This window comes from Chiloscyllium punctatum, unplaced genomic scaffold (assembly GCF_047496795.1).
Source record: "Chiloscyllium punctatum isolate Juve2018m unplaced genomic scaffold, sChiPun1.3 scaffold_98, whole genome shotgun sequence".
Classification (NCBI taxonomy): Eukaryota; Metazoa; Chordata; class Chondrichthyes; order Orectolobiformes; family Hemiscylliidae; genus Chiloscyllium; species Chiloscyllium punctatum.
The window spans coordinates 339,455-411,543 of record NW_027309832.1 but is presented as its reverse complement, the minus strand read 5'-3'; the positions used below and the strand labels follow the sequence as shown (position 1 = coordinate 411,543).

The 72,089-nt window shown below is 46.5% G+C and overlaps 2 non-coding genes across 2 annotated transcripts; one reads left to right on the top strand and one right to left on the bottom strand.

The window, feature by feature from the left end:
• The first annotated feature begins 23,895 nt into the window (after positions 1-23,895).
• On the top strand, positions 23,896-23,977 carry trnal-uaa (transfer RNA leucine (anticodon UAA)). Its single transcript has one exon. It is a non-coding gene; the product is annotated as a tRNA-Leu (tRNA).
• Positions 23,978-25,730: 1,753 nt separating this feature from the next.
• trnal-uaa (transfer RNA leucine (anticodon UAA)) lies at positions 25,731-25,812 on the bottom strand. The gene has a single exon. It is a non-coding gene; the product is annotated as a tRNA-Leu (tRNA).
• Positions 25,813-72,089: the final 46,277 nt, after the last annotated feature.

The window sequence follows — 72,089 nt, the reverse complement described above, 5'->3', positions numbered from 1 at the left end:
CCCTCCTGTACTTTAAACTTTTGCACTCTGTCATGTGTCAGATGCGAATACAAGTCAGTATCAGATTATTTCCCATTGTACATGTTCGCAAATATTTGATTATTTGGTTCACCATAAGCATTCAAAATGCAAATATTGCAAGGTCAGCTTCATTATAAAATCAATTATGACTCAGAACATGAATACTTTAAATGCTAAACCAAATATGCCATCACTTTTGCACAAATCTCTTTGAAAATGTCTGACTTTTCACTCACATGATAATAAGTTCATCGTTTTTTACACTGTCCACATATATTATCAAATTTCATTCTTACTAAAAATTGGAAGTTTTCAACTCATTGTTCGCTAAAATTTGATAACACGGATCATTTATTTAGTTTAATTTTCAAGGTGCATGCCGAATTAATACCATTTCTAAACTGCTGGCAAATAGCTGAAGCTTGTATATTTCCGTGAGAAATTAAACTGATTGATTATATGCAAATATAATCATATAATTGATTATATGTATAAGAAAGCTAATTGTATTATTTTGTTCAATCGTTTGCTCATGCTGAACATGTAATCATTCAGAAGCCAACCACTTTCTAACAATTGGAGTGAAATTGCATTGTTTTGAATCCTGACATTGAATATGTAATTCTGGTCACCAATATAGTTAGATACCACGTTGTTTTTTACGATATAAAATAAAATGTACGCTCTTTATTTCTGTGTTAGAAAATCATGACAGGAGTACATATTTTAGTTCCATAAACATAGAATAAACTTAATTGCTTTCAGGGATTATAGTTCAGTTGAATAATCATGGCTCACATCTTATTTTTGACCAATTTACGAAACATAATAAATATCTGATTAATACATGCGTCACCCAACAGATTGTTTCTGAAGAAAACACTAGCAAATAACAAGTCAAGAATCACATTCATAACTGAACTTGGCGGATTCTGTCTGGTGTACGTCATCACACACAGATATTGTACTGGCACTCAGGTGACTGTATGCTCCATAACTGGATGTTTTGAGCTAATGCCCCACCCAGCTTCCTGATTTCATATACATCACTCCCTCACACGTAAAACAATTGATGAGAATCCACAAGATGGGTGAAACAGGAAACATGGAACAGTGCAGCACCGTACAGGCCCTTCGGCCCTTGATGTCCTGCCAACCTTTAACCCTTTTCGAAGATCAGACTAACTTGCATACCCCTCATTGTACTATCATTCATGTGCCGGTCCAATCGTCGCTTAAATATCCCTAATGCAGCTGGCTCTACTACTGCTGCTGACAGTGTATTCCACGCACCAACCATTCTCTGTGTAAATAACCTACTTCTGACATCTCACCTAAACCTTCCTCCATTCATCTTAAGATTATGCCCCCTCGAGATAATTCTCTGGATATCCACTCTATCTATGGCTCGCATCATCTTGCACACATCTATCATGTCACCTCCCATTCTTCTTTGCTCCAATGAGAAAAGCTGTGGCTCACTCAAAAATCTTTGTAAGACATGACCTCCTGTTAAGGCACCATCTTGGTCAATTTCCTCAGCACCCTCTCCAAAGCATTGTCTTTCCAGTAATGAAGCAACTAGAAGTGAACACAATATTCTACAACTAGTCTCAGTAGAGTTTTTTGAGTTGCAGTACAACCTCGTATTTGTTAAACTAAATCCCCCAGCTAATCAGAACACCATACGTCTTAACAATCTTATCAACTTGGGTGGCAACTTTAGGATGCTATGACATGGACCACAAGATCCCTATGGTCCTCCACACTGCCAAGAATCCTCCCTTTATTCCTGTGTTCTGCATTCAAATTCCACCTTCCAAAATGAATCACTCCACACTTATTCTGGTTGAGCTCCACCTGCCATTTATCAGCCCAGCTCTGCATTCCATCAATGTCCCATTACAACCTACAATAGCCCTCCACACTATCCACAACTCCAACAATCTTTGTTACGTCATAAAACTTACTAAAGCATCCTTAAACTTTACCATCCAAGTCATTTATAAAAATCACAACAGCAGATGTCCCAGAACCGATCCCTGCAAAACACCACTGGTCACCAAGCTCCAGGTTGAAAACTTTCCATGTACTACCATCCTCGCTCTTCTATTGGCCAGATAATTCAATATCCGCACAGACTGATTTCCCTGTATCATATGCCTCCTTACTTTCTGAATGAGCCAAGGGGAACCTTGTCAAACACGTTGCTAAAATCCATGAACATCACATCCACTGCTCTAAATTCACCAATGTATTTTGTTCCATCCTGAAAGAATTCAATAAGATGTGTGAGGCAAGATAGAACATAGAACATAGAACAGTACAGCACAGAACAGGCCCTTCGTCCCACGATGTTGTGCCGAATATTTGTCCTAGCTTAAGCACCCATCTATGTACCTATCCAATTGCCGCTTAAAGGTCACCAATGTTTCTGACGCTGCCACTCCAACAGGTAGCGCATTCCATGCCCCCACCATTCTCTGGATAAAGAACCTACCCCTGACATCCCCCCATACCTTCCACCCTTCATCTTAAATTTATATCCCCTTGTAACACTCTGTTGTACCCGGAAAAAGCTTCTGACTGTCTACTCAATTCCTCTGATCATCTTATAAACCTCTATCAAGTCACCCCTCATCCTTCGCCGTTCAATGAGAAATGTCCTGGCACTCTCAACCTATCCTCGTATGACCTATGCTCCATTCCAGACAACATCCTGGTAAATCTTCTCTGCACCCTCTCCAAAACTTGCACATCTTTCCAAAAGTGAGGCGACTCGAACTGCACACAGTACTCCAAATGTGGCCTAACCAAGGTCCTGTACAGCTGCAACATCACTTCACGACTCTTGAATTCAATCCCTCTGCTAATGAACGCTAATGCACTATATCGTCCCTCATAAAACCATGCTATCTCTAATCAAACTATCATTTGCCAAATAATCATAAATTCTGTCTCTCAGATCCTCTCCAATACTTTGTCCAAAGCTGTAATTCCCAGGATTATTGCTATTCCCTTTCCTGAACAAGGGATTAACATTTGTCGCCCCCCCCCCCTCCCCCGCCAATCATCTGGCAATACTTCAGTGGAGAGTGAGTATGCAAAGATCATCGCCGAAGGCGCCAATTCCAGTGATAACCTCGGATGTTTCCTGTCTGGCCCAGGGGTTTTATCTATCCTTATATTTGCACTTCAACCAATCTGCACTTCACCTCACATTGTCTAATCCCTTCCCAACCAATTGACTGTTTGACTGATTTCCATTTCAGGGCTGCCCTCCCGAGCAAATACAGTTCACAATATCCTGTGAATCACGGAATGGAAAAAATGTGAAGGCATCAATGACTTCCTGATGAAGGACTTCGGCCCATAGTTTTCACTCTCCAGCTCCTCGTGATGTTTCCTGACTTGCTGTGCTTTACCAGCGCCACACTTTTCGACTCTGATCTCCAGCAATTGCAGTCCTCATTTCTCCATTATTGAGGGTTGACTCCTCGCACACAGAACAGGGAATTAATCACCAGGTTTTCATTGTATGTGCAGCTGCTGTTCAGTTCTAGAATGTTGCATTTGATGAATACATTAATTAAAAAATAAATTACAAATCAACAGTTCTAGAGTTACAGTTTTGTTTCATGGATTATGCAGCTTGATAACAAACAGTAAACGACTGATGAACTCCGAGTTACAGAGTATTCCACGTGTGATATTCCAGGCTGGATGTTCTTTGCATTAATGCTGGGAATATTATCAGATAGACAGATGTGATAATGAAACAAGGTGACATGTGGAAGTGTTACATTTTTGCCATTACAGAGACGTATCTGAAGGAGGCCAGGGCTGACAACTCAATATTCAGTGTTACAAGAACGAGAGGCAGGGCAGGAGAGGGGAAAAAGAGGAGGTGGGATTGCATTGTTAATTATGGAGTCAATGACTGCAGGAAGAAGGGACGATACACTGGAAGGATCTTCTAATGACGCTTTGCATGTAGAGCTCATAATCAAAACCATTACAGATACACTGCTGGGGATATATTATAGAACCCCACATAAAAGAGAGTACAGAAGCAATATAAAACCAATTTTCTGAGGTGTGTAACTACAATAGTAGGATCATTATATTCAGGTATTTCAATTCCAAATATTCATTAGGGCAGTGATAACTTTTTAAGGTGGGGAAGATGTCTTGAAATTTAATCCAGACAGCTTCTTATATCAACATGGAGCAGGTACAACAATGGGCGGTATAGTGCTGGGCATAACTGTGGAGAACGAAGCCAGTTAGTTATTGCAGGCAGGATTGGGAAAGCATTGTAGCATCAGTGACTGTTACTCATGCATTTTTAGCTTGTTAAGGAAAAGACCAAAAGAAATAGCTCCGAAAAATAAAAGATTTTTGGACTGCTGAGGCAGATTGTATTAAAAATAAGTCATGATCTGGCCATAGTACAGTTATTTCTGGGTGAAACTGTAGCAGAAGAGCGTGGGGGTCACATTCTCAAAATGGAATCGATGCCAGTGTCACCGCAACATGTTACACTGAAGATGAAATTTATGAAAACAAGACAGGAGAACCTTGAATGTCTACAAATATTCAGAATGGAATTCAAAATTATAGATATGCTTAAAACAGTTCTAAAGTGGGCAGGTCAATGGAGATCCCAGAAGAGTAGCGAACATATCGGGATAAACTCAAGAAAGTAAGTAGAAGAGCAAAAATGGGAATGATAAAAACATTAGCTGGCAATATTTTCAAGAATTCAACGACATTTAATCGATGTATTAAGGGTAAGAGGGTAACAAGACAAAGAATGGGGTGTATTAGGGACCAAGGAAGCAGCCTGTGCACAGAACCAGAGAATATGTTAAACACGTACGACATATCAGTCTTTGCTTTGGAGAAGCAGTTCCTGGATTCACTGTCAGTTTCTGACAGTGTGTCTTTGAGCAGATTGACACTGATGCTGAGGAAGAATTGGAAGTTGATGCAGGACTAAAAGTGGGCTAATCCCAAGATCCAGATGAACTGCAAATTAGACTAATGTGGAAGATGAGGGAGGAGATTACAGGCTCTTAAATTTTGTGGGTTTTTTTTGTTTTGCATCTGGCCACAGAGGAGGTGTGATTGAACAGGACAAAATCTCATGAAAGTTCAACTTCCATGCAGAGTGCTAGAAAAAATCAATGGGGTCTAAAGATCACCAAGTCTCACATCAATGGGAGGGAAACCATTGTGCAAAATTGTGAAGGCTGTTTTGGCTGGATCACTAAATATCTTCAAGGCTGAGATGGACAGATTTTTAAACAAGGGTGACATCTGTTCTTATTAGAACGACAGCAAAGACCGGAGGAATGCGACAATGCCGATTGGCTGTCAGGGTGAAGATTTGCATCAGCGCAGTCAACACTACCAGAGGGAAGACCTCAGCAACACATCTTCCATGGGCACGCATGAACCTGGTGTCAAGGAATGCTAAAGGCTAAATATTCCATCACTGGTTTCCCACCTTCCCTAGCAGGGGAGATGACATGATCAATAAGGTGGATCTTCCCAAGATGAGACTAGGATCAAGTGTCTGTTCTTATTAGAATGGGTGTCGAGTTGCGAATCATCAGAGCTAGTTGAGATCATCGCTGGATTGTGATTGGAGGACAGTTTGTTTGTGCTGATCTGCTCTTGGTGGATCCTCATGCTGGTTTCAGCCTAACACCATATCAGGGACCTGACAACCTAGGAGCTATGGCCTCAGCAACCACTCAAAGCCCAGGCCAGGGCATTCACAGCACAGTCAGGGCTACTGTAAAGAAGATGGAGGAATGTATACCGGTCGATCGGACTGTGTCCCTCAAGAAAATTATGCTCGAGTGCTGCGGGTTTGACGCAGCAAACGTGGACTGCCTGCAGGATTTCCCTTAGGCAGGCTATTTCGATATGACCGTCGGGAGCATGAAGCATTGCGAGCAGCTCCAGAAGGTGTTTAAAGAGAAGCAAGGGGGGTGGAATCTGTTCTCCATCTGGTGGGTGGTCGCGTTGTATGTGCTTCCTGCACAGAGGAGTAAGGTTGTTATAATTCATATGTACAACACCCACGTCCCAGCAGCTGATGTCCTGACCTTCCTGAGAAGATGTATCCAGGTCGAGGGAGAAAGCACTAATGTGGTTGACCATTTCGGGATCTTGACCAGCAAGCGGCAGGTCAGGGTAACTCTGAGGGCCGATGCCAGTGGGAACATCCTCCACCAACACTCCAGCTTTGCAATCAGAGGGAGCCGAGTTACATGATGGTCAGAGGGCAACCGAAAGTGTGCCAAAACTGCAGAAGGTCAGGAAACTTGGCGGCAGACTGGAAGGTGACTCTGTTGAAACTGCAAGCAGGAGGGTCACCCAACCAAGGATGGCAAAGAGGATAAGAACTGTAATTGTGCTGAGAGGCAGAACATATGTACAAGGCCTGCCCAAGATGAGCGGCCGCCACGTACTCTCAGATGGCCAGAGGTGGACGGCAAAAGATCAGCAAGGCACCACAATTCAGCAAGGGAACGGTGTGTGGTGGAACCCAGAAGGAAAGACAGGCTGGAGCATAGTAGGCCGCAGTCAGCTGAGATGTGCAGCATCCAATCCAAACTCCTACAGGTCAGGCAGAGGTAATGGAAGAGGAGGGAACCAAGGGGGGGCGAGGAGTGGATTCCTGTAAAAAAAAGGAAGTGGAAAACTCTACAGGTCCCCAAAAACACCCAGCAAAGGGGAAACGACACCTGCAAGAGGAGGAAATGGGCAGCTCTTCGGATGTTGAGGACGGGTGTAAGGAGAGTCGTCACCACCAGAAGAAACAAAGCGCCGTGGGTAGAAAGGAGGGCAGCACCCCCCCACCCCCCCCAAACAGGAAAAGACGAACCCTCTTTGGGGACTGGTAAAGACCAACCCCCACCCAGTGAGAACCAGGAGGTATACACACCGCCCCACAGCCCCAGATAATTGGTTTCAGCGATCCTCTGACAGCCCCGTGGTCAGACGGAGACCTGGGTTGTGCGGACCCTCGGCCCAGCCTGATGACACCAGAGCGGGGAAATGTCCTCAGCGTGGAGTCGGAGAGCTACCTCAGCCCTGCAAGGGTCCAGCAGTTCGCTTACACCACAGGGATGCAGACAGCTACCCCAGAGAGGCACAACCAAGAGCAAATGGACACTGGTAACCTCATAAACTGTTAAAATGCGTATAAAATTGCCAGCATTAATGTGCATAGCATTAAATCTGCTATGCAATGTGTTTCTACGTTGGCCTTCTTAGCCAATGTGAAAGCCAATGTCCTGTTTCTGCAGGAGCGTGGGATACCACACCTCACTAGCTAGAGGAAATGGTAGAGCTTGTGGGCCCATGGGCCGTCGGTTTGGTTGGGGAGCAATGATAACAGCGCCTCCGGCCTGGGTATCCTGCTACGAGGAGGCAACTTCACCATCTCCGTGGTTAATCCTCGTCACCGACGTCATGGACAGGAATGCTACCCAGAGACTGATCAATGTGACGCCCCAGTGGGTAAGAGTGATCGATTGGCCGTCCTGCAACAGCTTCAACTTTGCTGTCTACGTCCAGGTCGGTCATTCTGACAGGAGATTTGAACGGTATCATTGATGCAGATGTACAATCCGGCGGCGGGGGGAGGTGGGGTAAGGGGGAGGGTCTGGCAGTAAATTGGACGCCACTTCCAGACCCCTGATGGTAATGGTAAAAGATGCCAAGCTGCATGACGTCTTCAGCACCCCTGCAGACTGAGCACAGTATAGTTATACTTTTTCACGGGCAGACGGGTCTATGTGCTCAAGGATAGATTACTTGTTTGAGTCCCGAACATTCTTCATCAGATACAGCGACGTCAAGTAGGTGTTCTTCTCTGACCACTGCCTCCTGCTGGCTGACTGTCACCTACAGGACGAGAAGCAGTCTGGTAAGGGAACGTGGAAGCTGAACACAAATCTGTTGGCCCCAGGAAACATTGAGGAGCTCAAGAGGGACTACACAGGTTGGAGAAACATGAAGCTCCTCTTTGAGTCTCCAGCAGACTGGTGGGAAACAGTAAAAGGGAACACTAAGAGGTTCTTGATTCTCAAAGGTGTTCAGGATGCGATAGAGAGGCGGGCAAGACTGTCCCAACTCCAGGAAAGCATGCAAAACTTGCTCCTGCTGCAGACGATGAGGGTCAATGTCATGAACGATCTGGAGATGAAGGGCCAGCAAGACTCGCTCTTTACAACGGAGGCCTCTAAGAAAATCTTCCAGTCCAGGGTTCGCTCCATGGAATCGTGCTCAATTTTCTTCTTCCAGAAGGTGCACAAAGTAGGAAGAAGATTACTAACTCCATAAGGATCAGCAAATCCTTCTATGCCAGTCCATATGACTCGAGGCCAACCGACAGCGCTGCCTCCCAGTCTTTCCTGTCCTCTATCACCGAGGTCTTTGACGACAGAACACGGGAGAGGCTGAATCAGCCGTTATCTCTGGATGAGCTAACCAAGGAACACGAGTCCTTTGAAAAGAATAAAACTCCCGGAAGTGACGGCTTACTGGTTGTGCTCTATTCTGCTCATTGGGACTTGATTGGCAAGGAACTGCTGAAGGTGTATGTCAGTATGTTTCTGGCAGGTATTATAAGTGAATCCATGAGGAAAGGCATCATCACCCTCATCTACAAGCGGAAGGGGGATGGAGGAAATCAGAAATTGGAGACCGATCTCACTATTGAATGCGGATTACAAAATCTTGTCAAAGTTCGTCGCCAACCGGGTCAGGTCTGCTCTGGGGTCGGTGATTCATCCTGACCAAACCTGTGCTGTACTGGACAGGATAATCGCTGAGAGTCTCGCAATCCTCAGGGATACGATCGGCTAAATGCAGGACAGGACGTTTAACACCTGCCTCTTCAGACTGGACCAGGAGAAAGCCTTTGATAGGATATTTCATACGTGTATGAGAGATATTCTATCCAAAATGGGCTTTGGTGAGGGAATCTACAATTGGATCAGACTGCTCTACACCAACATTGTCAGTGCAGTCTTAATCAATGGGTGGGAATCAGTTAGCTTCCCAGTAAGATCTGGAGTCAGGCAGGGCTGCCGTCTCTCTCCTGCCTTGTTTGTGTGCTGCATAGATCCGTTTGCGGAGTCCATCAGGAAGGATGCGAGCCTGAGAGCGGTGAATATTCGTGTCAGCAGGGGCCTCCAGGTTAAGGCCTCCCTCTATATGAATGATGTCGCCGTTTTCTGATGGGATCCTCTGTCCGTGCACAAACTCATGTGCATATGTGACCAGTTCAAACAGACCTTGGGGACCAAGGTAAACCGAGGCAAGAGTGAGGCCATGCTCTTCAGGAACTGGACTGACCAATCCTCCATCCCCATCACCGTCAGGACTGACCACCTGAAGGTGCTGGGTATTTGTTTCGGCTTGGCTGGGGCGTGTGCCAATCTCGGGAGGAGCGCATCAGGAAACTGAGTAAGAAACTGGGCAGATGGAAGCAGCGGTCGCTCTCCATCACGGGAAAAACTTGGTCGTCTGGTGTGAGACACTATCATTACTGTTATATGTGGCACAGGTCTGGCCAATTCACAGAACCTGTGCCTTCGCAGTCTCCCGGGACATCTTCCAATTTATATGGAGATCAAAGATGGACTCGACGTACAAAGATCCGGGCAACTGGGGAGAAAAACGCTCCCAATGCCACACTCACACTGATGGCAACCTTTGTGTGCGGCTGTGCGTTGCTCCCCGATACACAAAAAAGAAATGTCACTACGTACTGAGATTCGACCTGCCCCCGGTGTTGCAAAGAAGGGGCCTGGTCTCGCAGCAAGTTGTTGGACCGTTCTGTAAAACCTGTCCTTGGTGGAGAAATTTCTGAAGAATAACACCTTTGACCACAAGTCCATCAGGAAATGGTCAGCACATAGTGTCCTTGAGACCTGTCGGGAAAAGGAGAGGGTGGACCCTGTTGAGCGGTTCCCTGAGCAGACTGTCAAAGCCATTTGGCAGAATGCCTCATCGCCAGAACTTTCCAACAAATACCAAGACATGGCTTGTCTGGTGTTGAGAAGGTCTCTGCCTGTGAGATCCTTTATGCACGCCCAGTCTCTCAGCCGCACCACACGCTGCCCTCGAAGCGGGTGTGGAGGGGACAAGACTGTCAGACACCTCCTTCTGGAATGTGCATATGCAAAGGAAATCTGGAGAGGAATGCAATGGTGTTTGTTGAGGTTTGTTCTGAGCAGCACCGTGATGCAGGACTCCATCCTCTATGGTCTGTTTCCTGGGATGCACACTAAGACGATCATCAACTGTGCATGGAGGATCATCAACTTGGTCAAAGACGCTCTTTTGTCTGTCTGAAACCTTTTGATATTCCAGCTGAAGGAGTTGCCCCCGAATGAGTGTTGCAGAATGGCACATTCTGAGGTACAGGACTACGTATTGAGGGGTGCGCTGAATCTTTGGGCAGCTGCTGCCAAGACGCGGTGTGGAAAGACCACCATGCCATGTCTGTCCACCAAAGAAAAACAGGGGACCCACTCATTAAGTGGGCTCCGCTGGCAACTCAGTTAAATATATGGATGGTAAACGTACAGACTTCTATATGCGAAGGATTAATTCTGATCTCTGTGTGTAAAGAAATGCAATGTGCACATATGAATTGCATCATCAATTGTATAGATCAACAAAATATTTTATGAATAAAATATATTTTTGAAATAAAAATAAGTGTTTCCCTCCTTCCCTAACCATAACTAAATGTGGAGTGGTCGATTGACATGCTGTAATTAGCAGAGTAGGTAGTAATGCTTTGGTTTGAGAAGCTTCAGTAAGCAGCAGCTCAGCAAAATGTGCAGATAAGCTCAGATAAAGTCTCTTTAATGCTTGTCTGACAGCAGTCGAGATGGCAGTTAGGGAAGTCACATGTTCTACCTGCGGGATGTGGGTCCTCAGGGAGACTTCCACTGTTCCTGATGAATACACGTGTGTGGGAAGTGTTTGGGCGCTGCATCTGGCTGCTCTCGGGGTCATCCGAGATACGGAGAACTTCGTTTATAAGACCTTTAGTGAGGCGGTCACACCCAAATCCCTCCCTTAGCCTGTTTCTGCAATGACTGTCATATCACAGTACCATGTAAAGATCCATGTCCTGAGTTCATCTGCCTTCCTTGTCAGCCCTGTTGCCTTTAAATAAACGCTATTTATTCCAACACGCGTTCCTTGCTTCCTGTCGTGTTCCAGGCAGAGAGTAGCTGGGCGACCACTAGGAATGGCTAACGGAGTAGGCAGAGAGTGTAGGAATCGCCTGTGACTATTCCACTTGAAAACAAATATACCATTCTAGATACTGATTTTGGGTTTGGGGAGTGGGTGGGTGTCGGGAAATGAACGTTCAAGGGAAAGCAGCAGCAGCCAGGTTGGTTGCAGTACAACTGGCTCTGGGGCACAGCGGGAAAGGGTAAAGTTAAACAGGGTCTTAGAGGTAGGCGAGTCGATTATTAGGGGGACAGATTGTAGATTCTGTGACCTCAAACGGGAATCCAGGATGGTGTGTTACATCTCAGGTGTCAGAGGACAGGATGTCTCCGAGTGGCTGCAGAACGTTCTCAAGGGGAGGCTGACCAGCCAGAAGTCATTGTGCACGTTGGCACAAATGACAGAGGTAGATATAGGAATGAGGTCCTACAGAGTGATTACAGAGAGCGAGAAGGAAAGTTAAAAACCAGGACCTTGACGGTGGTAATCTTCTGATTACTTCCAGTGGCATGAGCTAGTGTAGGTAAAAATAGGCGGATATGGCAAATAAATATGTGGCTAAAGAATTGGTGCGGGACAGAGATTCAGATTTTTCGATCAAAGGGAATTTTTTGACAAAGGTGACCCGTTCAAGAGGGACAGTTTGCAAATGCACTAGACGGGGGACGAATATCTTCGCAGCTAGTTTTGTTAGTGCTACAAGGGAGAGTTGAAACGAGATTGGCATAGGGGGTGGGATCCTCAAGAGCAGGAAGGCAACTGCGATGCTGGAAAAAGATACAGTAATCAGGATTTGAAATGTGAAAAGTTAGGTCAAGCTGGAACAAGACGGGGAACAAGGAATGCCTGTTGGCTTAATTTCCATTTATTTAAATGCAAAAGGGCTGATCGGTAAGACTGATGATCTCCGGGTGTGCATATGTACATGGGACTGAGATAGTATAGCTATTACAGAAATATGGCTGAGGGACAGATAGGATTGACAGCTTAATGTACCTGGGTAAAATGCATTAGGAGGGACAGAAATGGTGGAAAGAGTGGTGGGGGACTTGTATTTCTGATGAAGGAGAGCATCACAAAGCATCAGAGATGAAATAACTAAAGGAACAATCAGGGTGTCTTTGTGGGTGGAATTCAGAAATAAGAAGGGGATGGTGACATTATTGTGCCCCCAAATAGTCAATAGTAATTACAGGAACAAAAATATGTACAGAGATTAGGGAGACTTGAAAGAACAATAGGGTTGTCATAATGGTAGTTTTAATTTTTATAACACAGATTGGGACTGCCAGAGCATTAAGGCATTTGATGATATTAAATTCATTAAGTGCGTCAGGAAAGTTTCCTCAAGCAGTATGTAGAGGATCCTAATCGGGAAGAGGCAAAATTTTACCTATTCTTAGGAAATAGTGCAGGACAGGTGAGTGAGGTGACGGTGGATTCGCAGTTTGAGACCTGTGACCATAGTTCTATTAATTTTAAAATAGTTACGTAGAAGAAAGAAAACTGGTCCTCAGATTCAAGTTCTACATTGGGGCAAGGTGAATTTTGCCGGAATTGTCCAGGAGCTTGCGGGGTTGACTGGATTCGTTTGTTTGCAGGCAAAGGCACCTCTGGCAAGTGGAAGCCTTTCAAAGTGAGACAGCTAGAATTCAAGATCTATATGTTCCTGTGAGGGTGAAAGGAAAGTTGACAGGAATGGGGAAACTTGAATGACAGGAGATATTGAGGCTTTGACCAGAAAAAAATGTGGACGTGTGGCTCAAGTCCAGGCAGGCGGGATCAGGGGAATCATTGGAGGTACACAGGGGATACTGGAGTTTAGTGAAGAAGGAAATCAGTAGGGCGATAAAGGGCCTTGACTGAGAAGATCAGGGTGAATCCAAAGAGGTTCATTTTGAATATTAAAGGAAAAAAAACATTAACTGCAGAAAGAATAGAACCATCAAAGACCAAAGTGGACATGTATGTGTGGAACCATAAGAGATGGGCGATGTCTGTGTTTACCGTGGAGAAAAACATGAATACTTGGGAACTTGGGGAAGTTAGTGGTCGTATCTTAGGGAAAGTCCATAGCACAGTAGGTGAGGTTTTGAATGTACTGGAATGTTTGAAGCTGGATAAATCTCATTGTCCTTAACAGATTGATACAAGAAAACTGCAAGGGGCTAGAGAAAAAATTGATAGGCCCTGGCTGATAAATCTGATCATCATTAACCACAGCTGAGATCCCTGAAGACTTGAGGATAACAAATTTTGTATCTTATTCAAGAAGGACTGGAAAAGCAAATATCTAGAAACAATAGACCAGGAAGTTTAACATCTCTACGTTACTTGAGAAGATTATCAGGGATACGTTGGACATGCATTTGGAAAATTGAATTTGATTCGGAATAGTCAGCATGACTTTATGAGTGGAAGTTTGTACCTGACGAATTTGTTAAAGTTCTATGATGACGTGCCCAGGAAAGTTGACGAGGTCTGGCCGGTACATGTCGAAACATGTTATGCTGTCAAAGCACAACAGGTCAGGCAGCATCGGAGAGGCAGGAAAATCGACGTTTTGGGCATCAGCCCATCATCAGAAATGTCCAAATCAGCGATTTTCCTGCCTCTCGGATGCTGCATGACCTGCTGAGTGTTTCCAGCACCACAATTTTCAACATCTACCGGCCAGGCCGAATCAACTTTCCTGCTTACGTCATCATAGAATATTAACTGATCTCCAGCATCTGCAGTGCTTACTTTCTCCAAGGGCAATAGATTTAATCTATATGGATTTAAGTTACACCAGAACAGGATGGTCCTTTTCAGGCCTTGGACACACATACACGGTAACAGGAGGAGGCCAGTCAGCCACTCGAGCCTGTAAAACTGTACCCAGAGTAGATCATGCAGTCTATTCAGCTACTTCAAGTTAGTAACACAGGAAATGTAAGAGGCCACCAAGTGACTGGACAATAGGAAGACTGGAAGAAGACGATCTCTGTATAGCCCCGCAAACCTGCCCTTCCTTTCAGTAAGGGCACAGCTGATCCGCTCTCAGCCACAATTTCTCTTTTATGCCCAATTCTTTGTAGCATTCAACTCCCTGATGTGTCAATTTTCGTTAACACCACGCCGTGCTCCAAGCATTTCAATGATGTAGCTCCCCCTAACTGTCTGGGATAGAGAGCCCCAAACATTCACTACCCTCTGAGAGAAGGAAACACTCTCCACACATATACCATGACTTATTGAAATGAACAATAGATATGAACACAGCGTCAGATTGACTGGCCCTGACATCACGGCGGTATTTGACTGAGCAAGGTGTCAAGGAGACTGAACAAAATTGAACTTAATGGGAATCAGTTGTAAACTCCCCATTGGCTGGATCATCCAGAACACAGTGTGACTGGTGGAGACCAATCCTCTCAATCCCTGGATATCTCTGTGGGTGAGCCTCAGGGAAACTTTCTCGGCACAAACAACTGCAGCTCGTTCATCAATGTCTTTCCCTACGTCATACCTTCAGAGCTGGGGATGTTCAGTGAAGATCACACAATGTTCAGAACAGTGTGTCACCTCCTCAGGAGCTAAAGTTTCAAAACCTGGACAACATTCAAGCTCATGCAGTAAAACTGTCAGGAACATTCATGCAACAGTGAGACCAGACCCTGCACATTTCTTCGTTAAAAAAACGAAGCTCATGCAGCATCTTAAGCTGCTTTCACGGAAATTTGACAGAGCCATTCAGCCCATCAAAACTATTGGATAAGAACAGACACGGTCCCTTTCGCTTTCTCCAGCCGATTACACTGGAAGCGATTAAAAAAAATCGACAAATGTTGAAATGCGAAGTAGCCAGGCAGAAGGCTGGAAGAACGCAACAAGCAAGGCAACATCAGGAGGTGGAGAAGTTAACTGCTTGGGGATAAATATTCAGGACTGGAGTGGGGTAAGGGAGCTACAGATAAAGAGGCAGGATGAGGGAGGAGGAGACAGGGTGGTGAGGTGGGGATAGATGAACACAGGTTAAAGGGGTACCACTGGGTTGGACGATGGGAGAACTGAATCCAGCTGAATCTGAAAGAAGGGTAGCTAGAATGGAAGGAAGGAGAAGGAGGTGGGAATGGAGTTGGGGGATTGGAAGGCAGGTTATTTGAAATTGGAGAACTCAATGTTGTCTGACTTTCTGTGTTTTTCCATGCCCCTGCTTTCCTGCTATTACACAGGAAGATAATGAGCTCAGTCAGTACATCACGCTGGTACGCAGGAACCAAGGGTCGCCCAGTAATGTCCGTGAACCTTTTTTCCCTGAGACCAGAAGGAGGACTTTCTGTCCCTCGAAACACTAATGCATAAAGAGAAGAAACTATTCAGCCCGTCCAGACTGTATAGGATATCACTGATGCTCCAACATTGCAAAAAAAATGAAGCAGAGACTGCACAGACAGACTGGCCGATGTTGTTCCTCCTGGCTCCATTGTTAATGGTGCACACGCGTTATATTAACGACACTATGATTTGCTAACAGTGAGGAGGGACTGCGGACAGTTTGTGCCAGGTCTCAAGGAGGCATCTCCCAGAAGGTAGGCTAGTGTCCTCCATGGAGGTCAGAAGTTGCTGGGAATGGCGAACTCTATCAGAGTGTGGCTGCTGACAGGTTTGTGAAAACATAACGTTTAGTGCAGGATCACACACCAACTGCTCATTGAGACAGTGACAGTTTATTAAGAGCCTGGAGCTCTCGCTTAGCCAACATAAGGTCCCACGCAGGTACGTATAATATCATAGAATCGTAGAGTCTAACATAACGGAGACAGGCCGTTCAGCCCAAACTGGTCCATGCTGACCTAAATCTTCATCCATGCTAACCCCATTTCCCTACACTTTACCCACATTCTTCTAATCGTTTTCTCCCTATATAGGCGGCACCTCTGGGCGGCTCTGTGGCACACTGGTTAGCACTGCTTCCTCACAGCACACGAGGCGGGTTCCGTTCCCGCCTCCAGCATATCTGTGTTTGGAGTTTGCACATCCTCTCCGTGACAGCGTGGGTTTCCTCCAGGTGCTCCGGTTTCCTCCCACAATCCAAAAACGTGCAGGTTATTTGAATTGGTCCGACTAAGTTGCCCAAGGTGCTAGGTACAGGGGAAAATGTAGGAGGATGGGTCTGGGTGGGTTGTGAGTCGGTGTGGACTTGTTGGGCCGAAGGGCCTGTTTCCACACTGTAAGTAATCAAATCTAAGTAAAATATTTGCCTATGGGAAAATACATACTTTATTTAACACTATCAATGTTTTGTTTTGAAAATAATGAGTTTTGGTCCATTACCCTCAAGGTTTAATGCAAACACTTTTTTTTTTCTTTTGTCGTGATACAGATTATTTCCTTCGCTGTTTTCTCATGATCCCATCATCACACGAATTATTCTGGTGAAACGCCTTTACACTGGCTCTCTGTGAAAAGGCGATCGTTCCTTATAAAGGAGAGATAATCTGTACACAGTGCCCCAAGTACCTTCTGAACAACACTCGAGCATGACAGGAAAGTATTTCACTCCAAATCTTGAATCGTTTTGCAATGAAGGACAGTATACAATTTACTGTGTTGATTATTTGCTGCCTAGTATGAACTCTGTTTGTGACTCCTGACCAAGGAACACAGCTCATTTTCGCCAACGGCCGTTCTGATTCTTTAACGTTACAATTAGTTCAAAATGAAGAAGGATGGTATGTTTTACCAAATCATTCTTTTGCCTTGCGAACAGCTGTGTTTCAAGTACAGCCACACAAACATTAACACCACGATTGCCATTTGAGATGGTCAGAGATGCCAGGAAGTCGATGTCCTAACAGTAGTATCTCTAGTTTATTAATCCGGGGACCCGGGTGCTGACCCCACCCTGGATTCGAATCCCACCATGATAAAAGGTGGCATTTGAATTCAATAAAATCAAATGAAGCTATGAAACCATTGCCGATTATCAGAAAATCCTACCTGACACGTTAATGTTCTTCAGGGAATGAAATTTACCACATTCAGCTGGTCGGACTGACATGTGAATTCCACAATGTATTTGGCTCTGAATTGCCCATTGAAATAGCCAAACCAGCCGCTCAGTTACATTACTCACTACAAACATCAAAGAAATGAAACCGAACGAAACTAAGCACTGACTACTTACAGCCCACATACAGCAGTGGGTCAGGAAGGCAGCTCACCAACACTTCTCAAGGACAATGATGAAAGGGAATTAAATACTGGCCCAGCATCCCATTAATGAATAAAGGAGGATGATCACATTCAGGGAAGACAGACAAATTGACATAACTCACTTTAAACAGGAACCTTGATTTATACCCTACATGGGCATGATTTTCAGTAATATGGGAACAGGAGAAAAAATAAATAAGATTAACCTCGTTTTTTAATTTCCATTCCAGCTGATCATCTTCAATCCCGTTTTTTGCTTATTTTCTTTTATCTCTCGTTTCTCTGTCTATTCAACTCACTCCTTATCCCCTTCATCATAGACATCCCTGTCACCAGCATCAATCCCCATATTTTCAAGCTGTGTTCAGTTATGATGGTAGGTCAGCGGACTCGAAATGTCAATTCTATTTTGCCCTCGACCCACGGGTGCCAAATCTGAACAGTTACTGCGGCAGCTTCTCGTTCGTGTTTTCTTGTTTCTGATCTCTTGCATCATTCTTTGTTTTATATAAACTTCAATATTGTTATGACATGGGATGTCTGCATCGTTGGTAAAGGCAGAATTTATTGACTTCACTAAGTGTCCTTTACTGTGAGGTCATTCCTTCTGACAGTATAGAGCCAAGCACATTGTTGTGGGTCTGACGTCAGTCTTAAGACAGTCCAATAATAATGCTAGATTTCTTTACCAAAGGATATCAGTGCTATAGATAAAAGTATTGACGAAATGCTGGTGCTGTTATTGTAATATTAGTGAAATTATCGTTTATTTCCAATTCCTGTCATATGAATTTAAGTTTTGACATATCTAAGGTAAGATTTAAAACAGTGTATTTTGTGCAGTAACCTGGGCCTCTGAATTACATATCCACGGACATCACTTCTCTGTCACACCATCCCTGTCATGAATTTACTTTACAGAAAAGAATAAGATTGTGATGGACATATTTGTAATGGAAAGAGAGCGGCGGGAGCTGGGCGGAAGTTCAGACGGAGCGCAAAGCCGGTCGGGAAGGTAAGTGATTGTTATGAGAGTGGGTGTGTTCTAAACCCCAGGTCCTACAAAGTAGGGACTCCCTCCCTCCCCCCTCCTCTAACCTTAATTAAGAGTCCACAGACCTGCCATAGGAAGAGGGTCTAGGGAAGTTTAGATCGAAGAGTTAGGCTTCAGCTCAGGAATCTTGATAAGGAGGTTGAGTAAAGAGATTGCGCCACAGTTGAAGAGGGTGAAGACATGATTGCTCAGCTGGTTCAGTGCGCTACGTGTTTGATGTGGCAGGTCAACGACTCTGGTGTGTCTGGCTCGTATATGTGTGGAAAGTGTGTGCACATTCAGCAATTGACCGAGCATATTGCAGCACTGACGAAAGAACTCGAAGACCTTAGGCTCATCCGAGAGAACGAGATCTTTCTGGACAAGACCTTCAGTGATGTTATTACACCAATCATGCCAGAAGAGAGCAGAAGAGTGCAGACGATGAGGAAGGCAGAGAGGAGACAGGTGCAAGAGACGCCGGGAGAAGTTCCTGTCAGGAACAAGTTGAAGCTTTTGGAAACAGTAGAGTCTGATGACACTGCCAGTTCGCAAGGCGGCTATGTTTGTCAATCAAAAGTTGCCGCAGAAGCAGAGCGGAAGAGTCGGACATCGCATAGAGCCATGGTAATAGGGGACTCCATCGTGAGAGGAACTGACCGGGGTTTTTGTGGCAGCAGACGGGATTTAAGGATGGTGTGTTGCCTTCCTGGTGCTAGAGTGAAAGACATCGCGGACAGAGTGCAGGACATCCTCAAGGACGAGGTTGAAGTGCCCGAGGTGGTGGTACACGTCGGCACAAATGATGTCGGGAAGAAGAGGAGGAACATACTACAGCGAGACTTCGCAGAACTAGGAAGAAGGCTAAAAGGCAGGACGTCCAAGGTGGTTATCTCCAGTTTGCTTCCAGTTCCTCGGGCTAGTGTGGCCAGAAACCGGGAGATAATGGACGTGAACGTGTGGTTGGGGAACTGGTGCAGGAAGCAAGGTTTCAAGTTCTTGGATCACTGGGGTATATTTTATGGTAACCATAAATTCTACAAGAGAGACGGCTTGCACCTTAATAGAACAGGGATCGGCATTCTGGCAGGCAGGTTTTCTGCTGCAACACCGCTACATTTAAACTAAGTAGCGGGGGGGAGGGGACAAGCTGGATGCTTAAAAAGGAAATTGAAGGGGTAGTTAGAACAAGAGAAGTCAAGAAAGACAACTGTATCAAGTAGGCAGAAAACTGGAAAAGGTATCATGCTGTAAAGTTGAGTGAAATAAGGGTTGAGGGGAAGGGTGAGAGCAGTAACAAATTAAAAATTCTATATATGAATGCACGAAGCATTAGACACAAGGTGGATGAGCTTGAGGCTCTTTTGGAAATTGGCAGATACGATATTGTGGGGATAACTGAGACGTGGCTTCATGGGGACAGTGCCTGGGAAATGAATATTCAAGGCTACACGTGTTATCGTAAGGATAGACTGACGGGCAGAGGGGGTGGGGTGGCCTTGTTGGTAAGGGAAGATATTCAGTCCCTTGCGCGGGCGGACCTAGAGTCAGGGGATGTAGAGTCAGTGTGGATAGGGCTTCGAAACACTAAGGGTAAAAAGACCCTCATGGGAGTCATCTACAGGCCCCCAAACAGTAGTCTGGATGTTGGAGGTAAGTTGAATCAGGAGCTGAAATTGGCTTGTCGCAAAGATGTTACTACAGTTGTTATGGGGGATTTTAACATGCAGGTAGACTGGGAGAATCAGGATGGTATCGGGCTTCAAGAAAGAGACTTTGTGGAGTGCCTCAGAGATGGATTTTTAGAGCAGCTGGTGCTGGAGCCGACCAGGGATAAGGCGATTCTGGATCTGGTATTGTGTAACGAACCAGAATTGGTCAGTGACCTCGAAGTGAAGGAGCCATTGGGAAGTAGTGACCATAATACAATAAGCTTCAATCTGCAATTTGAGAGGGAGTGGGTACAATCTGAAGTGACAATATTTCAGTTGAATAAAGGGAAATATGGAGCTATGAGGGAGCAACTGGCCAAAGTTCAATACCTTAACAGGGAAGACCGTGGAGGAACAATAGCGGATATTTCTGTGTATAATGCAGAAGATGCAGGATCAGTTCATTCCTAAAAGGAAGAAAGATCCCAGGAGGAGACATGGGCGGCCGTGGCTGACAAGGGAAGTAAAGAAACATATAAGGTTAAAAGAGAAAAAGTAGAACTTAGCGAGGATAAGCGGGAAAACGGAGGACTGGGAAGCTTTTAAAGAACAACAGAGGATTAGTAAGAAGGAAATACGCAGAGAAAAAAATGAGGTACGAAGGTAAACTGGCCAAGAATATAAAGGAGGATAGTAAAAGCTTTTTTAGGTATGTCCAAGGCAAAAAAATAGTTAGGACAAAAATTGGGCCCTTGAAGACAGAAGCAGGGGAATATATAACTGGGAACGAAGAAATGGCAGAGGAATTAAATGGGTACTTCAGATCTGTGTTCACTGGAGAAGACACAAGCAATCTCCCTGAGGTAACAGTGGCTGAAGGACCTGAACTTAAGGGAATTTCTATTTGCCAGGATTTGGTGTTGGAGAGACTGTTAGGTCTGAAGGTTGATAAGTCTCCGGGACCTGATGGCCTGCATCCCAGGGTACTGAAGGAGGTGGCTCGGGAAATCGTGGATGCGCTGGTGATTATTTTCCAGAGTTCAATAGAATCGGGGTTGGTTCCTGAGGATTGGAGGGCGGCTAATGTTGTGCCACTTTTTAAGAAGGGTGGGCGGGAGAAAGCAGGAAATTATAGACCAGTTAGTCTGACCTCAGTGGTGGGAAAGATGCTGGAGTCTATTATAAAGGATGAAATTACGGCACATCTGGATAATAGTAACAGGATAGGACAGAGTCAGCATGGATTTATGAAGGGGAAATCATGCTTGACTAATCTTCTTGAATTTTTTGAGGATGTAACTCGGAAGATGGACGAGGGAGATCCAGTGGATGTAGTGTACCTGGACTTTCAGAAAGCTTTTGATAAAGTCCCACACAAGAGGTTAGTGAGTAAAATTAGGGCGCACGGGATTGGGGGCAAAGTACTAGATTGGATAGAGAATTGGTTGGCTAATAGGAAACAAAGGGTAGTGATTAACGGCTCCATTTCGGAATGGCAGGCAGTGACCAGTGGGGTACCGCAGGGATCCGTGCTGGGACCGCAGCTTTTTACAATATATGTAAATGATATAGAAGATGGTATCAGCAATAACATTAGCAAATTTGCTGATGACACAAAGCTAGGTGGTAGGGTGAAATGTGATGAGGATGTTAGGGGATTACAGGGTGACCTGGACAAGTTAGGTGTGTGGGCAGATGCATGGCAGATGCAGTTTAATGTGGATAAATGTCTGTTTATCCACTTTGGTGGCAAGAACAGGAAGGCAGATTACTACCTCAATGGTATCAAATTAGGTAAAGGGGCTGTTCAGAGAGATCTGGGTGTTCTTGTCCACCAGTCAATGAAGACAAGCATGCAGGTACAGCAGGTCGTGAAGAAGGCTAATAGCATGCTGGCCTTCATAACAAGAGGGATTGAGTATAGAAGCAAAGAGGTGCTTCTGCAGCTGTACAGGGCCCTGGTGAGACCACACCTGGAGTACTGTGTACAGTTCTGGTCTCCAAATTTGAGGAAAGACATTCTGGCTATTGAGGGAGTGCAGCGTAGGTTCACGAGGTCAATTCCTGGAATGGCAGGATTGCCTTACACGGAAAGACTGAAGCAACTGGGCTTGTGTCCCCTTGAGTTTAGAAGACTGAGAGGGGATCTGATTGAAACGTATAGGATTATGAAAGGACTGGACACTCTGGCAGGAGGGAACATATTTCCGTTGATGGGGGAGTGCCGAACCAGAGGACACAACTTAAAAATACGGGGTAGACCATTTAGGACAGAGATGAGGAGAGAGTGGTGGCTGTGTGGAATGCTCTGCCCCAGAGGGCAGTGGAGGCCCAGTCTCTGGATTCTTTTAAGAAAGAATTGGATAGAGCTCTTAAAGATAGTGGAGTCAAGGGGTATGGAGATAAGGCTGGAACAGGATACTGATTAGGAATGATCAGCCATGATCATATTGAATGGCGGTGCAGGCTCGAAGGGCAGAATGGCCTACTCCTGCATCTATTGTCTATTGTCTATTCCAGACAATTTACGGTGGGCACCGTTTTCCCTGAAAGTGAGTGGGGATTGATATTTCATTGCTCATGTGAAACCAGATCCTACACTGAATCTGTTCGCTGGTTTTTGTTGCTGTGGTGAAACGGTGGGCAATCACGGTGTGAAACGTTGTTCTAGCTCTCTGGTTTCCTTCATTCCTGTCCTGGTCAGGGAGGCTGGGGATTGGTCCTCTCCATCAGATCCATCTTCACTTCTCATGGTTCATTGTTGTTCTATTTTGTTGTAAGTTACTTGAGCACTTTCTGGGACTTGACAATGCATTAAAGCTGCAGTAAGTTTGGAAGCACGGTTTGGAATTGTCTCGCTGCAGTACATGACATAGATGACGCGCACTCCCTCAAAGTCAGCATGCCAGTGTGTCTGGCAATGGGTCCGCCTTTTCTGTTATGCTTCTGTTCCACGCTAAGAGCTGTCAGTTTTTGGATTCGCTGGAGTGCTGAGGGGTTAACACAATTTGTGTGGTATTTTTCTTCAGGCCAAAATCCACCCTCCAGGAAAAATAGCCAAACGCTCTAATTGAGTAACAAACAGCACGCGTTTTTTAGCAAATGGTCTATTCAAGCTGGTGTCAGCTTCTGGAGCGTCTCAGAGTTGCCAAGCACGGAAACAGACCCTGCTATCTAACTTGCCACTGCTAAACAGATAACCGAAATTAATCTAACCAATATTTGCCAAATTTTGTCCCTTATCTCTCCGAATCCTTTCAGTTGTCTTTGAAATGTTGTGAGCGCACCAGTCTCTGACATTAAATATGACAATTCATTCTGTACACACGGAAATGGCTGTGTGTAAAACAACTGTCCCTCACATCCCCTTTAAATATTACTGTTCTCACATTTAACCAATGTTATCTCGCTTTGAACTCATGTGCCTTGTGAAAAATTACTCCCTGACTCTTTTCTCTGTCCGTCTGCCTCATGACTTTATAAAATTCTGTAAGGCCATTCCTCAGCCCTGAAGCTCCAGGGAAAACTGTCGAAGTCTATTCAGCTTCGTGCTATTGTCCAAACAGTGCAAACCTTGGAAACCCTTTCAAATACTTTCGAAATTGCACCACGTTCATTATTCAATGCGCGATCTGTTAGTGCCTGAAGTGAAGCGATGCTGAAACACTAGTAATGACAATTTTGACATTCTGTTTCTGTAATCTGTAAGGTTGCGTGGCCGAGTGGTGCCAGGCGCTGGATTTAAGCTCCAGTCTCTATCGAGTCGTGGGTTCGAATCCCACCGCTACCAAGATAACTGATGTTCTACTGCCCAGTTGAACATAAGCAGAAGCTGAGCACGCCCTATGTGTTTGCAGCTGCTCCGGACTGACTCTGAAAACAGTGTGAGTCCTTGCTGTCGGACTCTCCTCAACCCCTCTGCTTTCGGAGATCTGCATGGCCAGTTTCTGTGTCTCAAATAGTCAGCTCATTTGTCTGAAAGTTTGGTGGTTCGAGCCCGACCTTTGCACCGAGCCTCAATTATTTCAGTTCAAGCATTGAGACCAACCATGTCCCGACACTGCAACCACGAGAACCCACCCGAGTCTGCAGCTGGATGTGGCCCCAATCTCTCCAAGGCCCCGCTGCCAACAGAAAGCGGCTACTGCAGCTTCAATCAGCGGCTTCCTGCTCAGCCCTGGGACACAGCACATGGAAAATCCTTCCCCAGGAACGGCTCTTCCCGTGTGAAAGGGACAACCATTCCACTTTAAATTGGACACGGCTTCAGAGGATTGTTCCTGTGCTTGGAACGTTTCATAAACAAAACTCCTGTCTCGCAAATAAGAAGTGGGAAAAGTTGTTGGCAGGAAGAATAGAGAAAGTGTTGACTGTGAGGACTCTGTCTCGTCAGCAGATAGGATTCCTTACACTCGAAACTGGAATGATTGGGTTTCCTTCGGGAATTTCCCAATTGATTTACCGTCTGCCAGAGAGACTGGGAATCACTCCAGAGACATAAAGATGAGGATAAAAATATGAAAATATTTATATTGAGTCTTAAATCCAGAGACAAGTGTTAAATAGATAATAATGTTCTGAAGGAATAATAGCTGAGAAATGGAAAGTGTGAATGATGACATTTGTGATTGGGAGGAATGAACTGGATCCTTGCAAATTGCAATGCCGGGTGAAATATGCTCAGTATGAAATCACACACTCATCAATCGTGAGCCAGGCCCAGCTACTTTAGTCGGTAGAGCATAAGATGCTTCATCTCAGGGCCGTAGGTTCCAGCCTCACGATGGGCCCTTTCCCTCCTTTAAAGAAATCCAGCTCTCTGCTCCACTTGCAGTATTGCAACCCAGTGTAGGGGTTGGTTTGGACACGTCGATCCGACTGTGTTTGATCACACCTCGGTTTCTGAGTGAAAGCTGTCTCCACTTGCCCATAAGATGGAATCCTATCTGCTGACGAGACAGAGTCCTCACAGTCAACACTTTCTCTATTCTTCCTGCCAACAACTTTTCCCCCTCCTTATTTGCGAGACAGGAGTTTTGTTTATGAAACGTTCCAAGAACAGGAACAATCCTCTGAAGCCGTGTCCAATTTAAAGTGGAATGGTTGTCCCTTTCACACGGGAAGAGCCGTTCCTGGGGAAGGATTATTCCAGGTGCTGTGTCCCAGGGCTGAGCAGGAAGCCGCTGATTGAAGCTGCAGTAGCCGCTTTCTGTTGGCAGCGGGGCCTTGGAGAGATTGGGGCCACATCCAGCTGCAGACTCGGGTGAGTTCTTGTGGTCTCAATGCTTGGACTGAAATAATTGTGGTTCGGTGCTAAGGGCGGGCTCGAACCACCAAGCTTCCAGCCAAATGCAGTGACAATTTGATACACAGAAACTGGCCATGCAGATGTCCGAAAGCAGAGGGGTTGAGGAGAGTCCGACAGCAAGGACTCACACTGTTTTCAGACTCAGTTGACCTGAGCAGCGGCAAACACAACAACGAAAACGCAGACAGCCTACAGAGGTTCTGCTTTGTTCAGCTGTTTGCAGTGGAGCAACCGCTGGTAGCGGTGGGATCCGAACCCACGACTCGTTAGAGACTGGAGCTTAAATCCAGCGCCTTAGACCACTCGGCCACAGTACCACAGAGGCGCAAACCGCCAAAATCTCATTACTAGCGTTTCAGCATCGCTTCACTTCAGGCACTGACAGATCGCGCATTCAGTAACGAACGTGGAACAATTTCGAAAGTATTTGAAAAGGTTTGCAAGGTTTGCACTGTTTGGACAATAGCACGAAGCTGAATTGGCTTCGGCAGTTTTCCCAGGAGCTTCAGGGCTGAGGAATGGCCTTACAGAATTTTATAAGGACATGAGGGAGACGGACAGAGAAAAGAGTCAGGGAGTAATTTTTCACAAGGTACTTGAGTTCAATGCGAGATAACATTGGTTTAATGTGAGAACAGTAATATTTAAAGGGGATGTGAGGGACACTTGTTTTGAACACAGACATTTCCGTGTGTACAGAATGAATTGTCATATTTAGGGGCAGAGACTGGTGCGCTCACAACATTTCAAAGGCAGCTGAAAGGGTTCGGAGAGATAAGGGACAAATTTTGGCAAATATTGGTTAGATTAATTTCGGTTATCTGTTTAGCAGTGGCAAGTTAGATAGCAGGGTCTGTTTCCGTGCTTGGCAACTCTGAGACGCTCCAAAAGCTGACACCAGCTTGAATAGACCATTTGATAAAAAAAAACGCTTGCTATTTGTTACTCAGCGCGTTTGGCTATTTTTCCGGGAGAGTGGAGTTTGGCTGAAGAAAAATACCACACAAATTGTGTTACCCCCTCAGCACTCCAGCGAATCCAAAAACTGACAGCTCTTAGCGTGGAACAGAAGCAAAACAGAAAAGGCGGAACCATTGGCAGACACACTGGCATGCTGACCTTGAGGGAGTGCGATTCGTCTATGTCATGTACTGCTCACACAAACGGCAGCGAGACAATTCCAAACCGTGCTTCCAAACATACTGCAGCGTGTTTGGCGGAGCTGGGAAGATGGTTTGCAGCATTTTCCTCACATTTCTGGGTGACATCCTCAGGGCTGCAGAGTCTGTTGTGAAGCGCTGCTGTCCTGGGGCAGTTGGAATTGATTTGGTTTCATTCCCGCTCCTTCCGGTTTTTGGGGTTACAGACTGGGTCCAGATGAATCTGTTTATTGATGGAATCCGCGGATGAGTGCCCTGCTTCTAGAAATTCTCTCTCTGCCTTCTGTTAGCCCTGTCATATTACAATTGTGTAGTTCTCACCAAACCTTGCCGTCTGGACGGATTACTACTCGGGACAGCTGGTCCGTGACAATTCGGGACTGTCACACAATATCTTTGCCAAGAATGGATATCCCCCCGATTTCATTCCCAGATGTCTGGCACACACGAAGTTCACAACGAGGCAATTTGAAAAGCATACTCCCCTTTATTAAAATAAATTGCTGGGAACTGACAGTCAGACTCCTCTGAACACACTGGGTTACAACAGACACATAAACCGACAGCCTCACTCAGACAAAACTCCCCAGAACACAACACCCAATACCCATCATGTACCAACGTGGCAGCATCTGTGGAGAGAAACAGGTTTAATGTTTCAGATTGACAGAACCAGACTAGTTATGCATTTTATTGTTTTAATGCTAGAAGTAATTGTCTGTTTTACTTAGCAAATCAGCATATTTATCAGAATATTACATTAGTCGCGAAATGTCAACTTTCTGAATGTCAACCGACTTTTCTGGTTGTAATGCTGATTCCGTTGCCTTGAGCTGCTGAAACGCTGGCCTTCAATTGTTCTTTTTTATTCCCCTTTCTGTCAGTGAGCACCCATTTTAAATGGAAAGTTTCTATTTTCAGGCTCGCCCTCAATACGCGTCTCTACTCGTCTATCATTTCCTCTGCGTATCAACCTCACTCTCTTCCACATGCCCCCACTCTCTGTCTATCAATATCCCTTATTTTCCATTTCTGCTGTGTGAAAAGTCTGACATTCGGAGATAGTTTGAGAGTAGACCTCCTAAGCATAATTGCCAAAATTGTTTGGTGCATTAGCCAAAAGGAATTGGGTCTGTGTGGGTTACTCTCTGGAGGGATAGTGTGGGGCCGATGGGCCTGTTTCCAAGCGATAGGGAATCTAACCACCCTGTTCGAAACTCATTCGTGGCGTAGGACGCCATTCAATTCCATTCCAGGATCTAGAACCAAAAGCACTGTTGGAGCAGCGAGATATTTCCAACTCAGAAAGGTGAGATCCGAGATGGGTGATTTGTGGTTACAGTTCTCTCGTGTGTCTGTTGCTATTGTCCTTCTAGATAGATGCAAACAATCACTGGGTTGGTCTGGGTCTGTGTTCTGTGAGGAAGCAGGAGTTAGTTTTCAATAAGATAATTCACAAGAAGAGAAATATATCTTCATTTCCTGACTGGGAATTGTATCCCGGTCTGGGCATTACAAACTCAGACTCCGAACCAGTGACCCTACTGCAGCTGACAGTAACACTTGTGACCTGATCTGTCCAGACTCTGTGTATGATCTTCACGTCATCATCTTCTTCAGCAGCAATGTTTCTCTCTCTAAGTTTCCAAACTATTCATATTGCCGCCCTGGTTTCAATGTGAAGAAAGTGGAGCTGTGCTAACCTGATTTACTGCAGGAAGGTACAGAACAGTTTGATACTAACAGCGGCTCGTTTTGAGGCGTTGATCTGCGGTGATGGGGGGGGGGGGGGGGGGGGGGCACAAATAAAGCCTTGATTCAAATCGTCTGATTCCAAATTCCTTGTCGGAAATGACCAGAGGATTCTCGCTGAATTTGTTCAGGACCTTTACTGGAAGTGACACTAAATCCAAGTATGAAAGTACATTCCAGTGGAGTGCATCATAAGATAGCGTAATGACTGTGAATAAAATGCTGGAGACGTCCAGCAGAAGAACAGGCGACACAGAAGCAGGTACCTGAGGACAAATGTATTTGCTTTGCTATTGAAAGGCCCTGTTACACAAAGTGGATTATCTTTGCTGGTTGATCACCTTATGAATGTTGTTTCCCCGATCTCCATGTTGACATCACATATGGAAGGGTGTCCAGCGTGTGCGTGTGTGCATCCGGCTAGTGAAGCAATAGATAAAACATCTGACTTTGAATCAGGCGATTGTAGTTTTACATCCTGCATGTCTCGAGTGCAACGTGTTAGTTCAGACAATTGCATGTTGTCAGTTGCTATTTTCTTAGGTTCTTTCGAGCTGCAGTGATTGGATCAGTGTGTATTCAAATTAAATGTTGCTTTTGGATAATATTTTGAGCCAAAACTAGAAACTGGGACTGGAATACATGGATGTCCGATGAGCTGCAATGTACGATGGGCCGAACGGTCTCTTCCCACTCTGTGAAAGCAGAAGGCAAGGAGGACCTAATCTGCAGCAAGACTGATCAGAAATGAAAAGGCAAAAGTGTTTTCATTCTGAATAAATGCAAGGCCGCCTTCTGCCTTCCCTTGTCGTCTAGTAGCCAGCATTTGGCTCTCTCGCCGCCGTGACACGGGTTCTATCCCCGGTCAAGGAATGCGTGCTTTGTTCTGCACACACATCGTGGTAAGAATATTTCTGACAACTTTTCCAAAGCTGGCCGAACATCGGTTTTGTGCCAACCGTTTTAAAGTTGAACAGAAAACCAAGAGATGCAGATGTTGGAAATCTGAACCAAAAACAAGAATTGACGTGTAAACTGAATAGTCCTGGCAACATCTGTGGGGAGAAACAGAGACAATGATTCACAATGACAGAATCAGATTAGTTCTTCATTTCTAGACCACAATGTCGGGATAATGGTCAGTTTTATCGGTCGAATGAGGATAGTTATCAAAATCTATTTGTTTTTTGCCAGTTAGCAGCCATGTCAACCCGAGATCTGATTCTTTCAGGGTCTCCCTCAAGATGAGTCTCTAATTTTCTGTCTTTATCTCTGTGTATCTACCTCACCCTTTATCATATTCTTTGACCCTTTATTTGCCAATATCCCTCATTTCCCATTCCTACTCTATGAAAAGCCTGACGATCAGGGATAGTTTGAGAATGGAGCTGCTGAGAGGTTTTCTGGAACCTGGCAGGAGACTGGAAAACTTGGCTCACACTCTACGGATAATACGTCTGCCACTTGGATGTGATATAAGGAGCCAGTTCTTCCTCAAAATATTGTAACCCTTTCGAAATTAAAGTTACATTCCTTATCCAATAGAAGATAAACTACAACAAAGGAGAATATGGAGGCGTTAATGATGCTGTAAAATGAATGAATGGCGACAGCAGAGAATGAGGGTGATCCACCCGTGGTTTCTGTGCCATAACCACAACATCCACGGCCTTTCTGCAGTGTCTCCTGCCTCACCTCGTTATTCCCACCAAACTTGGAATGAAGGAGAGAGAATAAAAGTGGAGGAGAGGAAGGAGTGCTTTTGGAACAGCGGCAAGAAACTCCAGGTTGGTGTATTGGTTAGGAAGGATAACATGCACTGCTGGAACTAAACCAGGAAAAAGGAGTGGGTTTACCAAACCATAACAGGCTCGAACTCAAACAGGATGCTGAGTCCCTTCATCAGTAACACGACCCTTAATAAAAGGTGAACCTACGGGCCTTCAATACAACAAGCGGGCGCAGCTGGGATTGGACCCTATGGTCAGCTGCTTCCCAAGGAGGTGTTTGAAATAACTAAGGGACGGCCATATGTGCAGTTCCTTAACCACATGACCACAGTAACTCGGAAATACATTTCTGTATCAATATTACTCAGTGTGATTTACAATCAAACCCCACTGTTGCAAAACCAGACATTTCACGATTGAACATTCTTCAATGCAAAGGCACATAAAAGGGCAATCTTCTCTTACATTGGCTTCAAACAGATATTTGTATCTGTTTAAAAAACAGGACAAAGGGGAAGTTGTTCATTCTCTTGGGGAGTATTGATGGATTTAATACACACAGTGGTAATCTCACACGAAGAGGAACAGTGTCATTGCCATGAATTGCCCAGGAATGGTGTGTGATCCAATGTAAACAGTTTGCAGTAAAGGCTGATCCATTAGCAGCGACACTGAGCCTTGCACCACCAGATCCAGACTCCCTTCCTGCCTCATGCCTCCCAGTCATCATTGTCATTCACGTCAATTTCACTTCCCTGCTCCACTTCTCAACTTACTACCGATCTCCTGAAGGTGTCCGATTGGAACCTACCACTGTTAGAAACGCATTCCTGGGATAAAGATATGACTCAATGGAATAGGACTCGCTGTCCATCCCTAAATCCCCCAGAGATGGAGGATATGAGTTGCTTTTGTGAACCATTGAACTCCTTCACACGGAGGTACAGCCATTATGCTGCAAGTGCGGGATTTCCTGGATTTACACCCAGAGACACTGAAGGAACACCAACATATTCCCAACTCAGGAAGGTGAGATGATTGGAGGGAGATTTGAAGGGGTCACTATCGTATCTGTCCACTGTCATTGTCCTTCTACATGGTTCAAGTAATCACTGGGCTGATTCTGGAGTGATCCCGGTCTGTCTTCTGTGTGGAACGGGGAATGCGTTTTCATTCAGACAATTCACATGAAGAGAATTAAACCTTCATTCCCTGAATGGGAACTGTATCCATGTCTGGACGATACAAACTTTGACTCCACAGCACGGGCCCCCGGTAATGCTGACAGTATCCAAAGCGACCTGAATTGTACACACCCTTGTGCCTGTCCATCCCTTCATAACCACCTTCGGCAACAAAGTTTCTCTCTTCAATTTTGCAAATGCTTCATATTATCGCCTTGGGTTTCAAAATAAAGAAAGTGGAGCTGTGGGAATCTGATGTTGGTCAGTCGGTGTAATGCAGGAATGTACAGAACAGGTTGACGCGGGCAGAGACCCGTTTTGAGGCGTGAGGTTGAAGTGAAGGGGTTCCACCAATAAAAAGCACTGTTCATCTCGTCTGATTCTCCATCCCGGGATTCAAATCAACAGAGGTTTCTCGCTGGACTGGTTCAGGATCTTGACGGGAAGAGGCCATGACGCAAGGTATGAAAAGATATTTCACTGGAGTGAATCAAAAAATCGCGGAGTGACTGTGAATAAAATGTTGGCAACTTCCAGCAGAGGCGCAGGCGACACTGAAGCAGGGACCTGAGGGTAAATATGTTTCCTTGGGCATTGAAAGACATTGCTTCACGGAGTGGGACATCCGATGGGAAACAGTGACGATAATTATTTTTACTGATTGTTCACCTTGTGAATACTGTTTCCCCCGATGTCCATGTTTCCATTTCATATCGACTCCCTGTCGGACCTCCGGCTGCCGCTGGGACACTGACATCATGGATAATGGATGAGTTTTGGTGAATCGAATCCTTCCTGATTTGTGTGCAATGTACTGCAGGGATTGGATCAGTGGGTCCCGAATTTGGGAGTATTGTACCTCAATGTGCGACAGATTTTGAGGAGCTGCAGACTTTGGATCAGTGTTTTTTCAAATTTGAAAGTTGCATGTGAGGCAATTGTCCATTTTAAATTCCAGCTCATCGCAACGTCTCTCATTGTCTGTAAAACTGGCTTTAGTTACACCTAAAGCTGCCTTTTGTCGGAGAAACGTGTGTGTGTGTGTTTGGTGGAGGGGGTGTCTTAAGTTGGTGGAGAGCGGTACTGAAGCACAAGGAGCTGGTATAATCCCGAAACCTCTGCACTCCCCCCACCCCCCACCTCCGGGAATGTGTGTCTGTGACTCACTCTATGGGTGAAAATATGACGGGATTTCACTTCGGTATGACGGTGTAGAACTCACTCCCATTGGTGTCTCGTTTAAGATCACAGGGATAATCTTTTCTGAATTTTGCGTTGAAAACATCAGAACACACAAGGTATCGTGCCAAAGCTGGACACTGGATCGAAAACAGATGGCTATCTGATGATCCATACTGCACGATGGGCCGAATGGTATTTTCCGACTGTGTTAAAAAAACCTCAAAGACAACGAGAAACTAATGTGCAGCGAAAATGATCCAAAATGAAATGCATAAGTGGTTTCATTGAGAATAAATGCGACAGTTTCTGTCTCCTTCCCTTTTAATCTCACGGTTAGGAGTTGGTGCACTATCTGAAGGGGAAAGGGTGATTCCTGGTCAGGGAATGGGCGATATGTTCTGCAAATATATCTTGCTAACAGTATTTCTGACCGATTTTCTGTGGCCGTCAGGTCATTGGTTTTGTCTCAAACGTTAAGAATAACATGAAACAAAGAACTGCAGATGTTTGAAATCCGAACCAAAACCAAGATTTGATAGAAAAACTCAGTAGGACAGTGGGGAGAAACAGAGTTAATGGTTCATATCAGCAGAGCGAGGTTACTTCGACATTTCTGTATTATATTTTTGGTAAAATGATCAGTTATCCCAGTCAGGATATTTACCAAAATCTTTCATTAACTTACAACTGTCAATGTTGAAAATTCAAAATGACTTTGTTGGCTGTAAGAATCCTTCCGTTACCCGGAGCTGGTGAAAGGCTGTGCTTAATAGTTCCCTTTTTATTCCTATTTGTTTCTGTCAGTCAGCAGCCATGTCGATTGGAGAATTGGTCCTTTCAGTATCTCCCTCAATATGCGTCTCCATCTTTCTTTCTTTCTCTGTGAATGTACCTGACCCTCTTTCACATTCTCGGACTCTCGGTCTGTCCATATTCCTCATTTCCCATTTCTGCTCTTTGAAAAGTCTGATATTCGGAGACAAATTGAGAGTGGACCAGCTAACAGGCTTTCTGCCCCCTCGGTAGCATGTGTGGGATTGGGCTCACATACTCCGAATAATGTGTCTGGCACTTATTCCTGAGGTGAGGAGTCATTCCTTCCTCCAAATATTACGATCCTTTCGAGTTCTAAATAAACTTCATAATCCACAAGAAAAGAAACCGCAATCACAGTGCAAACCACAACGACAGGAGAACAATGAAGTATTTCCTGTTGGTGTGGAATGAATGAATGTTGACAGCAGAGAATTAGGGTGAACAGCTCTTGGTGTCTGCGCCATTACTGCAACATTCACCGGCGAGTCTGCCATGTCTCCTGGCTCACCTCGTTATTCCCAACAAACTGGAAATGAACGAGGCGTAATAAAGGAGGAGGAGAAGCAGAAGTTCTTGTCAAACACAGGAAGGAAACTCCAGATTGAATTAATAGTTCGGAAGAAACAATATCCACTGGAGGAACTAAACCAGGGAGCAGATCAGGATCACCAAAATAGGCTGACACTCAAACAGGACGCATGGTTGACTGATGAGCAACACTGACTTGGGAGATTTTGAAACAACCATGTATTTGGTAAAATACTCAGACACCACTACGATGTGAAATCTTGGTGGGCTGTTTATGATGTGGGTAAGTTCACGAACTGAGCCACGGCACCACACCACAAGTGGTTTTCTCATCCCAGTTCCTTCAGCAATTGTTAACAGGAACTGGGAATTGTGTTTTTGCTGCATTAATGTTGCTCAGTGAGAATTGCACTCAAACCCACTTTTGCAAAGACAGTTTATGGCTGAACGTTCTGCACTGAAATTGTACAGAAAAAGACAATCTCCTCTTCCATTGGCTTCAAACTGATATGTTCAACTGTTTAAACTGACAGGATAAAGAGAATGTATTCATCCTCTCAGGGCCCATTAACCCTGTTAATATACACAGGGTACCTCACAAAAAGAGGAACAGGGTCATTGTGCTAAACTGACCTGAACTGCGTGTGAGTTAGTGTAAACAATATGGAGTAAAGATTTGGAGGTGCCGGTGTTGGACTGGGGTGGACAAAATTAAATAATCACACAACATCAGGTTATAGTCCAACAGGTTTATTTGATAGTACCAGCTTTTGGAGCGCTGTTCCTTCATCAGGTGGTTGTGGGGCATAACATCATACCACACAGAATTTATCGTAAAAGATTACAGGGTGATGCCACTGAAATAAAATATTTAAAACTGAAGTGGATTGTCTGTTCAGTCTGTATACTTTTAGAAATACCATGTTAGATTTTGTTCTTTCATATGTAAACCGTACGTAAAAATAGCTAAATTCTCAGGTAAATCTTTAACGATAGGTGCCCCCTCAGCTCAGATTGAGCCTTGAAGGTGTGAGGTTGAAATCTGCCTGTGTCCCAATGTTCTGTCGTGGCAGAAGCTGGGGGTACCCATGCCTCATGGCTTTCAAGATGTATTTGACATCGGCAGTGAGGTTCCCACATCGGGTCCCATTGCCTAATAGGATGGGAGATCCGGGTGTGTTGTCTTTGTGGATTTTTTGTAGGCAGTAGAAGTCGCCTGAATGAGAAGTGCATTTCAGAGATTAGATCAGAGTGGTGCTGGAAAAGCACTTCAGGTCAGGCAGCATCCGAGGGGCAGGAAAATACACGTTTCGGGCAAAAGCCCTTTATCAGGATTTCGGAGGTGCCGAGCACAGAAACAGGCCCTCCATTCCACCTCGTCCCTGCTGACCAGATAACCGATATTAATTAGCTATATGAGCCAACATTTGTTCCTTACCCCTCCAAACAATCCCTGACTACATTCCATCCAGATGCCTTTTAAATAGAGACATAGAGATGTACAGCATGGAAATAGACCTATTTATTGTTTCCACCAAATAAAGGAGCTGGAGAAGCGTCACTGCTTCCTCCTGTATTATAGAAAGTAAAGGAGCTGGAGCAGCGTCACTGCTTCCTCCTGTATTATAGAAAATAAAGGAGCTGAGCATCGTCACTGCTTCCTCCTGTATTATAGAAAATAAAGGAGCTGGAGCACTGTCACTGCTTCCTCCTGTATTATAGAAAATAAAGGAGCTGGAGCAGCGTCTCTGCTTCCTCCTGTATTATAGAAAGTAAAGGAGCTGGAGCAGCGTCACTGCTTCTCCTGTATTATAGAAAATAAAGGAGCTGGAGCAGCGTCACCGCTTCCTCCTGTATTATAGAAAATAAAGGAGCTGGAGCAGCGTCACTGCTTCCTCCTGTATTATAGAAAATAAAGGAGCTGGAGCAGCGTCTCTGCTTCCTCCAGTATTATAGAAAATAAAGGAGCTGGAGCAGCGTCTCTGCTTCCTCCAGTATTATAGAAAATAAAGGAGCTGGAGCAGCGTCACTGCTTCCTCCTGTATTATAGAAAATAAAAGAGCTGGAGCAGCGTCTCTGCTTCCTCCTGTATTATAGAAAATAAAGGAGCTGAGCATCGTCACTGCTTCCTCCTGTATTATAGAAAATAAAGGAGCTGGAGCAGCGTCTCTGCTTCCTCCTGTATTATCAAAAATAAAGGAGCTGGAGCAGCGTCTCTGCTTCCTCCTGTATTATAGAAAATAAAGGAGCTGGAGCAGCGTCTCTGCTTCCTCCTGTATTATAGAAAATAAAAGAGCTGGAGCAGCGTCTCTGCTTCCTCCAGTATTATAGAAAATAAAGGAGCTGGAGCAGCGTCTCTGCTTCCTCCTGTATTAAAGAAAATAAAGGAGCTGGAGCAGCGTCACTGCTTCCTCCTGTATGAAAGAAAATAAAGGAGCTGGAGCAGCGTCACTGCTTCCTCCTGTATTATAGAAAATAAAGGAGCTGGAGCAGCGTCACTGCTTCCTCCTGTATTATAGAAAATAAAGGAGCTGGAGCAGCGTCACTGCTTCCTCCTGTATTATAGAAAATAAAGGAGCTGGAGCAGCGTCACCGCTTCCTCCTGTATTATAGAAAATAAAGGAGCTGGAGCAGCGTCTCTGCTTCCTCCTGTATTATAGAAAATAAAGGAGCTGGAGCAGCGTCTCTGCTTCCTTTTGTATTATAGAAAATAAAGGAGCTTGAGCAGCGTCACCGCTTCCTCCTGTATTATAGAAAATAAAGGAGCTGGAGCAGCGTCTCTGCTTCCTCCTGTATTATAGAAAATAAAGGAGCTGGAGCAGCATCACTGCTTCCTCCTGTATTATAGAAAATAAAGGAGCTGGAGCAGCGTCACTGCTTCCTCCTGTATTATAGAAAGTAAAGGAGCTGGAGCAGCGTCACTGCTTCCTCCTGTATTATAGAAAGTAAAGGATCTGGAGCAGCGTCTCTGCTTCCTCATGTAATATAGAAAATAAAGGAGCTAGAGCAGCGTCACAGCTTCCTCCTGTATTATTGAAAATAAAGGAGCCGGAGCAGTGTCACTGCTTCCTCCTGTATTATAGAAAATAAAGGAGCTGGAGCAGCGTCACTGCTTCCTTCTGTATTATAGAAAATAAAGGAGCTGGAGCAGCGTCACTGCTTCCTCCTGTATTATAGAAAATAAAGGAGCTGGAGCAGCGTCACTGCTTCCTCCTGTATTATAGAAAATAAAGGAGCTGGAGCAGCGTCACTGCTTCCTCCTGTATTATAGAAAATAAAGGAGCTGGAGCAGCGTCTCTGCTTCCTTTTGTATTATAGAAAATAAAGGAGCTGGAACAGCGTCTCTGCTTCCTCCTGTATTATAGAAAATAAAGGAGCTGGAGCAGCGTCACTGCTTCCTCCTGTATTATAGAAAATAAAGGAGCTGGATCAGCGTCACTGCTTCCTCCTGTATTATAGAAAATAAAGGAGCTGGAGCATAGTCACTGCTTCCTCCTGTATTATAGAAAATAAAGGAGCTGGAGCAGCGTCACTGCTTCCTCCTGTATTATAGAAAATAAAGAAGCTGGAGCAGCGTCACTGCTTCCTCCTGTATTATAGAAAATAAAGAAGCTGGAGCAGCGTCACTGCTTCCTCCTGTATTATAGAAAATAAAGGAGCTGGAGCAGCGTCACTGCTTCCTCCTGTGTTATAGAAAATAAAGGAGCTGGAGCAGAGTCACTGCTTCCTCCTGTGTTATTTGAAAATATGTTGGCACTCCCACCAATTTTCCAATGTAATGTCACTCTGCACTGAGTCTCCCATATATTGATTCCCACCAAATCTCCCAGTTACTCATACCCCTGTACTAATTCTTCTATTTACTGGTCCCCGAGCCCGATTCGACTATTAAAGGGTGCGCTACCCTCATTCTCCCATTTCCTGGTGCCATACACCCATTCTGTCATTTAGCTCCACTGTGCACCAGTTCATCCATTCAGTATTTCCCTGCAACAATTCTCCCATTTAGTAGTTCGCTGCCAGAATTCTCTGATCTTGCGATCCCTGCATCAAATCTCCAAATTACCAACCTGACACATATCTTCCCTATCCTGTTGAACTGCACCAACTCCCCCATTTCGAGTGCACTGTATTGAATCTGGACCACTAATCCTTTGCAACATCTGTCCTATTTACTGATTCGCTGCCCGTGTTCTCCCATTTGCTCCAATTCTCGAAGTTATCAGCACCCTGCACCAGGTCTCTCATTTACTGATACCCCACACCAATTCTCCAATTCAGTGTTGCTTAGCACCATTTTCCCCAATTCCTGAAGTCCTGAACAAGTTCTCCATTCAGTGTTGCCTTACACCAATCCTCATACTGACTGATGCTCTCGCCCAATTTAGGGGTGCGCTACTCTAAATCTCCCAAAAGGTCATGTCCTGTCCCAATTCTACCATTTAGTGCAACGCAGCATAACTCACCCAATTAGCACTGAACTGCACTAATTCACCCATTATCTGATGTCCTGTTGAAAATTCTCACATTTCGATAAGCCCTTGCGAAATTTATCCATTTAGTATTTTATTGCAATGACTCTTCAATTTAGTGTACAGCTTCCAGAATTATTAAATTTAGGCGGAGACAGGTTGGACTGAGGGGTCTGTTTCCGTGCTGTACATCTCTAAGGCTGTAATTAGTGCTTTCCTTCCCTTCATCAGGAAGGGCTTTTGCCCGAAACGTTGATTTCGCTGCTCGTTGGATGCTGCCTGAACTGCTGTGCTCTTCCAGCACCACTAATCCAGTATTAAATTTTCAGCATCTGCAGTCATTGTTTTTACCTTGTTAATTTCACCAACTCACCCATTGAGGTTATCCTGCCCCAGTCCTCCCACTTAGAATTTAACGGCACCTGCATGAATTCTCCAATTATTGTTGTTCTGCAACAATTCCTTCAATTTAGTTGTTCCCTGATACACATGTCCAACGTACGGATGCCCTGCTGATTATATTTGTTCATTTAGTGATGTACTGACCTGACTCTCCAATTTACCGATGCTTCCAACATTTCTTTTTATTGATTCCATTGCCCCTATTCCCCAATTTAGACATGCTCTGCTCCAATTTTCTAATATATAGACACTCCCACCAGTTTTCCAATGTAAGGGCACTGTGCACAGAATCTCCCATTTATTGAAACCCACCAAATCTCCCATTTATTCCTATCCCTGTACTAATCCTTCCATTTACTGATGCCCAACCCCGATTCTACAATTTAAGGGTGCGCTACTCTACTTCTCCCATTTACTGTCGCCATGCACCCATTCTGTAATTTAGCTCCACTGTGCACCAGGTCTTCCATTCAGTATTTCCCTGCAACAATTCTCCCATTTCGTAGACCACTGAGAGAATTATCTAATCTTGGCAATCTCTGCATCATATCTCCAAATTCCCCAAACTGCAAATATCCCCCCTTTCGTGGTGAACTGCACCAACTCCCCCATTTTGTGGTGCACTGTATTGAATCTGGACCGCAAATCCTTTGCAACATTTGTCCTATTTCCTGATTCACTCTCCATGTTCTCCCATTTGCTCCAACTCTCGAAGTTATCAGCACCCTGCACCAGGTCTCTCATTTACTGATACCCCACACCAATTCTCCAATTCAGTGCTGCTTCGCACCATTTCCCCCAATTACTGATGTCCTGAACAGGTTCAGTGTTGCCTTACCCCAATCCCCATACTGACTGATTCCCTCGCCCAATTTAGGGGCGCCCTACTCTAAATCTCCCAAAAGGTAAAGTCCTGCTCCAATTCGACCATTTAGTTGCAACACAGCATAACTCACCCATTTAGTGCTGAACTGCACTAATTCACCCATTATCTGATGCCCTGTTGCAAATTCTCACATTTCGATAAACCCTTTCAAAATGTATCCATCTGGTATTTTCTTGCAATGATTCTCCAATTTACTGTAGAGCTGACAGAATTCTTAAATTTAGGCGTGGAGAGTTGGACTGAAGGGTCTGTTTCCGTGCTGTCCATCTCTAAGGCTGTAATTAGTGTCCCGCTTCCCTACACCAATTCTCCCATTTCCCATTGAGGTTTTCCTGCCCCAGTCCTCCCACTGAGAATTTCATGGCACCTGCATAAACTTTCCAATTATTGTTACCCTGCATCAATTCCTTCCAGTTAGTTGTTCCCTGATACACATCTTCCACGTACGGATGCCCTGCTGAATTGTTTTCATTTCGTGATGCTCTGAACTGAATCTCCAATTTACCAATGCTTACAATATTTCTTCTTTTTATTGATTCCCTGGCCCTTAATCCCCAATTTAGACATGCTCTGCTCCAACTTTCTAATACTTTGGCACTCCCACCAATTTTTTTAAAGTAACAGCACTGTGCACGAGATCTCCCATTTATTGATTCCCACCAAATCTCCCATTTACCCATATCCCTGTACTAATTCTTCTATTTACTGATGCCTGAGCCCGATTCTACCATTTAAGGGTACGCTACTCTAATTCTCACATTTACTGATGGCCAACACCAATTCTCCAATTCAGTGTTGCTAGCAACATTTCCCCCAATTACTGATGTCCTGAACAAGCTCTCCACTCAGTGTTGCCTTACACCAATCCTCATACTGATGCACTCGCCCAATTTAGGGGCACCCTACGCTAAATCTCTCAAAAGGTAATGTCCTGCTCCCATTCTCCCATTTCGTGCAACACAGCATAATTCACCTATTTAGTGCTGAATTGCACTAATTCACACAGTATTTGATGCCCTGTTGCAAACTCTCACACATATCGATAAGCCTTTTCCCAATTTTTCTATTTAGTAGTTTCTTGAAATCATTCTCCAATTTAGTGGAGAGCTGCTGGAATTCTTAAATTGAGACGTGGACAGGTTGGACTGAAGTGTCTGTTTCCATGCTGTACATCTCTAAGGCTGTAATTAGTGCTCCGCTTCCCTGCCCCAATTCTCCCATTTCCCAATCCTGCACTATGTCGGGAATTTCGCCAACTCACTTATTGAGATTATTCGGTCTCTGTCCTGCATGGCACCTTTAATAGCACCTGCATGAATTCTCCAATTATTGTGGCACTGTATCAATTCCTTCCATTTAGTTGTTCCCTGACACACACACATCTTCTACGCACAGATGCCATGCTGATATTTTTTTTTCATTTAGTGATGCATTGAACTGAATCTCCAATTTACCAATGCTTGCAACATTTCTTCTTTTTATCTATTCCCTGGCCCGTATTCCCCAATTTAGACAGGCTTTGCTCCACTTTTCTAATGTAATGGCACTGTGCAGCAGATCTCCCAATTATTGATTCCCACCAAATCTCCCATTTCCTCATATCCCTGTACTAATCCTTCCATTTACTGATGCCTGAGCCCGATTCTACCATTTAAGGGTGCGCTACTCTAATTCTCCCATTCCCTGTTGCCATGCAGCAATTCTCTAATTTAGCTCCACTGTGCACCAGTACCATTCACTGATACCCCACATCAATTCTCCAATTCAGTGTTGCTTAGCACCATTTCGCCCAATTGCTGATGTCCTGAACAAGTTCTACATTCAGTGTTGCCTTACACCAATACTCATACTGACTGATACCCTCGCCCAATTTAGGGGTGTCCGACTCTCATTCCCACATTAAGTAATTTCCTGTCCCAATTCTCCCATTTACTGCTAAACTGAAACTCTCCCATTTGGTTCTCACTGCATCAATTTGCCATTATTGGATGCTCTGTTCCAAATTCTCTTATTTCGATAAGCCCTTGCCCAATCCTTCCATTTAGTATTTCCTTGGAATGTTTCTCCAATTTCGTGGAGCGCTGCCAGAATTCTAAGATTGAGTCATACACAAGTTGGACTGAAGTGTCTGTTTCCATGTTGTCCATCTCTATGATTGTATGGCTCTATTTATGACTCCGCTGCTCTGCACCATTTCTCCCATTTACCAATCCTGCACAAATCCTGAAACTGCACCAACTCTCCCATTAAGTATTATCCTGCCCTATTTAATGGCACCTGCATGAATTCTCCAGTTATTGTTGCCCTGCATCAATTCCTTCCTTTTAATTGTTCCCTGATACACATCTTCCACGTACGGGTGCCCTGCTGAATTGTTTTTATTTCGTGATGCACTGAACTGAATCTCCAATTTCCCGATGCTTGCAACATTTCTTCTTTTTATTGATCCCCTGGCCCCTATTCCCCAATTTAGACACGCTGTGCTCCAATTTTCCAATATATGAACACTCCTACCAGTTTTCCAAAGTAATGGCACTGTACACCAAATCTCCCATTTATTGATTCTCGCCAAATCACCCATTTACTCATCCCCCTGTACTAACTCTTCCATTTACAGGTGCCCGAGCCCGATTTACCATTTAAAGGTGCGCTACTCTAATTCTCCCATTTACTGGTGCCATGCACTTATTTTGTATTTTAGCTCCACTGTGCACCAGGTCTTCCATTTTTTATTCCTCTCCAACACTTCTCCAATTTTCTCGTCTGCTGCCAGAATTCTCTAAGCTTTGCCATCTCTGCATCATATCTACAAATTATCGATCCTACATATTTCCTCCCTTTTATGGTGATCTGCACCAATGCTCCCATGTCGTGGTACACTGTATTGAAACTGGACCAATAATCCTTTGCAACATTTGTCCTATTTACTGATTCACTGCCCGTGTTCTCCCAGTTGCTCCAATTCTCGAAGTTATCAGCACCCCGCACCAGGTCTCTCATTTACTGATACCCCACACCAATTCTCCAATCCCGTGTTGCTGAGCACCACTTTCCCCAATTACTGATGTCCTGAACCAGTTCTCCTCACAGTGTTGCCTTACACCAATCCTCATACTGACTGATGTCCTCGAACAATTTAGGGTGTCCAACTCTAAACCTCCCATCAAGTATTGTCCTGCCCGAATTCTCCCATTTAGTGTTACACTGCACCAATTCTCCCATTAACTGATGCCCTGTTACATTTCTCACATTTCGATAAGCCCTTCCCCAATTCTCCCAGTAAGTAGTTCCTTGCAATGATTCTCCAATTTAGTGGAGCGCTGCCAGAATTCTTTAATTGTGGCATGGATAATTTGGACTGAAGAATCTGTTTGTGTGTTGTAAATCTCTGTGATTGTATGACTCCATTAATGGCTATTTCCCCCATTTCCCAATCCTGCACACATCCTGGAACTGCACCAACTCTCCCACTGAGTGTTATCCTGCTCCAGTGCTCCCACTTCTAATTTAAATGGCACCTGCATGAATTCTCCAATTAATGATGCCCTGCATTTTTTTTCATTTAGTGACGCACTGATCTGAATCTCCAGTTAACTGATACTTGCAACACTTCTTTTATTGAAGGTAGAAGACAGAGGGTGTTGGGGAGGGGTGCTTTTCAGACTGGAGGCCTGTGACCAGCAGTGTGTCACAAGGATCGGTGCTGGGTCCACTGTTGTTTTGTCATTTATATAAATGATTTGGATGTGACCATAGGATGAATGGTTAGTAAGTTTGCAGATGACAGTAAAATTGGAAGTGTCAAGGACAGTGAAGATGGTTACCTCAGATTACAATGGGATCTTGATCAGATGGGCCTCTGGGCTGAGGAGTGGAAGATGGAGATTTATTTAGTCAAGTCTGAGGTGCTGCATTTTGGAGAAGCAAAAGAGAGCAGGACTTACACACTTAATGGCAAGGTACTCGGGATGTTGCTAAACAAATAGACCTGGAGTGCAGTTTCATAGATCGTTGAAATTGGACAAACATTTTGATAAGATAGTGAAGAAGGTGTTTGTCATTTTTGTCTTTATTGGTCAGTTCATTGTGTAAAGGAGTTGGGAGGTCATGTTGCAGAATTTGTTCGGCCACTTTTGGAATATAATGTGCAATTCTGGACTCCCTCCTGTAAGAAGGGTATTGTGAAACTTTAAAGGGTGTAGAAAAGATTTACACGGATGTTGCCAAGGTTGGAGAGTTTGTGCTGGAGGGTAAGACTGTCTCGATTGAGATTATTATCCCTGGAGCGTCAGTGGCTGAGGGGGATCCTTATAGACGTTCACAAAAACATTAAGGACCTCAAAAGGGTATAAAGGCAAGGTGATTTCCCTGTGGTGTGGGAGTCCAGAAGCAGATGGCATATGTTAAAATTGAGAGGGAAATATAAAAGGGACCTAAGGGGAACATTTTTCAATCAGCGGGCACTGTGTGCATGAGCTGCCAGAGGACGTAGTGGAGGCTGGTACAATTACAACATTTAAAAGGTATCTGGGTGGGTGTAGGAATTAAAAAGGGTTCAGAGGAACATGGGCCAAATTCTGACAAATAGGATGAGATTGACATCGGATATCAGTTCGGCATTGATGTGTTGGACTGAATGATTTGTTTCTGAGCTTATATTGCTCTGAGTGGGTTGAGCTCCGGATTGTAGATTTATAAAGCAGAAAATAAAGTATGGTACAGCTATAGACCAAGGAATCCTGGTGATCTCATCAGCTTTATCCTGTTTCCCTGATCATCCTCCTTAAATCAATCCATTTTTCCGATCCTCATTCAGAATTCCTGTAGCTCTGTAACTGACCTGGAACAATGTGTTGAAAGTCCTATTGCAGTCCACATGAGGTACCTTTCCCACTGCCCTGCTCCCACGGCCTGCAATGCTGCAGACTGAGCAGACAACCCGAAGTACAATGATGAGCTCCTTCTGGCCCACGGCCCTCCTTCTCACTGAATGAAGACAATCACCAGAAGCAGAATCCAGCTCTTGTTTGAGCCTTGAATACCTGACTCTCTCTCACTGACTGAAGATTGGACTCAGAAACAGAAATGAAATCAACTTCCTATCTGCATTGTGTCACTCTTTAAGATCTCTGTGTGTCTGAGTTCAGGTCATTTGATTGGAGACTGTGGATAGTGGGTCCCCAGTGAAATGGAAAGAATGGTGGAGGAGCTAACTGAGGGACATCTCTCAAAGTGAGAGTCAGAAAGATGGTATTCCACATTGCAAGGGTTTAAGGGGAATTGATTGCTCAGAATAATGTTATACAGATGTTTGTAAAACTTAGGAACTCTGATTGTTTTGAGGCTGGAGTTTATTTTATCCTTGTCTCGATTTGACACATTAACCCTCCCTCCCCACCACTACAGAAGCTGTTGGAACTGTTCAGTGTTTCCAGCGGCTTCTGTAATTATTTCAGGTTCCTGATGGGAGCAGTCTCTCACTTTTCGAACAAAACAAACCCATCCTTGTGCTGCAACCAATATTTCAATAAGAAATGGGAAGCAGCAGATGGGAAAGCTTCCGAGATGCCGAGCAATGCTGCCCGGTTCCACGCTGCAATTCACAGGGACAATCGCCAGGAAAAGCTCTTTTCTCTGTGAACAAACGGAATATCAAGGAGTCGGATTGGGGAATGTGTCCTCTCACAGAAACAGGAACAGGGAGATGTCATTCCCTCTGAAATAAACACAGGCCATGCTGAGAAATCTGATAAGGTCAGGCAGCATCTATAGGGAGAAGGGAAAGGTTACCCCGTGTGTTATGAGGGTGGGGGGATTCAGCAGAGCAGAAGGAAGTTAGAAAAGTAATGATTTCTGAGCAATTGGAATGGGGGTAACGCTGAAGAAAGAATGAGATGGTTTGTAATAGGGTGGAGGCTGCAGAGATTTAATGATAAACGGTTCCATGGAACCAAATCCAAAGGGATTGGGAGTTGGTTCAGTAAACATCTAAGAGCTCAGGAAATGTGAGCAGGAGGAGACTGTACAGCCTGTTTAAACTGTTCAGTCTGTTCTGGCAGTCAATCCAATCAGAGCTGGTTTGAGATTTCAAATCCGGTTTCCTATCCACTCCCCAAATCTCGTGAATCCCTGAGACGATGGCAATCTGTCTATTCCAATCAGAAATGTACTCAGTGAGGGAGCATCCACAATCCTCAGGAAGAGAGAATATTAAAGACTCAGAGGGCTTAGAGTGAAGGGCTGTCTCCTCATCTCAGTCCCAAATTACCTGCCCCTTACCCTGAGAGGGTGGTAATCAAACCCGAATGAACTGCGGATGCTGTAACATTAACGCTGATTTCTCTGCACAGATGCTGCCTGTCCTGCTGAGCTTTTCCAGCAACTCCTGAGACTGTGTTATTGTGTTTCAGATTCCCAGACCCTCAGGATTAATTTCTCAGCATCTCCCCTCTCAAGCCTCTTCACAATCTGATACATTGAAATGAAATCGCCTTTCAATTTTCTCGAATATAGACCCAATTTATTCAGAAGCTCAGCACTGGAGCACACGGGTCCCAAATACTGAGCTTTATTTTGTGGTTCTGTTCGCCGAGCTTGGAATTTGTGTTGCAGATGTTCCGTCCCCTGTCTAGGTGACATCCTCAGTGTTTGGGAGCCTTCTGTGAAGCGCTTCTGTGATGTTTCCTCCGGCATTTATAGTGGTTTGAATCTGCCGCTTCCGGTTGTCAGTTCCAGCTGTTTGCTGCAGTGGTCGGTATATTGGGTCCAGGTTGATGTGCTTATTGATTGAATCTGTGGCCCTTTTGAATAGTGTCTTGATGCAACTTATTTTGTGTGTGTTGGGGTGGTTGCTTACGTAGTTCAGGACTTGGTCTGTGTGTGTGCTTCCCTGTAAACCTTTGTGGTGAATTCTCCGTTCGGTGTTCTCTGTACCACCACGTCTAGGAATGGGAGTTGGTTGTCCTTTTCTTCCTCTCTAGTGAATCGGATTCCTGTGAGTGTGGCGTTGATGATCTGGTGTGTGTTCTCTATTTCTGTGTTTTTAATGATTACAAAGGTGTCATCCACATATCTGACCCACAGTTTGGGTTGAATTTGCGGTTAGACTGTTTGTTCTAATCTTTGCATTACAGCTTCTGCTGTGAGTCCAGAGATGGGTGAGCCCATGGGTGTGCTGTTGATTTGTTCATATATTTGGTTGTTGAATGTGAAGTGTGTTGTGAGGCCCAGGTCCAGTAGTTTGAGTATGCCATCTTTGTTGATAGGTTCCCCGTCCTGTTGTCTGTTCTGTATGTCCAGCAGGTTGGCTATTGTTTCTATGGCGAGGGTTTTGTCGATAGAGGTGAACAGTGCCGTTACATCGAATGAGACCATAGTTTCTTCCTTGTCAATGTGTATATTTCAAAAGGGCCACAATACACTGCAGCACACCAGAACTGCAAAAAGAGGAAGAGGAACACGTATACAAGGTATTTGCCAAAAACTGATACTCCCGCAATTTCATCAACAGATGCCGAAGGGAGAGACAATGGAATGAGGACATGCCACAACCCAAAGGACTAGCCACACTACCATATATCAAGAACATTTCCGAACTGACAGCCAGACTACTGCGACCACGAGGACTCATAACAGCACACAAACCAACAGCCACGCTCAGACAACAACTCACCAGGACGAAGGACCCGATACCCAACAAGAGCAAAACCAACGTAGTGTACATAATCCCATGCAAGGACTGCACAAAATACTACATAGGACAAACAGGAAGACAGCTAACGATCTGCATCCAAGAACACCAACTAGACATGAAATGACACGACCAGCTATCCTTAGTAGCCACACACACACAGATGACAAGCAACATGAATTCGACTGGGACAACACTACTATTATAGGACAAGCCAAACAGAGAACAGCCAGGGAATTCGGAGAGGCATGGTACTCATCCACAGACTCTATCAACAAACACATCGACCTGGACCCAATATACCGGCCACTGCAGTGGACAGCTGGAACTGACAACCGGAAGCGGCAGAGACAGGCCACTATAAATGCCGGAGGAAAGATCACAGAAGCGCTTCACAGGAGGCTCCCAAGCGCTGAGGATGTCACCGAGACAGGGGACGAAACGTCTCCAACACAAATTCCCAGCTCGGCCAACAGAACCACAACAACGAGCATTTATTTATTTATAAACATAAATTATTTATAAACATAAATAATATTACATATAATAAATAACAAATATTTATGATAATAAATATAATAATTATCTGTAATTCAGTGTGGAAACCCAACAAGTGACTAAAAATTTTTAAAACTGTACTCTGCTGTTTTATCCTTCTTATTACATCATTCTCTTCCCTTCTGTAGTTGATCTCCTTGCCTCTATTTTCATTTTATCCTCATTTAACCAATTTACCAATTTATGCTTGTCTAACTTTAAAGCCTGTTCCTAACTATACATTTTGGAATCTTAATTGTCATAATCTGAAAGCTACTTTTAAGATTTGAATTTTCAGCTAATCAAAAATTGCAAGAGGAGAATAACTAAATCGGTGATTTGTCTCATTCACTTGTCCTGGTCACTGTATCACATGGTTGTGACATTATGGAGCTTGCCAGCTCCATGGCAACGTGGCAGTGATGCTACAAAAGAAAGTAGTTGTTATACCATCCTATTCCTCGATATGTTTGCCTGTCCCTATTTCCCAAAGGTTGGAATGCTGGGTGACAGCAATACCTGTTTAAGTCAGGCAGTAGTTCTTTTTCATCCGTTCGGGACACCTAATGATATGGATAGAATTCAGTTTGAATTTCTGAAGAGAGCCCTGATTGGAGTGGTACCAAGCAGACTTTATGTATTACTGAGTGGGGATCCAGCTGAAGAAGATGATGGAAAATAAGTTTTCAGTTATTTTTGTGGATATTGGAGGATCACCAGAGCTTAGTTCTCATTGTCTAGCTTTGAGATCAGATCTCCTCTGTTTAATATATCAATGAATATTATTTTTACAATATATATACCTAAGTATTATACAACATTTTATTTTCTTATTTAATTTATATATATATAAAATTCATTTATTCAGTATTTAATATTTAAAATGTAAAATACATACAGTTCGCAACTTTGAAATCCACTATAATTACCTAGTTTTAGTCCCTTAATTTAAATCCAAAATTAAGTTCCTTAAGTAGTCCTGACTGGTCATTGCTCCATTATAATGCTATAGGTCGTGAAATAACTGGAGCTGCGTTGAACGCATTTGTTTAATCAAATTAAAAAAAACTTCTAATGTATGCATAATGGCCACATGCAAGGACACAGATATTAACCTTGGGATTTTCTTTTGATGATTTATCGCAATCTAATGTTGAACTGAAACTTCAACTGTATTGAGGGAGTGGACTTCCTGACTAAATCTATGGCTGGCACATCATAATCACCAATGAAACACATCAGTCTTAACATTAAGTGGAAACAAATGAGTCTGAAACAAAAAAAGTTATAATGTTGTTTTCCTCCGGATAAAGCTGATTTGAAATCTAATAAGGTTGGCTTTCATGTAAGGATAACAGAGATTAGTTAGAAGCTGACAGGAAGGCAGGCATGACCTGTAAAAAGAACAGGAATTAATATTTTATTTCATAATCATTAAAAATCCTTAACCTTAAAAAGAAATCATGTTAAATTTCCATAATAGAAATCAGATTCAAAACAGTCCTGGTTCTCAAGCTCCAGGGAACAAAGTACAAACATTCAATCACCAAGTGTGCATTCAAACCGAATCACAAAGGGTTAAACTTTCGACCAGCTCTACAGCTCTTTTTCCTCTCTCTCACACACACACCATATCACAGTTTTTAGCTTGGGAGATTAGTCTGATAAATCCTGGCTGTGGCATCATTGCTTAACCAAGTGTGGAAGAATTGTTACTGCTGGCCAGCCTTATCTTTTAACACATCAAGAAAGAACAGCCACCTTCCATATTCCATAAACAAAGAATAATCACCTAAACATCAGAAAAATCAACAAACCAAGACAGGCCGAGCTGGACAGATGTAACAGGTACAACAAACAACAAAACTAGTGAGTGTCCAACCATCGAACCTTTGAGTGGGGAAAGGGGATTACTTTGTGAAAAACTGGTGATTCATCCTCTGCCTCTTCCACAAGGCCCTAATAGAACGATGCAGTTGATTGGGGGGGGGGGGGCGGGGGGCTCCAACCCAGCCTAGTTGGTTTGTTTAGACTGCTGTAACTACAGAGAGAGACAAGCAGTTTAATAGCATAGAATTATACTAAGCATTAATAGCATTTAAATTCCAAGTTCCGAATTATTGGTGCTGGAAGAGCACAGCAGTTCAGGCAGCATCCAAGTTGCTTCGCAATCGACGTTTCGGGCAAAAGCCCTTCATCAGGAATAAAGGCAGTGATCCTGAAGCATGGAGAGATAAGCTAGAGGAGGGTGTGGGTGGGGAGAAAGTAGCATAGAGTACAATGGGTGAGTGGGGGAGGGGATGAAGGTGATAGGTCAGGGAGGAGAGGGTGGAGTGGATAGGTGGAAAAGGAGATAGGCAGGTCGGACAAGTCCGGACAAGTCATGGGGACAGTTACTGAGCTGGAAGTTTGAAACTAGGATGAGGTGGGGGAAGGGGAAATGAGGAAACTGTTGAAGTCCACATTGATGCCCTGGGGTTGAAGTGTTCCAAGGCGGAAGTTGAGTCGTTCTTCCTCCAGGCGTCTGGTGGTGAGGGAGCGGCGGTGAAGGAGGCCCAGGACCTCCATGTCCTCGGCAGAGTGGGAGGGGGAGTTGAAATGTTGGGCCACGGGGCGGTTTGGTTGATTGGTGCGGGTGTCCCAGAGATGTTCCCTAAAGCGCTCTGGTCGGAGGCACCCAGTCTTCCCAATGTAGAGGAGACCACATCGGGAGCAACGGATACAATAAATGATATTAGTGGATGTGCAAATAAAACTTTGATGGATGTGGAAGGCTCCTTTAGGGCCTTGGATAGAGGTGAGGGAGGAGGTGTGGGCGCAGGTTTTACAGTTCCTGCAGTGGCAGGGGAAAGTGCCAAGATGGGAGGGTGAGTTGTAGGGGGGCGTGGACCTGACCAGGTAGTCACGGAGGGAACGGTCTTTGCGGAAGGCATAAAGACGTGGGGAAGGAAATATATCCCTGGTGGTGGGTTCTGTTTGGAGGTGGCGGAAATGTCGGTGGATGATTTGGTTTATGCGAAGGTTTGTAGGGTGGAAGGTGAGCACCAGGAGGGTTCTGTCCTTGTTACAGTTGGAGGGGTGGGGTCTGAGGGTGGAGGTGCGGGATGTGGAAGGGCATCTTTAACCACGTGGGCAGGGAAATTGCGGTCTCTAAAGAAGGAGGCCATCTGGTGTGTCCTATGGTGGAACTGGTCCTCCTGGGAGCAGATACGGCGGAGGCGGAGGAATTGGGAATACGGGATGGCATTTTTGCAAGAGGTAGGGTGGGAAGAGGTGCAATCCAGGTAGCTATGGGAGTCGGTGGGTTTGTAAAAAATGTCAGTGTCAAGTCGGTCGTCATTAGTGGAGATGGAGAGGTCCAGGAAGGGGAGGGAGGTGTCAGAGATGGTCCAGGTAAATTTAAGGTCAGGGTGGAATGTGTTGGTGAAGTTGATGAATTGCTCAACCTCCTCACGGGAGCACGAGGTGGCGCCAATGCAGTCATCAATGTAGCGGAGGAAGAGGTGGGGAGTGGTGCCGGTGTAATTACGGAAGATCAACTGTTCTACGTAGCCAACAAAGAGACAGGCCCACGTATGGGCCCCAGCTATGCCTAACCCTCACCCTAACCCTATCACATGTTCCAGAGCCTAGCCCCTGGTTTAATCCGGCCTATCCCACACTCTCATGCACTTTGTTTCAGACCCTAACCCCTGGATTATTCCGGCCTCCCCACACTCTCATGCACTTTGTTTCAGACCCTAACCCCTGGATTATTCCGGCCTATCCCACACTCTCAGACACCATGTGTTCCAGGCCCTAATGCCTGCATTAATCCGGCCTATCCCACACTCCCAGCTACCTTGTTCCAGACACTAACCCCGGGATTGAATCGGCCTTCCTCATATTTTCTGGCACTTTGTACCAGACCCTAACCCCTGGATTAATCCGGCCTATCCTTCTCCTGCAGACACTGCATTCCAGACCCACACTGCTGGATTAATCCGGCCTATCCTACACTCTCAGACACTGTGTTCCAGGCCCTAACCCCTGCATTAATCCAGTCTATCCCACACTCTCAAATGCTGTGTCCCAGACCTTAACAACTGGATTAATCCGACCGATTCCACACTCTCAGAAATTGTGTCCAAGATCCTAACACCTGGATTAATCCGGCCTTTCCCACACTCTCAGACACTGTGTTTCAGACCCTAACCCCTGGATTAATCTGGCCTTTCCCACACTCTCAGAAACTGTGTCCCAGATCCTAACCCCTGGATTAATCTGGCCTTTCCCACACTCTCAGGCACATTTTTCCAGAACCTAAGCCCTGCATTGAACCGGCCTCCCCACACTCAGGCACTGTGTTCCAGAGTCTGACCATTGGATTGACTCGGCCTATCCCACACTCTCAGACACTGAGTTCCAGACCCTAAATCCAGGATTATTCCGGCATCCCCACACTCTCAGGCACTTTGTTCCAGATCCTAACCCCTGGATTAATCCGGCCTGCCCCACAATCTCAGAAACTGTGTTCCAGACCCTAACCCCTGGATTAATCTGGCCTTTCCCACACTCTCAGACACTGTTCCAGATCCTAACCCCTGGATTAATCCGGCCTATCGTACACTCTCAGACACTGTTCCAGATCCTAACCCCTGGATTAATCCGGCCTATCCCACACTCTCAGACACTTTGCGTCAGACCCTAACCCCCGGATTAATCCGTCCTATACCACACTCTCAGGCACTTTGTTCCAGATCCTAACCCCTGGATTAATCCGGCCTATCCCACAATCTGAGAAACTGTGTTCCAGACCCTAACCCCTGGATTAATCCGGCCTATCCCACACTCTCAGACACTGTGTTCCAGACCTTAACCCCTGGATAGAAACAGCCTGTCCCACAATCTCAGGGACTGTATTCCATACACTAACCCCTGGATTAATCCGGCCTATCCCACACTCTCAGACACTGTTCCAGATCCTAACCCCTGGATTAATCCGGCCATTCTCACACTCTCAGACACTGTGTTCCAGACCCTAACCCCTGGATTAATCCGGCCTATCCCACACTCTCAGACACTGTTCCAGATCCTAACCCCTGGATTAATCCGGCCTTTCTCACACTCTCAGACACTGTGTTCCAGACCCTAACCCCTGGATTAATCCGGCCTATCCCACACTCTCAGACACTGTGTTCCAGACCTTAACCCCTGGATAGAAACAGCCTGTCCCACAATCTCAGGGACTGTATTCCATACACTAACCCCTGGATTAATCCGGCCTATCCCACACTCTCAGACACTGTTCCAGATCCTAACCCCTGGATTAATCCGGCCTTTCTCACACTCTCAGACACTGTGTTCCAGACCCTAACCCCTGGATTAATCCGGCCTATCCCACACTCTCAGACACTGTTCCAGATCCTAACCCCTGGATTAATCCGGCCTTTCTCACACTCTCAGGCACTGTTCCAGATCCTAACCCCTGGATTAATCCGGCCTTTCTCACACTCTCAGACACTGTATTCCAGACCCTAACCCCCGGATTAATCCGGCCTATCCCACACTCTCAGACACTGTATTCCAGACCTTAACCCCTGGATAGAAACAGCCTGTCCCACAATCTCAGGGACTGTATTCCATACACTAACCCTTGGATTAATCCAGCCAATCCTACACTCTCAGGCACTGTTCCAGATCCTAACCCCTGGATTAATCCGGCCTTTCTCACACTCTCAGACACTGTGTTCCAGACCCTAACCCCTGGATTAATCTGGCCTTTCCCACGCTCTCGGACACTGTGTTACAGACCCGAACCCCTGGATTGACCCGGCCCATCCCACACTCTCAGGCACTGTGTTCCAGGCCCTAACCCCTGGATTAATCCGGCCTAACCCACACTCTCAGGCACTTTGTTCCAGAACCTAACCCCTGGATTGACCTGGCCTATCCTACACTCTCAGACACTGTGTTCCAGACCCGAACTCCTGCATTAATCCAGCCTATTCCACACCCTCAAATGCTGTGTTCCAGATTCTAACCCCTGGATTAATACGGTCTATCTCACATTCGAAGTCTCTGTGTTCCAGACGCTAACCCCTGGATTTTTCCAGCCTACCCCACACTCTCAGACAGTTTGTTCCAGACCGTAACCTACGTACTAATCCGGCCTATGCCACACTCTCAGACACTGTATTCCAGACACTAACCCCTGGATTAATCCGGCCTATCCCACACTCTCAGACACTGTATTCCACACACTAACCCCTGGATTAATCCAACCTATCCTACACTCTCAGGCACTGTGTTCCAGACCCTCACCCCTGGATTTATCCAGTTTACCCTACACTCACGGACACTGTGTTCCAGACACTAACCCCTGGATTAATCCGGCCTATCCCACACTCTCATGCACGGTGTTACAGACCTACACCATTGGATTGACCCGGCCTATCCCACACGCTCAGACACTCGGTTCCAGACCCTAACTCCTGAATTAATCCGGCCTCCCCCACACTCTCAGACACTGTGTACCAGACCCTAACTCCTGGCGTAATCTGGCCTATCCCACACTCTCAGGCACTTTGTTCCAGACCCTAACCCCTGGATTAATCCGGCCGATTTCACACTCTCAGACACTGTATTCCAGACACTAACCCCTGGATTAATCTGGCCTATTCCACACCCTCAGGCACTTTGTGCCAAACCCTAACCCCCGGATTAATCCGGCCGATATCACACTCTCAGACACTGTGTTCCAGACCCTAACCCCTGGATTAATCCGGCCGATATCACACTCTCAGACACTGTGTTCCAGACCCTAACCCCTGGATTAATCCGGATTATTCCACACTCTCAGACACTGTATTCCAGACCTTAACCCCTGGATAGAAATGGCCTGTCCCACAATCTCAGGGACAGTATTCAATACACTAACCCCTGGATTAATCCAGCCTTTCCCACACTCTCAGACACTGTTCCAGATCCTAGCCCCTGGATTAATCCGGCCTATCCCACACTCTCAGACACTGTATTCCAGACCTTAACCCCTGGATAGAAATGGCCTGTCCCACAATCTCAGGGACAGTATTCAATACACTAACCCCTGGATTAATCCAGCCTCTCCTACACTCTCAGACACTGTTCCAGATCCTAACCCCTGGATTAATCCAGCCTTTCCCACACTCTCAGACACTGTGTTCCAGACCCTAAACCCTGGATTAATCTGGCCTTTCCCACACTCTCAGAAACTGTGTCCCAGATCCTAACCCCTGGATTAATCTGGCCTTTCCCACACTCTCAGACACTGTGTTCCAGACCTAACCCCTGGATTAATCTGGCCTTTCCCACACTCACAGACACTGTGTTCCAGACCCTAAACCCTGGATTAATCTGGCCTTTCCCACACTCTCAGAAACTGTGTCCCAGATCCTAACCCCTGGATTAATCTGGCCTTTCCCACACTCTCAGGCACATTTTTCCAGAACCTAAGCCCTGCATTGAACCGGCCTCCCCACACTCAGGCACTGTGTTCCAGAGTCTGACCATTGGATTGACTCGGCCTATTCAACACTCTCAGACACTGAGTTCCAGACCCTAAATCCTGGATTATTCCGGCATCCCCACCCTCTCAGGCACTTTGTTCCAGATCCTAACCCCTGGATTAATCCGGCCTGCCCCACAATCTCAGAAACTGTGTTCCAGACCCTAACCCCTGGATTAATCCAGCCTATACCACACTCTCAGACACTGTGTTCCAGATCCTAACCCCTGGATTAATCCGGCCTACCCCACACTCTCAGCCACTGTGTTCCAGACATTAACCATTGGATTGACCCGGATTATTCCACACTCTCAGCCACTGTATTCCAGACCCTAACCCCTGGATTAATCCGGCCTATCCCAAACCCTCACGCACTTTGAGCCAGAACCTAACCCCGGGATTGAATCGGCCTTCCCCGCACTTTCCGGCACTTTGCACCTGACCCTAAACCCTGGATTAATCCGGCCTATCCCACACTCTCAGGCACTTTGTCCGAGACCCTAACCCCTGGATTAATCCGGCCTATCCCACACTCTCAGACACTTTGTGCCAGACCCTAACCCCTGGATTAAACGGGTCTACCCCACACTCTCAGACACTTTGTCCCAGACACTAACCCCTGGTTTAATCCGGCCTTTCTCCCACTCTCAGGCACTTTTTTCCAGAACCTAACCCCTGGATTAATCCGGCCTATCCCACACTCTTAGACACTGTGTTCTAGAACCTAACCCCTGGAGTAATCTGGCCTATCCCAATCTCTCAGACACTGTGTTCCAGGCACTAACCCCTAGATTAATCTGGCCTATCCCACACTCTCATACCCTGTATTCCAGACCCTAACCCCTGGATTAATCCGACCGATCACACACTCTCAGACACTGTGTCCCAGGCACTAATCACTGGATCAATCTGGTCTAACCCAGATTCTCAGGCACTGTGTTCGAGACCCTAAACCCACTTTGTTCCAGATTCTAACCCCTGGATTAATACGGTCTATCTCACATTCGAAGTCTCTGTGTTCCAGACGCTAACCCCTGGATTTTTCCAGCCTACCCACACTCTCAGACACTGTATTCCACACACTAACCCCTGGATTAATCCGGCCTATCCCACACTCTCAGACACTGTATTCCAGACCCTAACCCCTGGATTAATCCAACCTATCCGACACTCTCAGACACTGTATTCCAGACACAAACCCCTAGATTAATCCGGATTATCCCATACTCTCAGACACTGTATTCCAGACACTAGCCCCTGGATTAATCCGGCCTATCCCAAACTCTCCGGCACTTTGTTCCAGACCCTAACCCCTGAATTAATCCGGCATGTCTCACACTCTCAGACACTGTGTTCCAGACCCTAACCCCTGGATTTACCCGGCCTATCTCGCACTCTCAGACACTGCGTTCCAGACACTAACCCATGGATTAATCCGACCGATCACACACTCTCAGACACTGTGTCCCAGGCACTAATCACTGGATCAATCCGGTCTAACCCAGATTCTCAGGCACTGTGTTCGAGACCCTAAACCCACTTTATTCCAGATCCTAACCCCTGGATTAATACGGTCTATCTCACATTCGAAGTCTCTGTGTTCCAGACCCTAACCCCTGGATTAATCCGGCCTATCCCTCACGCTCAGACACTGTGTTCCAGACCCTAACCCCTGGATTTTTCCAGCCTACCCCACACTCTCAGACACTTTGTTCCAGACCGTAACCTACATATTAATCCGGCCTATTACACACTCTCAGACACTGTGATCGAGACCCTAAACCCAGGATTAATCCAGCCTCCCCCACGCTCTCACTCCCTGTGTTCCAGACCCTAAATCCTGGATTAATCCGTCCTATCCCACACTCCTAGGCACTGTTTTGCAGACCCTTGCCTCTGGATTAATCCGGCCTATCCCACACTCTCAGACAGTGTTCCAGACCCTAACCATTGAATTGACCCAGCCTACCCCACACTCTCAGACACTTTGTCCCAGACACTAACCCCTGGTTTAATCCGGCCTCCCATACTCTCAGGCACTTTTTTCCAGACCCTAACCGCTGTATTAATCCGGCCTATCCCACCCTCTCAGGCACTTTGTTCCAGACCCTAACCCCTGGATTAATCTGGCCGATTTCACACTCTCAGACGCTGTATTCTAGACCTTAACCCCTGGATAGAAACGGCCTGTCCCACAATCTCAGGGACTGTATTCCACACTAACCCCTGGATAGAAACGGCCTGTCCCACAATCTCAGGGACTGTATTCCACACTAACCCCTGGATAGAAACGGCCTGTCCCACAATCTCAGGGACTGTATTCCACACTAACCCCTGGATAGAAACGGCCTGTCCCACAATCTCAGGGACTGTATTCCACACTAACCCCTGGATAGAAACGGCCTGTCCCACAATCTCAGGGACTGTACTCCACACTAACCCCTGGATTAATCCAGCCTCTCCTACACTCTCAGAAACTATCCCAAACCCTCACGCACTTTGAGCCAGAACCTAACCCCGGGATTGAATCGGCCTTCCCCGCACTTTCCGGCACTTTGCACCTGACCCTAACCCCTGGATTATTCCGGCCAATCCCACACTCTCAGACACCATGTGTTCCAGGCCCTAATGCCTGCATTAATCCAGCCTATCCCACACTCCCAGCTACCTTGTTCCAGACACTAACCCCGGGATTGAATCGGCCTTCCCCATATTTTCTGGCACTTTGTACCAGACCCTAACCCCTGGATTAATCCGGCCTATCCTTCTCCTGCAGACACTGCATTCCAGACCCACACTGCTGGATTAATCCGGCCTATCCTACACTCTCAGACACTGTGTTCCAGACCCTAACTCCTGCATTAATCCAGTCTATCCCACACTCTCAAATGCTGTGTCCCAGACCTTAACCCCTGGATTAATCCGGCCTATCCCACACTCTCAGACACTGTGTTCCAGGCCCTAACCCCTGCATTAATCCAGTCTATCCCACACTCTCAAATGCTGTGTCCCAGACCTTAACAACTGGATTAATCCGACCGATTCCACACTCTCAGAAATTGTGTCCCAGATCCTAACCCCTGGATTAATCCGGCCTTTCCCACACTCTCAGACACTGTGTTCCAGACCCTAACCCCTGGATTAATCTGGCCTTTCCCACACTCTCAGAAACTGTGTCCCAGATCCTAACCCCTGGATTAATCCGGCCTCTCCCACACTCTCAGACACTGTGTACAGACACTAACCATTGGATTGACCCGGCCTATCCCACACTCTCAGACACTGTGTTCCAGACCCTAACCCCCGGATTAATCCGGCCTTTCCCACGCTCTCGGACACTGTGTTACAGACCCGAACCCCTGGATTGACCCGGCCCATCCCACACTCTCAGGCACTGTGTTCCAGGCCCTAACCCCTGGATTAATCCGGCCTAACCCACACTCTCAGGCACTTTGTTCCAGAACCTAACCCCTGGATTGACCTGGCCTATCCTACACTCTCAGACACTGTGTTCCAGACCCGAACTCCTGCATTAATCCAGCCTATTCCACACCCTCAAATGCTGTGTTCCAGATTCTAACCCCTGGATTAATACGGTCTATCTCACATTCGAAGTCTCTGTGTTCCAGACGCTAACCCCTGGATTTTTCCAGCCTACCCCACACTCTCAAACAGTTTGTTCCAGACTGTAACCTACGTACTAATCCGGCCTATGCCACACTCTCAGACATTGTGTTCCAGACCCTAAACCCTGGATTAATCCGGCCTATCCCACACTCTCAGACACTGTATTCCAGACCCTAACCCCCTGGATTGACCCGGCCTATCCCACACCCTCAGACACTGTGTTCCAGACCCTAACCCCTGGATTAATCCAGCCTATCCCACACTCTCAGACACTGTATTCCAGACCTTAAACCCTGGATAGAAATGGCCTGTCCCACAATCTCAGGGACAGTATTCAATACACTAACCCCTGGATTAATCCAGCCTCTCCTACACTCTCAGACACTGTTCCAGATCCTAGCCCCGGAATAATCTGGCCTTTCCCACACTCTCAGACACTGTGTTCCAGACCTAACCCCTGGATTAATCCGGCCTATCCCACACTCTCAGACACTTTGTGCCAGACCCTAACCCCCGGATTAATCCGTCCTATACCACACTCTCAGGCACTTTGTTCCAGATCCTAACCCCTGGATTAATCCGGCCTCTCCCACAATCTCAGACACTGTGTTCCAGACACTAACCATTGGATTAATCCGGCCTATCCCACACTCTCAGACACTGTATTCCAGACCTTAACCCATGGATAGAAAAGGCCTGTCCCACAATCTCAGGGACAGTATTCAATACACTAACACCTGGATTAATCCAGCCTCTCCTACACTCTCAGACACTGTTCCAGATCCTAGCCCCGGATTAATCTGGCCTTTCCCACACTCTCAGACACTGTGTTCCAGACCTAACCCCTGGATTAATCTGGCCTTTCCCACACTCTCAGACACTGTGTTCCAGACCTAACCCCTGGATTAATCTGGCCTTTCCCACACTCTCAGAAACTGTGTCCCAGATCCTAACCCCTGGATTAATCTGGCCTTTCCCACACTCTCAGAAACTGTGTCCCAGATCCTAACCCCTGGATTAATCTGGCCTTTCCCACACTCTCAGACACTGTGTTTCAGACCCTAACCCCTGGATTAATCTGGCCTTTCCCACACTCTCAGAAACTGTGTCCCAGATCCTAACCCCTGGATTAATCTGGCCTTTCCCACACTCTCAGGCACATTTTTCCAGAACCTAAGCCCTGCATTGAACCGGCCTCCCCACACTCAGGCACTGTGTTCCAGAGTCTGACCATTGGATTGACTCGGCCTATTCAACACTCTCAGACACTGAGTTCCAGACCCTAAATCCTGGATTATTCCGGCATCCCCACCCTCTCAGGCACTTTGTTCCAGACACTAACCCCCGGATTAATCCGGCCTATCCCACACTCTCAGACACTGTGTTCCAGACCCTAACCCCTGGATTAATCCGGCCTATCCCACACTCTCAGTCACTTTGTGCCAGACCCTAACCCCCGGATTAATCCGGCCTATCCCACACTCTCAGCCACTGTGTTCCAGACCTTAACCCCTGGATAGAAACAGCCTGTCCCACAATCTCAGGGACTGTATTCCATACACTAACCCCTGGATTAATCCAGCCTCTCCTACACTCTCAGACACTGTTCCAGATCATAACCCCTGGATTAATCTGGCCTTTCCCACACTCTCAGACACTGTGTTCCAGACCTAACCCCTGGATTAATCTGGCCTTTCCCACGCTCTCAGACACTGTGTTCCAGGCCCTAATCCCTGGATTAATCCGGCCTATCCCACACTCTCAGACACTGTATTCCAGACCTTAACCCCTGGATAGAAACAGCCTGTCCCACAATCTCACGGACTGTATTCCATACACTAACCCCTGGATTAATCCAGCCTATCCTACACTCTCAGACACTGTTCCAGATCCTAACCCCTGGATTAATCTGGCCTTTCCCACACTCTCAGACACTGTGTTCCAGACCGAACCCCTGGATTAATCTGGCCTTTCCCACGCTCTCAGACACTGTGTTCCAGGCCCTAATCCCTGGATAAATCAGGCCTCCCGCACACTCTCGGACACTGTGTTACAGACCCGAACCCCTGGATTAACCCGGCCCATCCCGCACTCTCAGGCACTGTGTGCCAGACCCTAACCCCTGGATTAATCCAGCCTATCCCACACTCACCGACACTTTGTGCCAGACCCTAACCCCCGGATTAATCCGGCCTATCCCACACTCTCAGGCACTGTTCCAGACCCTAACCCCTGGATTAATCCGGCCTCTCCCACAATCTGAGAAACTGTGTTCCAGACCCTAACCCCTGGATTAATCCGGCCTATCCCACAATCTGAGAAACTGTGTTCCAGACCCTAACCCCTGGATTAATCCGGCCTATCCCACACTCTGAGAAACTGTGTTCCAGACCCTAACCCCCGGATTAATCCGGCCTATCGCACACTCTGAAAAACTGTGTTCCAGACCCTAACCCCCGGATTAATCCGGCCTATCCCACACTCTCAGGCACTTTGTGCCAGACCCTAACCCCCGGATTAATCCGGCCTATCCCACACTCTCAGACACTGTATTCCAGACCTTAACCCCTGGATAGAAACAGCCTGTCCCACAATCTCAGGGACTGTATTCCATACACTAACCCTTGGATTAATCCAGCCAATCCTACACTCTCAGGCACTGTTCCAGATCCTAACCCCTGGATTAATCCGGCCTTTCTCACACTCTCAGACACTGTGTTCCAGACCCTAACCCCTGGATTAATCTGGCCTTTCCCACGCTCTCGGACACTGTGTTACAGACCCGAACCCCTGGATTGACCCGGCCCATCCCACACTCTCAGGCACTGTGTTCCAGGCCCTAACCCCTGGATTAATCCGGCCTAACCCACACTCTCAGGCACTTTGTTCCAGAACCTAACCCCTGGATTGACCTGGCCTATCCTACACTCTCAGACACTGTGTTCCAGACCCGAACTCCTGCATTAATCCAGCCTATTCCACACCCTCAAATGCTGTGTTCCAGATTCTAACCCCTGGATTAATACGGTCTATCTCACATTCGAAGTCTCTGTGTTCCAGACGCTAACCCCTGGATTTTTCCAGCCTACCCCACACTCTCAGACAGTTTGTTCCAGACCGTAACCTACGTACTAATCTGGCCTATGCCACACTCTCAGACATTGTGTTCCAGACCCTAAACCCTGGATTAATCCGGCCTCCCCACACTCTCAGACACTGTATTCCAGACACTAACCCCTGGATTAATCCGGCCTATCCCACACTCTCAGACACTGTATTCCACACACTAACCCCTGGATTAATCCAACCTATCCTACACTCTCAGGCACTGTGTTCCAGACCCTCACCCCTGGATTTATCCAGTTTACCCTACACTCACGGACACTGTATTCCAGACACAAACCCCTAGATTAATCCGGCCTATCCCACACTCTCTGGCTCTTTGTTCCAGACCCTAACCCCTGTTTTAATCCGGCATGTCCCACACTCTCAGGCACTGTGTTCCAACCCTAACCCCTAGACTAAACTGGCCAATCCCACACTCTCAGACACTGTGTTCCAGACCCTAACCCTGGATTACGCCGGCCTATCCTACACTCTCGGTCACAGTTTTACAGACACTAATCCCTGGATTAATCCGGCCGGTCCCACACTCTCAGACACTGTATTCCAGACACTAACCCCTGGAATATTCCAGCCTACCCCACACTCTCAGACACTGTATTCCAGACGCTAACCCCTGGATTGACCCAGCCTATCCCACACTCTCAGACACTGTGTTCCAGAATTTAACCCCTGGATTTATCCAGATTTTCCTACACTCTCAGACACTGTGTTCCAGACCCTAACCCCTGGATTAATCCGGCCTATCCTACACTCTCACGCACGGTGTTCCAGACCTACACCATTGGATTGACCCGGCCTATCCCACACGCTCAGACACTCAGTTCTAGACCCTAACTCCTGAATTAATCCGGCCTCCCCCACACTCTCAGACACTGTGTTCTAGAACCAAACCCCTGGGGTAATCTGGCCTATTCCATACTCGGGCACTGTGTACCAGACCCTAACTCCTGGGGTAATCTGGCCAATCCCACACTCTCAGGCACTGTGTACCAGACCCTAACTCCTGGCGTAATCTGGCCTATCCCACACTCTCAGGCACTGTGTACCAGACCCTAACTCCTGGTGTAATCCGGCCTATCCCACATTCTCAGGCACTTTGTTCCAGACCCTAACCCCTGGATTAATCCGGCCTATCCCACCCTCTCAGGCACTTTGTTCCAGACCCTAACCCCTGGATTAATCCGGCCGATTTCACACTCTCAGACACTGTGTTCCAGACACTAACCCCTGGATTAATCTGGCCTATTCCACACCCTCAGGCACTTTGTGCCAAACCCTAACCCCTGGATTAATCCGGCCGATATCACACTCTCAGACACAGTGTTCCAGACCCTAACTCCTGGATTAATACGGCCTACTTGACACCCTCAGACACTGTGTTCCAGACCTACACCATTGGATTGACCCGGCCTATCCCACACTCTCAGACACTCTGTTCCAGACCCTAAACCCTGGATTAATCCGGCCTTTCTCACACTCTCAGACACTTTGTGCCAAACCCTAACCCCTGGATTAATCCGGCCGATATCACACTCTCAGATACAGTGTTCCAGACCCTTACTCCTGGATTAATACGGCCTATTTGACACCCTCAGACACTGTGTTCCAGACCTACACCATTGGATTGACCCGGCCTCTCCCACACTCTCAGACACTGTGTTCCAGATCCTAAACACTGGATTAATCCAGCCTACCCCACACTCTCAGACACTGTGTTCCAGACACTAACCCCTGGATTGACCCGGCCTATCCCACACTCTCAGACACTTTGTGCCAGACCCTAACCACTGGATTAATCCAGCCTATCCCACAATCTCAGACACTGTGTTCCAGACCCTAACCCCTAGATTTTTCCAGCCTACCCCACACTCTCAGACAGTTTGTTCCAGACCGTAACCTACGTATTAATCCAGCCTATGCCACACTCTCAGACATTGTGTTCCAGACCCTAAACCCTGGATTAATCCGGCCTCCCCACACTCTCAGACACTGTATTCCAGACACTAACCCCTGGATTAATCTGGCCTATCCCACACTCTCAGACACTGTATTCCAGACACTAACCCCTGGATTAATCTGGCCTATCCCACACTCTCAGACACTGTATTCCAGACACTAACCCCTGGATTAATCTGGCCTATCCCACACTCTCAGACACTGTATTCCACACACTAACCCCTGGATTTATCCAACCTATCCTACACTCTCAGGCACTGTGTTCCAGACCCTAACACCTGGATATATCCAGTTTATCCTGCACTCTCAGACACTGTGTTCCAGACACTAACCCCTGGATTAATCCGGCCTATCCTACACTCTCAGACGCTGTTCCAGATCGTAACCCCTGGATTAATCTGGCCTTTCCCACACTCTCAGAAACTGTGTCCCAGATCCTAACCCCTGGATTAATCTGGCCTTTCCCACACTCTCAGGCACATTTTTCCAGAACCTAAGCCCTGCATTGAACCGGCCTCCCCACACTCAGGCACTGTGTTCCAGAGTCTGACCATTGGATTGACTCGGCCTATCCCACACTCTCAGACACTGAGTTCCAGACCCTAAATCCTGGATTATTCCGGCATCCCCACACTCTCAGATACTTTGTTCCAGACCTAACACCTGGATTAATCCAGCCTATCCCTCAATCTCAGAAACTGTGTTCCAGACACTAACCACTGGATTAATCCGGCCTCTCCCACACTCATAGGCAATGTTTTCCATACGCAAACCATTGGATTGACCCGGCCTATTCCACACTCCCAGACACTGAGTTCCAGACCCTAAATCCTGGATTATTCCGGCATCTCCACATTCTCAGGCACTTTGTTCCAGACCCAACCCCTGGTTTAATCCGGCCTATCCCACACTCTCAGACACTGTATTCCAGACCTTAACCTCTGGATAGACACAGCCTATCCCATAATCTCAGACACTGTATTCCACACACTAACCCCTGGATTAATCCAGCCTATCCCACACTCTCAGACACTGTGTTCCAGTCCCTAACGACTGGAATGACCTGGCCTCCCCCACAATCTCAGACACTGTATTCCAGGCTCTAACCCCTGGATTAATCCGGCCTACCCCACTCCCTGGCACAGTATTCCAAACCTGAACCACTGGATTAGTCCGGCCTATCCCACACTCTCAGATACTGTATTCCAGACACAAACCCCGAGATTAATCCGGCCTATCCCATACTCTCAGGCAATGTAACCAGACACTAGCCCCTGGATTAACCTGGCCTACCCCACACTCTCAGACACTTTGTCCCAGACCCAAACTCCTGGTTTAATCCGGCCTCCCCACACTCTCATACACTGTGTTCCAGACACTAACCATTGAATTGACCCGGCCTACCCCACACACTCAGACACTTTGTCCCACACACTAACCCCTGGATTAATCCGGCTTCTCCCACATTCTCAGACACTGTGTTCTAGAACCTAATCCCTGGATTAATCCAGCCTATCCTACACTCTCAGACACTGTGTTCCAGACCCTAACCACTGGAATGACCTGGCCTCCCCCACAATCTCAGACACTGTATTCCAGACACAAACCCCTAGATTAATCCGGCCCATCCCGTACTCTCAGACAATGTAACCAGACACTAGCCCCTGGATTAATCTGGCCTATCCCACAATCTCTGGCTCTTTGTTCCAGACCCTAACCACTGGATTGACCCACTCTCCCCACACTCTCAGACACTGTATTCCAGACACTAACCCCCGGATTAATCCGGCCTATCCCACACTCTCAGACACCCTGTGCTCCAGACCCTAATGCCTGGATTAATCCGGCCTATCCCACACTCCCAGATACTTTGTTCCAGACTCTAACCCCGGGATTGAATTGGCCTTTCCCACACTCTCAGGCACTTTGGAATCAGTCCCTAACCCCTGGATTAATCCGGCCTATCCTACTCACGCAGACACTGCATTCCATACCCACACTGCTGAATTAATCCGGCCTATCCCACACTCTCAGGGACTGTATTCCACACACTAACCCCTGGATTAATCCAGCCTATCCCACACTCTCCGGCACTTTGTTCCAGAACCTAACACCTGTTTTAATCCGGCATGTCCCACGCTCTCAGGCGCTGTGTTCCAACCCTAACCCTGGATTACGCCGGCCTATCCTACACTCACGGACACAGTGTTACAGACCCTAATCCCTGGATTAATCTGACCGATCCCACACTCTCAGACATTGTGTTCCAGATCCTAACCCCTGGATAGACCGGGTCTATCCTACACTCTCAGACACTGTGTTCCAGGCCCTAACCCCGGGATTAATCCAGCCTATCCCACACTCACCGACACTTTGTGCCAGACCCTAACCCCTGGATTAATCCGGCCTATCCCACACTCCCAGACACTTTGTTCCAGACTCTAACCCCGGGATTGAATTGGCCTTTCCCACACTTTCCGGCACTTTGTACCAGACCCTAACCCCTGGATTAATCCGGCCTATCCTACTCACGCAGACACTGCACTCCAGACCCACATTGCTGGGTTAATCCGGCCTATCCTATACTCTCAGGCACAGTGTTCCAGACCCTAACCCCTGGATTCATCCAGCCTATCCCTCAATCTCAGAAACTGTGTTCCACGCACTAACCACTGGATTAATCCGGCCTATCCCACACTCTCACGCACTGTGTTCCAGACCTGCACCATTGGATTGACCCGGCCTGTCCCACACTCTCAGACACTGTGTTCCAGGCACTAACCCCTGGATTAATCCGGCCTATCCCACACTCTCAGACACTGTGTTCCAGACCCTAAATCCTGGATTAATCCGGCCTGTCCCACACTCTCAGACGCTGTATTCCAGACCTTAACCACTGGATAGAAACAGCCTGTCCCACAATCTCAGGGACTGTATTCCACACACTAACCCCTGGATTAATCCGGCCTATCCTACATTCTCAGACACTGTTCCAGATCCTAAATCCTTGATTATTCCGGCATCCCCACACTCGCAGGCACTTTGTTCCAGACACTAACCCCTGTATTAATACGGCCTATCCCACACTCTCAGGCACTTTGTGCCAGACCCTAACCCCTGGATTAATCCGGCCTATTCCACACTCTCAGACACTGTGTTCCAGACGCTAATGCCTGGATTAATCCGGCCTATCCCACACTCCCAGATACTTTGTTCCAGACTCTAACCCCGGGATTGAATTGGCCTTTCCCACACTTTCCGGCACTTTGTACCAGACCCTAACCCCTGGATTAATCCGGCCTATCCTACTCACGCAGACACTGCATTCCAGAACTACATTGCTGGATTAATCCGGCCTATCCCACACTCTCAGACACTGTGTTCCAGACCCAAACCTTGGATTGACCTGGCCTATCCCACACTCTCAGACACTGTGTTCCAGACCCTAACCCCTGGATAGAAACGGCCTATCCCACAATCTCAGGGACTGTATTCCACACACTAACCCCTGGATTAATCCAGCCTATCCTACATTCTCAGACACTGTGTCCCAGATCCTAACCCCTGGATTAATCTGGCCTTTCCCACACTCTCAGGAACATTTTTCCAGAACCTAAGCCCTGCATTGAACCGTCCTCCCCACTCTCAGGCACTGTGTCCCAGAGACTGACCATTGGATTGACTCGGCCTATTCCACACTCTCAGACACTGAGTTCCAGACCCTAAATCCTGGATTATTCCGTCATCCCCACACTCTCAGGTACTTTGTTCCAGACACTAACCCCTGTATTAATCCGGCCTATCCCACACCCTCAGGCACTTTGTGCCAGACCCTACCCCCTGGATTAATCCGGCCTTTCCCACACTCTCAGACACTTTTTTCCAGACCCTAACCCCTGCATTGAACCGGCCTCCCCACACTCTCAGACACTGTGGCCCAGACCCTAACCCCTTGATTAATCCGACCAATCCCACTCTCTCAGACATTGTGCTCCAGAATGTAACCCCTGGATTGACCGGGCCTATCCCACACTCTCAGACACTGTGTTCCAAGCACTAACCCCTGGATTAATCCGACCTATCACACACTCTCAGACACTGTGTCCCAGACCCTAACCACTGGATCAATCCGGTCTGACCCAGATTCTCAGGCACTGTGTTCGAGACCCTAAACCCACTTTGTTCCAGATTCTAACCCCTGGATTAATACGGCCTATCTCACATTCGAAGTCTCTGTGTTCCAGACCCTAACCCCTGGATTTTTCCAGCCTACCCCACACTCTCAGACACTTTGTTCCAGACCGTAACCTACGTATTAATCCGGCCTATCCCACACTCTCAGACACTGTGTTCCAAACCCTAAACCCAGGATTAATCCGGCCTATCCCACAGTCTCAAGCACTGTTTTCCAGACCCTTGCCTCTGGATTAATCCGGCCTCCCCACACTCTCAGGCACTTTGTGCCAGACCCTAACCCCTGGATTAATCCGGCCTATCCCACACTCTCAGGCACTTTGTGCCAGACCCTAACCCCTGGATTAATCCGGCCTATCCCACACCCTCAGGCACTTTTTTCCAGAACCTAACCCCTGCATTGAACCGGCCACCCCACACTCTCAGATACTGTGCTGCAGACCCTAAACCCTGGATTATTTCGGCCTATCCCACACTCTCAGACAGTATATTCCAGACACAAACCGCTAGATTAATCCAGCCTATCCCATACTCTCAGACAATGTAACCAGACACTAGCCCCTGGATTAATCCGGCCTATCCCACAATCTGTGGCTCTTTGTTCCAGACCCTAACCCCTGGATTGACCCGCTCTCCCCACACTCTCAGACACTGTGTTCCAGTCACTAACCCTGGATTAATCCGGCCTATCCCACACTCTCAGACACTGTATTCCAGACCTTAACCTCTGGATAGACACGGCCTATCCCATACTCTCAGACACTGTATTCCACACACTAACCCCTGGATTAATCCGGCCTCCCCGACACTCTCAGACACAGTGTTCCAGACCCTAATCCATGGAAAGACCTGGCCTACCCCACACTCTCAGACACTGTGTTCCAGTCACTAACCCTGGATTAATCCGGCCTCTCTCTCACGCTCAGATACTGTGTTCCAGACCCTAACCCCTGGATTAATCCGGCCTATCCCACACTCTCATACACTGTGTTCCAGACCCTAACCATTGAATTGACCCGGCCTACCCCACACTCTCAGACACTTTGTCCCAGACCCTAACCCCTGGATTAATCCGGACAATCCCACACCCTCAGGCACTTTTTTCCAGAACCTAACCCCTGCATTGAACCGGCCGCCCCACACTCTCAGATACTGTGTTCCAGACCCTAAACACGGGATTAATCCGGCCTATCCCACACTCTCAGACACTGTATTCCACACACTAACCCCTGAATTAATCCAGCCTATCCTACACTCTCAGACACAGTGTTCCAGACCCTAAACCCTGGAATGACCTGGCCTCCCCCACAATCTCAGACACTGTATTCCAGGCACTAACCCCTGGATTAATCCGGCCTATCCCACACTCTCAGATACTGTATTCCAGTCACAAATCCCTAGATTAATCCAGCCTATCCCATACTCTCAGACAATGTAACCAGACACTAGCCCCTGGATTAATCCGGCCTATCCCACAATCTCCGGCACTTTGTTCCAGACCCTAACCCCTGGATTGACCCGCTCTCCCCACACTCTCAGACACTGTGTTCCAGACACTAACCCCTAGATTAATCCGGCCTATCCCACACTCTCCGGCACTTTGTTCCAGCCCCTAACCCCTGTTTTAATCCGGCATGTCCCACACTCTCAGGCGCTGTGTTCCAACCTTAAACCCTAGACTAAACTGGCCAATCCCACACTCTCAGACACTGTGTTCCTGACCCTAACCCTGGATTACGCCGGCCTATCCTGCACTCTCGGACACAGTGTTACAGACCCTCACCCCTGGATTAATCCGGCTCTCCGACACTCTGACACTGAATTCCAGACACAAACCCCTGGATTAATCCGGTTTATCCCATACTCTCAGACAATGTAACCAGACACTAGCCCCTGGATTAATCTGGCCTCTCCCAGAATCTCCGGCACTTTGTTCCAGACCCTAACCACTGGATTGGCCCACTCTCCCCACACTCTCAGACACTGTATTCCAGACACTAACCCCTGGATTAATCCGGCCTATCCCACACTCTCCGACACTTTGTTCCAGACCCTAACCCCTGTTTTAATCCGGCATGTCCCACACTCTCCGGCACTTTTTCCATCCCTAAAACCTAGACTAAACTGGCCTATCCCACACTCTCAATCACTGTAATCCAGACCCTATCCCTGGATTACGCCGGCCTATCCTACACTCTCGGACACAGTGTTACAGACCCTAATCCCTGGATTAATCCGACCGATCCCACACTCTCAGACATTGTGTTCCAGATCCTAACCCCTGGATAGACCGGGTCTATTCTACACTCTCAGACACTGTGTTCCAGGCCCTAACCCCGGGATTAATCCGGCCTCTCCCACACTCTCAGACACTGTGTTTCAGACTCTAACCCCTGGAATATTCCGGCCTACCCCACACTCTCAGACCCTGTGTTTAGCCAAACCCCTGGAATATTCCGGCCTACCCCACACTCTCAGACCCTGTGTTTAGCCAAACCCCTGGATTAATCCGGCCTATCCCACACCCTCAGACACTTTGTTCCAGACCCTAACCCCTGGATTAATCCGACCTTTCCCACACTCTCAGGCACTTTTTTCCAGAACCTAACCCATGCATTGAACCGGCCTCCCCACACTCTCAGACACTGTGTTCCAGACCCTCAACCCTGGATTAATCCGGCCTATCCCACATTCTCAGACACTGTATTCCAGACCTTAACCTCTGGATAGACACGGCCTATCCCTCACTCTCAGACACTGTATTCCACACACTAACCCCTGGATTAATCCAGCCTATCCTACACTCTCAGACACAGTGTTCCAGATCCTAAACACTGGAATAACCTGGCCTCCCCCACAATCTCAGCCACTGTATTCCAGGCACTAACCCCTGGATTAATCCGGCCTACCCCACACTCCCTGGCACAGTGTTCCAAACCCGAACCACTGGATTAATCCGGCCTATCCCACACTCTCAGACACTGAATTCCAGACACAAACCCCTAGATTAATCCGGCCTATCCCATACTCTCAGACAATGTAACCAGACACTAGCCACTGGATTAATCTGGCCTATCCCACAATCTCCGGCACTTTGTTCCAGACCCTAACCACTGGATTAACCCACTCTCCCCACACTTTCAGCCACTTAATTCAAGACACAAACCTCTAGATTAATCCGGCCTATCCCATATTCTCAGACACTGAATTCCAGACACAAACCCCTAGATTAATCTGGCCTATCCCACACTCTCCGGCACTTTGTTCCAGACCCTAACCCTTGTTTTAATCCGGCATGTCCCACACTCTCAGGCGCTGTGTTCCAACCCTAACCCCTAGACTAAACTGGCCTATCCCACACTCTCAGACACTGTGTTCCAGATCATTAACCCTGGAATATTGTGGCCTACCCCACACTCTCAGACACTGTGTTCCAGACACTAACCCCTGGATTAATCCCGCCTATCCCACACTCTCAGACACCCTGTGTTCCAGACCCTAATGCCTGGAATAATCCGGCCTATCCAACACTCTCCGGCATATTGTTCCAGACCCTAACCCCTGGATTAATCCGGCCTATCCCACACTCTCATACATTGTATTCCAGATCCGAACCACTGGATAGACCGGGTCTATCGTACACTCTCAGACACTGTGTTCCAGGCCCTAACCCCTGGATTAATCCGGCCTCTCCCTCACTCTCAGACACTGTGTTCCAGACCCTAATCCCTGGAATATTCCGGCCGACCCCACACTCTCAACCACTGCGTTCCCGACACTATCCCCCGAATTAATCCAGCCTATCCCACACTCTCAGACACTGTGTT